Source organism: Mirounga leonina, unplaced genomic scaffold, assembly GCF_011800145.1.
Source record: "Mirounga leonina isolate KUSES-001 unplaced genomic scaffold, KU_Mleo_1.0 Mir_151, whole genome shotgun sequence".
NCBI lineage: Eukaryota > Metazoa > Chordata > Mammalia > Carnivora > Phocidae > Mirounga > Mirounga leonina.
The window spans coordinates 51,177,611-51,249,699 of NW_023270377.1; the positions used below are offsets into that span (position 1 = coordinate 51,177,611).

At 37.8% G+C, this 72,089-nt stretch overlaps 1 long non-coding RNA gene across 1 annotated transcript; it reads left to right on the forward strand.

Annotated features, from left to right (window-relative positions):
* Nucleotides 1-3,302: 3,302 nt before the first annotated feature.
* Nucleotides 3,303-40,640, forward strand: LOC118012269. The gene is made up of 3 exons (XR_004679661.1): nt 3,303-3,549; nt 4,085-4,210; nt 38,214-40,640. It is a non-coding gene; the product is annotated as an uncharacterized LOC118012269 (long non-coding RNA).
* The last annotated feature ends 31,449 nt before the right edge of the window (nt 40,641-72,089 follow it).

The following is a 72,089-nucleotide window of genomic DNA, read 5'->3' on the forward strand; positions in this document are numbered from 1 at the left end:
CTTTAACAAATAAATAGGAACACAAGATTTTGAACTTCATATGCCTTGAAAAAGCAGCAAAAAGTAAACTAAACCCATGTCTGAATCACAGCAAAAATTTCCAGTCATGATTAAAAGCAATTTTATGTTATTGGCTCCATGCTCTTCATTCATATTTAATAGAACTAGCCTTAGAATAGGAAAAGCACATATCCATTGTTTGTTGTATTCTTTCTTATATTATGGTTTCTAAATTGAATACACTTTAATATATGTACATCTCAGGCCTAAATTTTCTTATCCGTTTTGATAGGTATTTTAGTTCTCCAAAGCCCTAAGACCCTTGGAAAAGAGGTGCTGTGATGGTCCCAGAGGATGTTGAAGGTGGATACTGAGAGTGAGGATTGGAACCCCTGACTCAGAGTCAGTTAGCATCATGGTGGCTAACCAGTTAGCCACCCTTTATAAGAGGTCAGTCAGGGATGCTTATTTTAGGCAATAAAGTAGGGTTTGGTGAACTATTTTGGGGGATTCAAAAACATCGAGAAAGGTCATGAAGCACATAATCTAGTTGGAGAGATGAGACAAATTCATAATAAAATGGCACTACAGAGTATCATATGACAGACAATGAATGGTATTGCAATTAGGCACCACACCATCTTTTTATCCACTTATTTTACTTCATCATATCCCCTAAATTATTCAAGGTAGCTTACAAAAGTTGCATGAATATGACATTGAAAAATAATTATGTAAGGCTTCAGAAGAGAAGGGGGTTCCCATGGGTGGGTTTTAAAAGGAAGAACTGATACAGATAAGCAGAGAGAAGGGAGATCATTTTAGTCAGGAAATAAGGAAAACAAGAAGGGTGGTAGTCCTCTTGTATGTCTGGGGACAACAGTTCAACTGATCTCAAATGAAAAATTTAAAGTGAAAAGTTGGCGTTAGTGTGCTAGGACTGCTGTAACAAAGTATCACAAACTGAATGACTTAAACAACAGAAACTGATTGTCTCACATGGAGTTCAGAAGTCTGACATACTCCCTCTGGAAGTGCTAGCAAAGGATTTGTTCCAGGGCGTCTCATAGCTGCTGGTAGTTCCTTGACTTGTGGCAACATAACTCCAATTACATGGCACTCTCTCTGCGTGCATATGCCTGGGTCCAAATTTTCCCTTTTGTAAGGATACCAGTCCTATTGGATTAGGAGCCCACCCTACTCCAGAATGACCTTAGCTATTACATCTTCCATTACCCCATTTCCCCTATTTCCAAATAAGATCACATTCTAAGATACTAAGGGTAGAGACTTCAGCATATGAATTTTGAGGGGGACACAATTCAGCCTACACCAAAGCCCGAGGAGTCTCCTTGAGTTCATAGGCAGTGGTGAGCTACTTAGTGATGATCTTTTTTTTTTTTTCAGTTTTCTTTGTGTTAGGAGACTGATACGGTTCAACAGATCTTTTAGAAAGATGTATCTAGTTATAGTGGGCAATAATAATTGAAGAGGCTGTATACCCTGGAGTCAGAGAGGCTATTTTTAGGCTGTTTGAGTTCTACAATCTAGTACATTGCCTATAATGCGCTGCATAATCTGGCCACCCTACCTTGGCAGCCTCGGGGCAGACCATTTCCTCTTTTCTTTGTCCTCCATCCAACTTGGCTTTGCACCAGTATTCTGAATGCCCCAAGTCCCTTCCTCCTCAGTTTTCTTGAACACATCATTCCTAATGCCTAGAGTGCTCTCTCCTTGCTTCACTTAGTTAATGCTCCCACTTCAGAGCTCAAAACAAATGGCACTTCCTCAAGCAATTTTCAACCTGAGCTCTCCAGACTAGATATGTCTCTCCAGTTACTTGCTCTTACAATTTTCAGTCCTTCTTCTGTGAAGCATTATCACAACTGTAGTTTGGTGATTAATTGCATAATTTGTCATTGACTGTCTGTCCATCCTGCTAGACTATAAAATCCATGTGGGTAGGAACATCATCTGTCCTAGTATCATCGCCGCAGTGGAATGTCTTGTGCAGGGTACGTGCTGAATATTTGTTGCATAAAAGAAGTAATGAAAAGTAAGCTAGGGTGGGAGCCATAGGAATGCAAAAGAAAGGACAGAGAACAGGTTCAGGAAAGTTTATAATTTGGTAACTTGATAGGCAAGAAAGGAGAAGTCAAAGATTGCTCAAAGATTTCAAGTGTGAGAGAAGGATGATGCCACTAATAAAAATGAGGCTAGTGGGAGCTAGGTTGGGAGTCCCATTTTTGGCACTTCTAATGTAAGGTGGATGATGACACACTTAAGTAGAAACACCAATTAGTCAAAGAAAGGAAGATAGACAGATACTTGGGGTTGATGTATGGGTCTCAGGCTGGTTCCAAGAAACTCTTGACAATCACTCTTAAAGGACAATATGTTCCATCTTAGTTGATCTGCATTTCTAATACTATATCTTCACAGCCATTTTTCATGTGTGCTCTATCCTAATAACCTAATAATTGGAAGTTATTTTTATTCTTTCCTTTATAAACATGCTATGATAAACATCTGTATATAAATCTATTTTATTCAAAGGAGATCATCAGATATGAGTACAAAGTAGAATTGCTGTGTTTTTAAAAGACTCTTGATGCATTATCAAATGATCTTCCAAAAAGTTGAGCCAACTTATACCCTCACAGGCAGGATATGACATTTTATAGTGACAACAAATTCTGGCCAAGTTTACAGCTCTCTCTGATTAGATCTAGGTGACTCACTGGGTCCATTCATTGTCAAATAGGCATTGTCTGGGCTTGAGAAAGAAAAGAAGGAAAGGAGGTCACCACCACACATTGGTCATTAGTGACATAAATTTAGGGTATGGGCTAATGAGCTTCAAGCAATACAGTAAGTATTTCAGTCTACTTACTTTGAGTTAATTCAAATTGAACGTAAGTATAGTTTGGACAAAGAACCAACATCTACCTTGGAAATGTCACTTGTTACCCTCCATCTTTATTTTTCAGAGAGCCACTTAGTTTTTGATTGAGGCATTATAGAACTATATGCACTGTATGTGAGTATCAGGATCTTAACTGTGTATGTTGGTTTCTACCTGACCCCCCCTCCTCTCTGCTGCACTTAAGGGATCCAACAGTATTAACAGTTTCCAAAAGGAAACTGTTCTGAAAACATTTTTCTTCCCAAACTGGGATTCACATTAAATAAAGCAATGCTCAAACGTTTTATGCAAGGGTTATTCTCCAGTGAACTCTCACATAGTATTTCATCATAGATGTTTTTAAACGGGGAGCGTAACTTATTGCATTTCATTTGCTGCACTAGAAACTATGAAAAGCCTCTATGCGGAGACAAATGAGAACACCATTTTCTAGAATAGAGATACATGATGTTGGGCAATTTGGGGGGGGAAAAACTTCTCTACCACTCTTATAAAAATTCTGTTCTGAAATGGAGAAAAAAATTAAAAGTCAAGCAAAAATAGAGAAAGACAGAATGGAAACTGAAGATCACCTTAGAAAAGAAGCAGAACCAGGAAGAGCAAAATACAACTACCTTAAAGGGGTGAGTACCTCTGAAATTAAAATGTTTTTTAAGTTGAAAAGTCCTTTATATTTGATGGCCTCCACTAGGATAGTTTTACAATTTTAAAATTATGCCCCTTCTCTCTCCTCAAACACTACAGAATTAATCTTACACTCATGAAAAGCTTTTATGTGAACATCAACGAGGAGTGTTTTTTTCTGCATGGATGAAGAAATTTGGCTTAAAAATTTGATTAGTTATACATGTTTAGAAACAGCTTATATGTAATACAACGGTTTCCACTTAAACATGAGGTTGTGATTACATACATCCCTGCAGATGTGAAATTTAAAAATAACATTTACTGAGTGACACAATACATTAGTTAAAAACCCATAGCAGACTGAACTGTACTTTGCTATTTTAAGACATTTTCGTAAATGTTAAGAATTCATTGGTAGAGCCAATTCTATCCAATTTGTGATGGAGGTTTTAGATGAGTGTAGTGTATTTCTACCCAACAAATATTTCTTTTCCCCTTCATCCTCACTAATAAATTCTCATTTTGTTCAAGGCAACAAAGTGCATCACTATAAATACTGACTTCCTGACGCTCATCTAGGGTAGATAATGTGACATGTGACACACTTCTGGCCAAGGGCAAGCAGACGTCTGCCGTGCATGTGCTCTCCTAGGACAGGTATGACTCCTTCACTCTCCCATCTCATTCTTTCCTGAAACCTAGATGTGAAGAGTGGGGGGTGCAGGAATCATCTTGCAACAATGAGGCAACAAGCATGGTGAGGATGGCTGAGGATAGAGGAGCATGAAGATGGAAGGAGACTGGGTCCCTGACGATGTCTCTGTGCATCACATGTCCAAACCTTGGACTGCTCATATCTAGTCTTGGGGTGTGTGTGTGTGTGTGATATGAAAAAACTCTTCTGTTAAGCCCCTCTGGTCGACTTTTCTACTGTTTGTAGCTCTGCCCATTCCTAACTCATACAGTAACCAATTCTTTCACAGTTCTTTGCTTTCTCTGTTTAGGTGAGTAGGACCAAGTACTTATGAGAGCAAGAGAGTGAGAGAGAGAGAGAAGCATTTTAATTAAAATAGCAAAATAATCCCATGCATTTGTATAAGTAGCCACTTCCCCAAGTGCCAGTCACTTGCCCCAGTGACCTTGGTTATTTGCCTGAGGGCTATTGGATTTTTCATCATCCAGCATGGATCCCAGCTCAATGTCAGGTACAGCCAGGGGCCTCCAGAACTTTTGCTCCAGTGGGCCCTGCATCCTTCCAGAAATGTCTTTCTTGTGCCTTAAGATTGGCAAGCATTTTTATGTCATCTTAGATGAGACATTATTTATTTATAAGGACAGCACCACTGATATTTTACATACCTTAAGTAATGTATGCTGTATTCAATTCCCATTTACTGTTTTCCTTATAGAAAATTTTCAGAATTTCCCTCTCTTTTAGTTTTAATCAGATATCCATACCATTTATTTTCTTTTATGGAAGATAATCTGGATAACAAGGCTTTATTCAGTTCTAGATCTATCAGTGCTTTTCTTTCTGTACCTACAGTTATTTAATCTTATGCTCCAGCCACCTGCATCTTGGTCAGGCCTTCTCATCTGCTCTGTCTTACCACCTTATTGCCTTAACTAAGGGACAGAGAAGAACTTGGATATTTGAACTGGAAAAAAACTGTGAGTCATCTGTATTTAAAACACTCATATCATAAAGCAGGTATTTCTTACTTTCTTTCCAAATACTCAGTTTTATAAGGTCGCAGCTCTTTCTATGATCACCTCAAGCCAAAGAACATGTATTTGGCTTCCTTCCTTTCCCTTACAGATGTCACAAGAAGGAAATCTTAAAGTCTGCACATACTTCTCCTCCTCTTCTCTTTAAACTTTATATCCCTTTATGGGAGGGGAAACCCCATTTGAACTTCTTCAACTCTTTTTTGTGTCTAGTCTCTATTTCCCTCTCCCAGATCTTACTTTATCAAATTAGATGCAATGGGAGGGGCTCACCATTGTCTTACATTAGAACTGAAATTCTCACAGTCATTAAAAATATATACAGAGGGGGGGCGCTTGGGTGGCTCAGTTGGTTAAGCGACTGCCTTCAGCTCAGTCCCAGGATCGAGTCCCGCATCAGGCTCCCTGCTCAGCAGGGAGTCTGCTTCTCCCTCTGACCCTCCTCCCTCTCATGCTCTCTCTTATTCTCTCTCTCTCTCAATAAATAAATAAAAATATTAAAAATATATATATACAGAGGGAATTTCATGGTTGGACAGGGTTAGGAAGAGATCACTAAATTCAGTGAGCTGCTTGCTCTGCTAGGTAATATATTTTTAGAATTATTTTAAATTATATATGTAGTAAAGGATAGATTTTTTGAAGCCCAACCTTCTTTATCTAGATAATGAGGTTATTGATAAGTTTGTTGAAGGGGTCAAGTGAGATGACCTAGTAGAATGCTTAGCATAATAACTGGCTTGGCAAAGTGCTCAATAAATTTTAGTTGTCACTGTTAATATTTTTGTCAATATTACAATTTCATTTTAAGTAAAACTAGTATGTCCAAGTTAAACGAGCTCAGAAATACATAGCATCCAATTATTTCTAAAAAGCTTTACTAAGGCATAATTAGTATATAATAAACTGGATATCAAGTGTATAATTTAAGCTGGGTATATAAGTACTGTGAAACCATCACCATAATGAACATATCCATCACCTCCAAAATCTCCTTCATGACTATGATTTCTACCTTCACCCTTCTCCGTTTCCCCTCCCTATCCCCAGGCAATTACTGATCTAATTTTTGTCATTGTAGATTAGTTTGCATTTTCTCGAATGTTTATAAATGGAACCATACGGTATGTTTTCTTTTTGTCTGGCTTCTTTCACTCAGCTTAATTATTTTGAGATTCATTCTGTATTAATAATTCATTCCTTTTAATTGCCAAGTAGCATTCCATTGTATGCATATACCAGTTTATTTACTCATCCACCTGTTGATAGAATTTGAATTTTTGGCCATTACAAATAAAACTGTCATAAACATTTATGTGCAAGTGTTTATGTGGATGAATGCATTAATTGGGTAAATACCTAAGAGGGGAATGGATAAATCATATGTAGGTGTATGCTAACTTTTTAAGAAACTGCCAGGCTATTTTCTTAAACTTGTATAATTTTTCATTCCCACCAACAGTGTATGAGAGTTCCTCTTGCTCTACATCCTGTCAACACTTGGTATGATCAGATTCTAATTTTAGCTATCCTAATAATTATATGGTAACACCTGATTGTGGTTTTAATTTATATTTCTCTAATGGTTAACAGTATTGAGCACCTTTTCCTGTGCTTATCATATACTTTGAGTTGATATAAGGTGCTTTGCTAAAATGTTGGATAGTACATTCATATGTAATGTACTTCATCTAGTTGAAATGCATAGCCATAATAGATAAAATGTAAAATCCATAGGCCGAATCCAAAACATGGAAACATCTTCGTGGCTCATAAACTGACAGAAATATGAATGAGTAAGTGGGACTGAAGTCAAAAGACTGCCAGATGATGAGCCTGGAAACAGAAGTGGGGAAGGAATGGCTCCTGGTGGTAATGAAGATTAAAAATCCTCCACAGGAGATGGGGGACCCGGCCTGATTCATAGCTTAAAGCCAGTGGCTGGAGTGGGACCTTTCCTACTCACCCCTATGAAAGGAAGCTGAAAAAGGAAAGGCCCTGATTTTTTACCCTCCACCTCCTGGCAGCTGACTGGGGCTCACAGGAACATGTAGGCTAAGGACGCAGGAAGCAAGAAGACTTGTAACTGGAAATTGAGTCAAGCTGCCTTCTGGCCCCAGGCCGAAATCCATTCTAAACCTATAGGTTGTAATAGCGTGGGATCCCAAAAACAGATTTTAAGACTCAATTCTGAACCACAGGTCTGAAGGATTGGGAGAGTAAGTAAAAGTAGGATAAAGTAGGAGAGAGGTTGAGAACCAAAACAACAAATTGAAGCAAAAGCCACCCCTCAAATGAACCTCATGAAAAAAGTAGTGATAAAAAAGACAACCAACAAAGTTAACAAGCAGAACATAAATTTCCCTCCTGTGAAATCAGTTGCGTGGTATAATATGATGAAGATCTTAAAATAAGTTTGTTCTTTCAAAGAAGGAAATTTAAAAAATATATTCATTACAAGAACAAGATTTCATGCAACAAAATAGGCATAAAAAGAGAGTATGTGGATGTGAAAAAAGAGTTACAAATATTATAAACGAGAAACTAGACTTGTAATATAAAATATAGATGATGAATAAATTCTAGCCAGGTATGGTAAACTATGAAGAAAGGCCATACATTTTTTGTAGCTCCTGCCATCAGAAGGTGGAGTCTATTTCTCTATGACTTGTTTTAGCCAATGAATCACTAGCAACAGTGATGCAAGTAGAGGCTTGGAAGGTACGTAGGTATTGGGTCTTATACACTCGTGCTGCTGGGAATACAGAAGCCATGGTTACCTCCTGGGCAGTGAGAGATCACGTCCTTAGCTGTCCCACAGCCCAGGGAAGCCCAGACTCGAGCTGACCTGCCAGGTAGCTGTAGTTGCAAGAGGGAGTCCAGGCAAGGCTCGCAGAAAAACCACCCAGCCAACCCACAAAATCATGAGAAACAATACATTGTTCTTATTTCAAACCACTAAATTTTGGAGTTGTGAGACAACAATACCTAATTGATACATTAGCATAGTAAAAGAGAAAATTAGGGAATGAGAAGACAGTCTGAGGAATTCACCTAAAACACCACACAGAGAGACAAAAGAGATTAAAATATGAAAAGGTAACTAAGAGATACGGAGGGTAGATGTGAAGATTCTAATGTCCTTCTAACAAGAGTTTTAGAGGAAGAGAATGAGGGACTGGCAGAGAGGAAACATTTGAAGCAATGATAACTTGGAATCTTCCAGAACTGAAAAAAGTCATAGTTTCCAGTTCAAAACTATTAAGGGATTAAGTAATTTACATATACATTAAAATTTACCATTCTTATATGCTGTTTACATGTCGACTTGAAGAAAATGTGAATTCTGCTCAAATTAAACTGAAAAGGGTCAGTTTCTCATTTTAAAATCTAAGCTTTTTAAAATTTGATGAGTGGCCAGGATAGCGAAGGGGAAGGCCTCCTTGTAGCAAGCGTCCATACACTGAACATGTTATGCTTTTTGTCAAGTCTCTTTCCCACAAACCACATGGTTTTGATTGTCTCTATATCAAATATCCTCCATCCCAGCTCCAGTATTGTGGGGAGGAGGTATGAACCAAGATACTCCAAACAGTTTTGACTCCCCTAGGAATTATACACTTCAAATAAACTCATTATAAAAATGCCATACATTCTTGTATTGCACGCATACAGCATTGATTTCCTTTATTTCTAAGGATTTGGGAAAGGAAGATGAGGCACACACACCATTTTGATCTAATCTTTCTTGTGTGTTCTTATTCTGCTTAAGATATCCATTTTTCAAAATAGTAGAAGATAAAAAAGCAGCAAATTTAATATCAGGAAAAAAGCTGCCAGAGATAGATTTATTAGCAGCATTGAAGAATGACAGACTGGAGTCTGATAGTAAGGAAGAAAAGTGAAAAACTTTAAAAAGGAGACAATACTACTCAAAACACATTAATGGCATGCTAATGTACGAATATATGTATATATATATATATACACACACACACATAATATCCTTCAGAAGACTCTGAGGGCCTCCATTAAGTTGAATATACAGTGATAACTCTGTGGGTCATTAAGACATTATTTATTTATTTTTTTTGTATTCTCTGTTAAGGCAGGAAAATGGCAAATGTACCTATACATTTGTAAAAAGACTTCTTTCAAAACAGAACTTTTATTGCTTAAAGGAATGAACACTCATGAGTAAGATTTATTCCATAAGGACCTGAATGATTTTACTCCATTAGCTAAAATCTGACAGTTCAGAAATTTATCAATATTTTTTGTTTTTTTCACTTTCTCATGCTCATGTTTTCATAAAAAACACTCTAAAGTCCCATGCTGATAAAAATATAATGTTTTTCTTTCCCCGATATGGTATGTAATGTTTTCAGTTTTATCCAAGGGAAATTTCTCTTCTCTGTATATTTCAAAATAGCTTTATATTTCAAAAGGGAACACTGTGTCACGTTAGGTTCTTTGTATTTAAAGCACTGACTACTGATTGTTCTGAGTCACAGGAAGATCAGGACCTAATTATTTTTGCTAGTAGAAAATTGCGAGTACTGCTTTCCCCAAATATCCTCTTTCAGACATTTTTTTGAGTTATGTTAAAAAGCGTACGGTGCAAAGACTCATTTGTCATATTAGGAAATAAAAGATGAAATGAAAGCCCAGGGTTCCCAAGTTAGTTACCCACCCAGGTCAACTAATTTAGTTGTCATTTGGAGCTACTTTCCTCTTTGAAGGCAGGAATGAATCTCCTGTACAAAACTCTGATGATTGGCATCCAGTCTCTGCTTCAATGCTCCCAGTTACAAGGGGTTCATAGCTTTACAAGACATCCCATCTTACCTTTAGACAGCTCTCATTGTTAGAACACTATGTTGCATATACTGAAGGAAATATGCCTCCCTTTAACTTATACCATTGAATTCAAAACAGTTCTTTTTGTTTCTATATGTGAGTCCTTAACCATGAAGAAGACAGTGGTCTTGGTTCCCCTTTTGTTTTCATTTGTCTCAAATAAGTTTTCCTAATTTCTTACCTAGCCGTCTTTTCATAAGTCAATGAAAACCAAGCGTTATTCCTCCCTCTCTCTATTCATCCCTCCTTCCCTGCCAACTTTTCTTCCTTCCTTTTTTCCTAATTCAGTCCAAAAGCCATGAGGTGCAGCAAAGGCAAGTAGAGGTGTCTGTGGTAGGGAGAAACATGATGATATAACATAGGGTAGTGGAGCCTAAGTGAGATGAGGACACTAGGGCTTGACTGGAAATGCACGGTCAACTGATCTCACCAGGTACTCTTGCCATCTCTTGGCTTCAACAACAGAGTAACAGCCGCTCTAGCTCGAGACTTACTCAAACAAGTCTGGGGTTTGACTTTCTCAATCCCTAACCTTGAATTAATATCTGTGGCGGGCCTGGGAATACAATGATTACTTGAGACTAGGTCACATGCCAACTCCTTTGTTGAACTTGGGGGTTTGAGTTAATTCCACCCAGTCATTGAACAGAGGATGAGAAAAGGATAATTGAAAAGTCTAGGTCTTGCTATTAGGAGAAGGAGAAATAGATACTGGGTAAGCCAAAACAACAGATGTCCACTCTGGTATAACTGTTAATATTTTCAGTAATAATGTCTAGACTTTTGGGTACCTGCGTGGCTCAGTTGGTTAAGCATCTGCCTTCCAGTCAGGTCATGATCTCAGGGTCCTGGGATGGAGGCCTGCATCGGGCTCCCTGCTCAGCGGGGAGTCTGCTTCTCCCTCTCCCTCTGCCCCTCCCTCTGCTCTGGCTCTCTCTTGAGTGGGTGCTCTCTCTCTCTAATAAATAAATAAAATCTTAAAAAAATAATATCTAGACTTTTTTATACATAAATTTTTCTTATAATGGAATCATTCTGTGGAAATTCTATTTTTGTGACTTGTGTCTATTTTACTTAGAACTAATGATAAAAATATTTTCATGTTAATGAAGATTTTTAGAAAATCATTTTGATGGCTACAAAATACCAATTTTATGTAACATTACTTTGGAACAAATAAGTTCTTTGCATATTTTTCTTTGCTAAATAACACTGTGAAGCCTTTTTTCTTTTTTAAACTTACAGTAGGCTCCATGTGCAATGTGGGGCTTGAACTCATGACCTTGAGATCAAGAGTCACACACTCTACTGACTAAGCCAGCCAGGTAACCCCAACACTGTGAAGACTCCACACACAACTCTTTGTGTACTCATCCAGGGTTTTTTCTCAGGATAAATCCTTAAAGGTAGGACTATCAGATCAAAGAATATGCTGCTTTTCAAGATTTTCAACCAGTTGTAAGTCATTCTTCATTTGGCATTTGAGAAACACTCTGCAATATTTGTTGTCTATTATCTTGCCTAACTAGTCCAGTTTGTCAATGCCTCTCTATATTAGTGTCAGAAAGGAGCATAAAACTCCCAGTATATGTACAGATACTGGGATGAATACTTCTTTTTTTCTGAAAAGTATACCTTTATTTTTTTCCCCACTGCTTATGATTGTATTAATTTGTATATTTCACAATACTGCTATTCATACCTTTGTGTTGTCCCCTCCAATGTTTTATCTGAATTGGCCTGTGTGACCAATAGAATACAAGAGAAATTATGGCATGTTCAGTTCTGAGATTCCATTATAAAAGACATTATGGGTCTCTCTATATATACCTTATCTATATCTGTATCTATCTCTATCTCTGTCTTGTATCACTCACTCTGTGGTAAACCAGCTGCCATTTTGTGAGGACAGCAGTTAGGTAGCCTTGGAGAAGCCCACCAGGGAAGGAACTAGTAGTCAATGACCAGCAAGTACTGAGGCCTGCCAAGAGCCTCATGAATGAACTCGAGGTGGATTCTCTTCCAGCTGAGTCTTCAGATGATGGCAGCCTAGGCTGACAGCTTGACTGAAATCTCATGAGAGATTCTGAGTCAGAAGCAGCCAGTTAAGCTGCTCCCTGATTACTGACCCACAGAAACTGTGAGATAATAAATGTTTGTTATTTTAGGCTGTTAAGTTTTAGGGATAATTCGTTAACACAGCTATAAAAAGCTAATATACCCTATGCTGCTAAAGAGATTGAACTTTTCATTAAAAAACCTTTCCACAAAGAAAACTCCTAGCCCAGATGGTTTCACTGGTGAGTTCCATCAAACACTTAATTAATAAATAATATTAAATGTACACAAATTCTTTCAGAAAATAGAAAAGAAAAAACACAATTCCCCATTTATTTTATAAGGTCAGCATAATGCTATTACCAAAACCAGATAATAATACCACAAGAAAAAAAAAATGAACTAATAACGCTCATAACCATAGATGTAGAAAATCTTAACAAAATATTAGCACATCAAATTAAATAATATATATTAAAACCATAATAAATCATGACCATGGGGGGCTTAGACATAAACGTGAGATTCTTTTAACATTAAAAAATTGATATAATTCAAATTAATAGTTTAAACTAGGAAAAAAACTCACAATCACTGCAAGAAATGCATAAATAGTATTTGGCAAAATTTAGCACCTATTCATAATAAAAATTCACACAAAAACTAGAGATAGCTAGAAACTTCACCCACCTCATATAATGCATTTCTGAAAAGCCTACTGCCCAGTGTTGCAATATTAAAACTTTTCCCACTTCTCTTCAACATTGTACTATTTAGACATTCTAGCTAATGCTATGGGAAAGAAAAAAGACAAGATTTGAAGGAAGAAGAACATAAAACTATTTTCAGATGATATTATTGTATACAAAAAATCTATAAAAATCTCCAACTAAATACCAACTAAAAGTAAGTGAATTTAACATGTTGAGAATCCAAAATTAGTATACAGAACTCAATTATTTTTCTCTATAATAGCAATGAACAATTGAAAAGAGGTTTAAAAAGCAATCCGCATTTGTAGTAGCATCCAAAGTCATAAAATACTTAGGAATAAATTTAATAAAAAATGTATAGAACCTCTACACTGAAAACTACAAAACACTGCTGAGAGAAACTAAAGCAGACCTAAATAAATAAAGATATACCATATTCTTGGACAGGAAGGTTCAATATTTTTAAGATGTAAAACCCTGCCAAATTGATCTGTACATTCAATGAACTTTTAATAGAAATGACTGTAAGACTTTTTGAGAAATTGTCAAGCTGGTTCTAAAAACTATGTGAAAGATTTAAAGAACCTAAAATGGCCAAAATAATCTTAAAAGTTGGAGGGTTTACGTTACTTGGTTTTAAGACTTACATAAAGATATAATAAGCAAATTACTATATAAAAGTATAGTAATATAGTATGAGATTGGTCAAAATGCAGACAAATTGATCAATGGAACAGAATAAAGGGCCCCCAAAGAGATCTATGTATATACAGTCCAATGACTTGATACAAAAGTTCCAGAGTGGTTCTGTGCTGAAGGAACATTTTCAACCAATGTTATAGGAACATTCGGATATCTATACGGGAAAAAAATGAACGCACCTACACTACCTACTGCATATTATACACTAAAATTAATTCAAGAGGGCTTATAGACTTACACATAAAGGCTAAATTAATAAAGCTTCAAGGAGCATTCGATGTAAAATAGCTTTGCAACCTTGGGTAAAATGAAAATTTCTTAACAATGACCCAGAAAGCACTAATCATAAAAGAAAGAAAATGTTAATTGAAGCTCATTACAATCAAACACTTCTGTACTTCCAAAGACACCGCTAAGTAATGAATAGTCAATTCATAGACTTGGGAGAAAATATTTGCAACATATGTACCTGATAAAGAATTTATTGCTCATATGTTAAGAAAAAAAAAAAAGAAGAAGATAGCAGGAGGGGAAGAATGAAAGGGGGGAAATCAGAGGGGGAGATGAACCATGAGAGAGGATGGACTCTGAAAAACAAATTGAGGGTTCTAGAGGGGAGGGGGGTGGGGATGGGTTAGCCTGGTGATGGGTATTAAAGAGGGCACGTTCTGCATGGAGCACTGGGTGTTATGCACAAACAATGAATCATGGAACACTACATCTAAAACTAATGATGTAATGTATGGTGATTAACATAACAATAAAAAAATAAAAAAAAAAAACCTTATTGCTCAGCATTATCAAGCACAGGGAAGCAAATTAAAACCACAAGGAAATACCCCTTATTAAAGGGTTCAAATGGAAACAACAACAAAAAAACTTGCAATACCAAATGCTGTCAAGGATATGGAACTTTCAGAATTCTCATAACGCTAGTAGGAATAATAATGGTAAACCACTTTGGGAAATAGTGTGGCAATTTCTTATAAAGTTAAAAATTATGTATTTACAGAGTATTGTGCTTCCCGCTGTTTATCTGAGAGAAATGAAAATATGTATCAACATAAAGCCTAGTAGAAGAATGTTTATAGCAGCTCTATTCATAATAGTAAAATCTGGAAACTGTCTAGGTGTGTATCCATCAAGAGAAGAATGGATAAACAAACTAGTATACTCATACAATGGAATACTACTCAGAAAAAAAAGGATTAGTGTCACGTTCTGCAATATGGATGTATCTCTAACAATACCATGCAATAAAAGAAGCCAAGAGTCCAAAAAGTACATGTTGCATGATTCCCACGTACATAAAGTTCTAGACCAAGTGCAATTAATCTCTTGTGATAGGATTCTGAAAAGTGTTGCTTTCTGGGTGGGAGGGATTGACTGGGAAAAGGGCACAGGAACTTCCTAAAGAGAGAAATGCCCCATATCTTGAGAAATGTGTGAATTACATGGGTGCCTGCATTTGTTAAAACTGAAAGTACCCCTAAAATCTATGCATTTCACATGCTTTAATTGTATATCAATAAATTTTAAAAGAACATACAACATTTTAATTGTTGTTTTCCCTTACAGCCTCCCCTTTATTATTCCATTAATTAACACATATTGGGCAAGTCCATTCAATTGCCAATGAATCGATCTATCTTTATGCAGACAGTGTCCATTGTATCCAAGGATATAATGAGTTACTTCATCATGTTAAATAAAGCTACGCTATGTTTGTGATTCTCCCCAATACGTTAATAGAGCCAGTAATTCAAACTACTGATGAGATTAGACACAGAAGTCAGTTTTAAGTTTCATAATTCTTAAGTGTTCATTTTACACTTATTTTCTGTTTCTTATCATTTATGCCATATTTGTTTTATTGGGATACATAACTCCTTTAAGACATCATATAGTGATTATTGCCTGGCAACTTGTTTTTTGTTCCAAAATGTGAAATAATACAGAGCATGTACAGTGTATATATAAAGGAAGACTAGTAGAATAGGAGTAAACATAAAATCCTAAATTAAATGGTGGGGGGTGCCAGGAGGAGGAATATTAGAGTGGGGATTTGGAGTGTGCCAGGAGCTGTCCGAGGTCTGAATGAAAGAACTGTCATGGAGCCACCTTTTCCAGGATGGTCCAAAAAATGGCAGAAGACTTCATGAGGAAGAAGCCTTAATTTATTTACAGCAAGTCCATTACAAATCTCTTCACTTAGAGAGGCAATTATGGTAAAATACTGTTATCCAAAAATGAAAAATATTCTTTGTAGAGGCCTGACTTAACTAATGCCATATTTTTGGAAGTATTCCTCTCTGTAACTGCTGTACAGATTTTTGTTGTTGTTGTTGTAGTAGTTCACGAATTAATGAGAAACTTTTGGTTCAGTCAGTATCTGTCAATGTCCCATTAAAGGGCATTTGTATATTACAGATAATACTATTAAGTATTAGATATGTTATTTCAGAATCTAATTATTTTGGATAGTTATCACTGCAATGTTTAAGGATTATTTATAATGTTGATGATGAAGACAGCTAATGTTCCTTGAGTTCTTAATATATACTAAGTGCTATTAAAATACTTCCCATGGATTTCTCTAAGTAAATCTTTGCAACAACACTAGAACGCAGTACAGTAATTATTTCTACTTTACAGATAAGAAGAGTAAGTTATAACAGCCTATGACACATGTTCAGTGTTACTTAGTTAGCAATGGTGAAATCCAAATCTTTCCTCTTAACCAACACACTATGATTCAAAGAAGTCAATTTACATGTAATTGAATGCTTATATAGGTGCTCTTTTCTTTTAAAAATATTCTATGCATAACATGTTGCTACTTTTAAAGCTCCCTTTTCCTTAGAGTTGTTTATTGTTTATTTGTGACAGCGTCTTCAAAGAACAGGCACAGCAATCTTATATCTATGTCCTTTGATGTAAAAAATGAAGCTTTTAGCCAGCAGAAAAATATTAATACAATCTTTTCTCAGAGAGAGAGATTATCAGTGAAAGTAAACGACACTTTCTGGCAATAAAAATAACGAGACAGACAGGACAAAAGTAATGACATCCTCTAGCATAATCCCGGCAGAAAATAACTAAATCACCTTGAAGGAGATAAATTGTTACAAAACACTATCCTTGTCTAATATGGATTGACAGGGAATGACAGGATCCTTCAAGAGGATGGCAGCCCACAGGCCCATGTGCTTTCAAGGGAGCAAAGGGACTGATACTGCCTGCCAGCCCCATCTAAGCAGAAAACAACTAGATTCTCTCCAGGCAGATATTTACACTAAGATATTATTTCTGGGAAAAGATAGCGTATTTGGGAAGGATGACAGCCCTTTCCCTACACATACTGTCATCTGCTGGAGTGGGACTGGGCTGGGGGAAGATGAGGGAAATCTACCAAATCTGTCCTTGGGATCCAGATCCATCATAAATCTTGAGCAAGCTAGGAAAATGGAATTGTTCTGTAACAATTGTTTTCAATGTAGAACATGTGGAGCATTTGGTTTACAGATTGTTATTAACTTCCCTTCCGTCAAGATAAAACTGTAAAAAAATGTTAAACTTTTAAAAAAGTTTTATATAGATTCAGTTTCTTTTTTCTTTTTTTTTTTTAAAGATTTTATTTATTTGAGAGAGAGAGAATGAGAGAGAGCATTCAGGGTCAGAGGGAGGAGGGCCAAATGGAGGGTCAGAGGGAGAAGCAGACTCCCTGCTGAGCAGGGAGCCCGATTGGGGAACTTGATCCTGGGACTCCAGGATCATGACCTGAGCCTAAGGCAGTCGCTTAACCAACTGAACCAACCAGGTGCCCCTAGACTCAGTTTCTAAACATGATATGAAATCCTGATCCCTATGGAAAAGACTGATTTGATTACCTAAAATTATAAAGCACAATTAAAAGGTTGAAAGAATCCACATTCACAATCAATATTACATTCGTTATTCTTCTCAACATAATAAATTTTACAAATGATTAAGGAAAAAACTGACACCTGAAATGGCAAAGCATATGAACGGGCACTTTAAACAGAATGAAATTAAAATGATTACTGAATCTATGAAGAGATATTCAATCTCTCTGCTCATCAAAGGACTGCAAACCCCAATAGTGAAGAGATCTCATTTCTTGCTTATCAGACGCAGATTCAAAAGAGGGACAGTGCTCATTGATGTCGAAGTGTCAGAAATGCACTATCTTCTGTATCATTTGTGAATTATCAAATGGCACATAAGATTTTTTTCAGTTTCTCTGAAAATCCAAAATGTGTATATTCCTTGATTTATCAGTTCCACTTGGAATTTATTCTACAGTAACTCCTTTAGAATGATACAAATATTTATAAACACTGATGTTCACTTGAGTACTGTTTACAAAATTTACTCTTGGCATAATCTGAGATTTACAGAAAAATCACAAGAATAACCAAAGAATATAACTTTTACCCTGAATTCCCAAGTATTAACACTTTATTACATTTGTTTTCTTTTCCTTCTTTTTCCTTTCTCCACACACCCTTACACAACTTTTTTCTGCAGAGCTTGAGAATGAGTTGTACAGAGTATTCCTTTACTCTTAAATACTTCATTGTATATTTCCTAAAACTCCAGGACATTTCCATATAATCTCAGTACATTTATCAAAGTTCAGAATTGGGTATTATATGCAAACAATGAATCACGGAACACTACATCAAAAACTAATGATGTAATGTATGGTGATTAACATAACATAAAAAAAAAAGAATTCAATATTGATATAACACTATTATCTTAGCTAGAGAACTTATTCAGATTTCTTCAGTTGTCCCAGTAATGTTCTTTATGGCAAGAAAATCCATTGCTTGTATTCATTGTCATGTCTCTTTAGTTTCATTTAATCTGGAACCGTTTCTGTGTCTTTCTTTGTAGGTCATGACACTGACATTTTTAAAAGAGTACAGGCCAGGTAATTTGCAGACTTTTTCTTACTTTGGGTCAGTCTCATGTATTTTCATGACTGGGTTCATGTCATGTACTTTTTAGTTCTTCCCTTTGTTTATCAGACCAGGAGGCACATGTTACAGTTTTGTCTTCTTACTGGTAATGTTAACTTTGAACACATGGTTAAGGTGTTTGCCAGGTTTTTCTAGGGTAATATTACCATATTTCTCTTTGTAATTAATAGGTCTTTTGTGGGTACATACTTTGAGACTAAAAAAATTCAGTTACTCCTCAAACTTTCACCCACTAATTTTAGGATCTCATGTTGATTCATACCCAAGTCAGTTGTTAACATGATGGTTGTCAAACAGTGATTTTCTAATTTCATCATTCCTTCTATATTGTTTGCTTTCTACTGTAAGGAAGAGCTTTCTCTTTTCCTGTATATATTTAGATTTTCTTTATATCAGTACGGACTAGTGACTTCTAATTTTATTTTATTTTAAGATTTTATTTATTTGACAGAGAGAGACACAGCGAGAGAGGGAACACAAGCAGGGGGAGTGGGAGAGGGAGAAGCAGGCCTCCCGCAGAGCAGGGAGCCCGATGCGGGGCTCGATTCCAGGACCCTGGGATCATGACCTGAGCCAAAGGCAGATGCTTAACAATTGAGCCACCCAGGCGCCCCGTGACTTCTAATTTTAGTCAATAAAATAATCTTTATTAACATACAATATTAACAATTTTATCTTAATTAAGATATAATCCTTATTATTTTGGGACTCAAATTTGGACCAGACTTGGCAAATGGAACCACATCAAGCAAATTTCTGCATCCTTTTGACATAATCCGATCATTTTCAGAACACTTTCCTACTTTCTGGTACAATAAGATGACCTAGGCTCACTCTCCTCATCCTAGCACTGGAATCAGCCATTTTCCTGAGGAGTTCTCATTCCAGTCCAGTCCTAGAGACTGGTATTTATAAGCTGGGATGTGGTCAGTGTATATGTAGAGCACCACTCCTTCTTTGCTTTTTATCTTTTGGGGTTTTTTTTAGTATCATCTTAAATAGTAAAAAATTAGAAATAATTTAACAATTATCAGAGGAATCAGTTAAAGTATGTATATGGAATGGAATACTATACAGCTATTAAAAATAATGAGAAATATTTATTGTACTGATATGGAAGAAGGTCAGATATATATTACATTTGAAAAAAGTGAGTCAGTTAAAAGTTTGTATAGTTTATTTTAAACATATGTAAGTGGATATATATTCAAATAGAAAACATTTTTAAATCTGGAAGATTACATACCAGACCACAAATTTTTTTTAAAGTTTATTTATTTTTAGTAATCTCTACACCTAACATGGGGCTTGAACTCAAGACCCTGAGATCAGGAGTTGCATGCTCTTATGATTGAACTAGCCAGGCGCCCCAACCACACCATCTTTTCAAATTTCTGGCAGTGGAACAGAAATAAGATTGAACTTTCATTTCCTTATAGGTTCTTATAACTTTTTTTTCCATTAAGCATTTATCAATTTTTATTTAAATATAAATCTATAAACAATAATTTCAAAAGAAAATAAAGACTGTTTGGGTGTCAACGGCTTGCAAGAGAATAAAAGTAATTTATGGGAGAGGTTAGGGAAACTCAACAATTGCTAAGATTAGTTGTCACTAGTCAATTAGTTTGTAATAATTGCCTCAAACAGTAAGTTAATTTTCCCCAGGTCTCATTTATGAGCCTCATTAGTTAAGTGTTTTCATCTGTAAATAGATTTTCACTTACCAGGGCACAAACTTAACATATGCCCATATCAAGACTAGTAGATGCCACTGAGGCATGATTTACATTCTCTCGGCCCACTCTTAATTTCAGCTGAATCTACAAGGGGCAGTTCCGTGCCAGTCTGGACTCCCCTTTCACTGACAGTAAGCAGCCTAGATCACATGCAGCATACTTCCACATTCAGCCAGGGGCCACTCAACTCTAAGATGACTTGGTCCTCTTACACTCAATACCAGGAAGCAGGGAAGTGAGAAAGCTCCTCAAAAATCCTCCAACAATGGTGGATGGGAGCTTGAGGATAAATGCTGTAGAAGAGACTGGTAAATTTGTTCTGAAAAGGGCCAGGTGGTAATTATATTAGGTTTTGTGGGCCATAGTCTCTGTGGCAGCTAGGAAGCTCTATCCTTATTGCCCCAACACAGCCTTAAGCAATAAATAAACAAATTAGCATGGGCTGTGTTCCAATAAAACTTTATTTACAAAAAAGCCACTGGTCAGATTTGGCCCACAGGCCATAGTAGGCCTACCCCCGCTCTAGACTCCTGCCTTCAGGTGGACAACCCTGGGAGGCATGTTATATAGGCTTCTGAGGAAGCCCCATTGGAATTGAGACTGTTGCTCACAGCAGTGACTTGGGTGATAATCCTTCATATTGGCTTTTTCGCCTTTTCTGTTCACTCTACCTGCTTCTTCACTCTTGCTCCCTATGGTAGCTTCTACAATAAAGCTTCGACATACACCCAAGTCCTAATCTCACATCATAAATAAAAATGCTGAATTTCCACATTAAATTGTGTTGTGAATGAACTAAGAATACAAGTGGAAAAGGTACCAACTTTTGATTTCTATGGAGTCATAAAAAGACAAATAAATGTAGAGACTCTGCTGCAGACAATACCTCACACTCCAAAGAGGCCACAGTTAAAGTGTAAGGGGAGTAGGAAGGGAGGTAGCATCATGCTCTTATTTTTTTTACTGTCAAAATTACTTAAATGATCTCCTGTGAATAGTGTAGAATTTGGTGGCTCTCTGACATTTTATACCGAGAAACAAATGATACAATACAGATCTAACCTTAGGGAAAGTGTATGGTAGGCAAAGTTTGTCTTCGATACCTACATATTCCCAATTAGGTCCTGCTTCTCTGCTCTCCCATGCACCTATCCAGCAGTGCTTATGCTGCTTTTTGATCATCCAAAGCTCCTCACTGCATCAGAAATTCATCCATTCAACAAATAGTTGCTTTGTGTCAGGCACTGTTCTAGGCACCAGAGACACAAGAGTGATCAAAATGGACAAAGTCCCTGCCCTCTAGGAGGTAGTGTTTAAGTGGCAAGAGAATGACACAAATAAATACACAGTTAGTCAAGAGGTAGTCAGTGCTATGAGGTAAAAATAAAGGTAGGTAAAGGGGATGGAAGGTAAGATGCTATTTTGTATAATGTGCTCAGGGAAGGTTTTTTGAGAAGGCGATATTTGAGCAGACACTTGAATTAAGGTGTGCAGATAACTGGAGGAGGACCTTTCCAGGCAGAAAAGCAAATGCAAATGCCCTGAGGTAGCAGCAAGCAGGAGGCCAGTGTAGATAGCTGTGCCTGAGGCCCATCCAGCAGAGGGTAAGACAGGAGATCTGAGGAGAAGGGAGGGAAATGTGAGGGACAGCAGGAGGGTGGAAGAAGGGAAAGATAATTAACATGGATTTCATTTTGAAGAATCAGATGAGTTGAGACATTAACGTTGAGAGGAAGGCAGTTGCCATTTACTGACTCAGAGAAGAGAATGAAAAGAAAAGGCTTGGGGCAAATTCAAATGGTGAGTTTTGTCATATTAGATTTACAATCCCTATTTGATATTAAAGAGGAGATGTAGGATATATAAGCTTGGAGTTCACAGGAGTGATTGAGATTGGAGATAAAAAATATAGTTGTTCATTTCTAGATAGATCTTAAAGTCATGGGACTGGATGTAACCAACTAGAGTAAAGAAGAGAGGGGTCCCAGGACTGACCCTAAGGTGCTTCAATACTAGGTTGGGGGAAAAGATGCAGTAATTTACCTTAGCTTTAGATTTCAGAAGTTGGGAGGGGGGATCTAGGGGGAGAGAGAAAGAGAGGGAGAAAGAGTGAGAGCAAGAGAGAGATGAACTAGCAGTTTAATATGTTCATACTTGGGCTCTTTTTTTCTCTTCTTTCTACCTCTATCAAAGTGTACCCTTGGAAAACACCTCATAGATGCGGTAAATGAAATGATCCTAGCATTAATAGCAGCAACTTCTGACTGAACTGTTAGTATTTTAACAGGAACCCTTAATGCCTAGGACACCAGTCTGGGATCATAGGGAGTGCTCTGAAATGTCCATTGAAAGAAATGTGTTGAGGTGTTGTTGATACTGATACGGGGATGCGGTATATAACAGGGGGTGAGAAATCTCCTGACACGTGAGCTTGAAGGTAACTCTAAAAGAAGTATACCTGAAGTAAAATAATCCCATCATCTTAAGTAAAGAAATGAAAGTTTTAAATTTTGATAATGAGATAAAAATACCAGAAGCTATTCTTTAAACAGAGGATGCACAAATGAAAACACAGGTAATGACCACTGGCAAAATTCTCAGTGTAGACGTACAGATTATTTCTTTTCTTGTGAGAGAAGAAGTAAAGATTAAAATGAGTAATAACTAATACACTGTGACATTCAGTTTGGGGATAGCAAATTTAAGTAAAATAGGCTGTTTTAATTTAAAACAAAACAAAACAAAACAAAACAGAACTACTGTTTCGGAATTACCAGGCAACTTTAAAGTGTAATAGGAATAATTAGGGAAGATTCTTAGAACTAAGGGAATTTCTGGGAAGATTTTTAGCTCTACTTACAAAAATGTATATATTTTTTGCTTTCCCCAATAGGAGGCTCTGCTTTTGGCGAACTTTGTCACTGCTGCATCTGCAATGATTAAGCACTAACTGTGTGCAAAACTTCATGACTTTTCATCTCATCTTTATTTATTCTGCTTGTATCTAGATAATTTCTCATACATCTGATCATGTGTCATTTCAGTTTCCTAGTTTCTGTTGTACTGGCATCATATCTGTAAGAAATATTTAATTCCTACGTCATTTTAATTTTTTATTTTCAAAACAAATAAATGAACAGGACAATCAATATTAAGAGGCTATTTATCCGATTTTTTAGGATAAACACATAGAAAGAGGAATATATCTGCCAGGAGAGTATAGGTTATGCTGTAGTAACAAAAAAAACAAAACAAAACAACCCCGAAATTGCAGTGGTCATAACCACAAGAGCTTCTCACTCATGATATTAGGCTCACTGCAAGCTAGCTGTGGCCCTCCTCTATGTTTTCTTATCTCCAGGAACTAGGCTGAGGGACGTACTGTTTACTGGGATGTGGCTGTTCTTGAGGCAGAGAAAGTGGCACAGCCACACACAAGCTGGCTCCTGAAGCTTCCACTGAGAAGACACACGTTAACTTCTGTTCGTGAACATTCCTAAGTGCAACAGGAAAGGAATGTACATCCCTCCCATCGGGAGGGCCCTGCGGTGAGGAACACTGTAGGCAGAAGAATTAGAAATACAGCTTATTACGAAGGATAGAGAGTTGAAGTCAGAAATGTCTTTGTCTTTCCCCTCTTCCAATATACTATCTTTTCTTTATTTCTTCACATCTGGTACTTTTCTCTATTTACTCACATTGTCCAATGAAGTATTTCTCAGCCACCAGAGTTCCTAATAATTCATCTTAGGATTCATACCAACTGAGAATCGAGCAAATTCTAGAGCTTGGGCCGTGGGCGTTCTTACCATTGGCTAGTTCTCATCTACTCCTTCTGTATAACAACTCTTTACCCTTTTTTCCCCCCTCGGTTGTGGACCTTGCTATTTAAATCTGCCCTCATCTAACATCACCTCTGCCTCTATCTCTTGAGTCCTCACAGAATTTTTAAAGAAACCATAAATGTCCTCACAGCGTTAACATAATGAAAAGAACATACTGTTGGAAGCGAAAGGAGGTCTGCGCTCACAGCTGTGCAACTATCTAGCTTTTTCACTTGAGGCAAGTTAACTGACAGTTGAAGAACCTCAGTTTGCTTATCTTACAATGGGAACAGTCACATCTATGTTAAACGGACTGCTGTGAGGATTGAATAAGAGCATATTTACATAAAGTGCTTTACAAATCCAAAGGAAAGGGGAAAACGTTAGTTGATGTTACAGTTGCTGTTCCTCCAGAGGAGTTAGGAATACACAATCCTGGCATTTTATTAATTCAGAAATGAGGGTAATAAAAAAGTTTTATGGGGCCCGAACATGGTGCTGTTGTTTATATTTTCTAGTGACTCAAATATCCTATTTTGGAAAGGGACCAAATGATGAAATAAGTGGAAAGAATCTTCTAACCTACAGGCCTGGCATTGCTGTAGTATATACACGAAAGATCCGACTATAACAGATGAATTTCTACTTGTCAAGGTTCCAGTTCCTTTTTGTCTACAATTTGTCAAGGTTCCCGAGTGACTTTGGTGGAAGCAGCCTCATGTTAGCAATTTTGTCCCTGGTTAGCACTGCTGTAACTGATTAGCTCCTGAGGTAGCTACTCCACCAGGTCAGGATCTACAGGTAGACATCTATAGAAATTTACCTGTCAGCATTTCTGATAAGACTAATCTGCGAGGCCTTAATGCAGATAAAATAACAGGTCCTAAATATATCAGGTCTGCACACATCGGAAATTTAACACATTTCATATACATCTTCAAATTTCCCACCATATGGAACAATAATTCTGAGGTACTGGCATGACAGAAATCACAGTAATCAAACGTCACTGAATAATGGTTTACATTTGCAAAGACCTTTCCCACCCCATTTGGTGCTGCCAAGGCTTTATCCAAAGGAAATCTGTATGGATTGGGAAGAGTATTTCTCCAGATTTTTTCAGCTTAAACCAAAGAGGGAAACATCTGGTCAAACTCATTTATCACACTGTTTGTCTGTAGTATGAAACATTCCTTGGCCATATTCTTAGCTAATTTGTCCTTGCCAGTAACTCAAAGACCATAAAAAAGTAATAGAGTAGGAAAACAGATTTCAAAAAATTCAGTGAAAAGACAGGTAGACTTCTAACTTAGGGACTAAAGAGTTACATGGCATATGATGGGTAAGATAATTCTTTCTTTTCCTTTTTTTTTTTTTAAGTAGGCTCCACGCCCAGTGTGGAGCCCAACGCAGTACTTGAACTCATGACCCTGAGATCAAGAGCTGAGCTGAGATCAAGAGTGGGACACCTAACCCACTGAACCACCCAGGCGCCCCCTTTCTTTTTTAAAAAACATTTTTTTGAGGGTTGGAGATGTGCAAAATATGTTGCTGAAATTCAAATATCTCAAAGAAAAAGAAAACAAGGAAGCATTAGTGAAAAATCAGTATGACTGTATAAGGAGGTTTCTGATTAATATCTTTCACTTAAAAAGCTGTGCAAGGGGCGCCTGGGTGGCTCAGTTGGTTAAGCGACTGCCTTCGGCTCAGGTCATGATCCTGGAGTCCTGGGATCGAGTCCCGCATCGGGCTCCCTGCTCGGCGGGGAGTCTGCTTCTCCCTCTGACCCTCCCCCCTCTCATGTGCTTTCTCTCTCTCATTCAATAAATAAATAAAATCTTAAAAAAAAAAAAAGAGATACAAAGATGTGCAAAAAAACAAAGAGGAGACTTAAAAATAAGGACTAATTCAAAAGAGTGCACCAATAGCTAGAAATAGTATCAGAAAGATTAAATTGGAGGGGGAGATGAACCATGAGAGACTATGGACTCTGAGAAACAAACTGAGGGTTCTAGAGGGGAGGGGGTTGGGGGGATAGGTTAGCCCAGTGATGGGTGTTAAGGAGGGCACATATTGAATGGAGGAGCACTGGGTGTTATACGCAAACAATGAATCATGGAACACTATATCAAAAACTAATAATGTAATGTATGGTGGTTAACATAATAAAATAAAATTAAAAAAAATAAAACAGAAAAAAAAAAAAAAAAGCCTGACTAAACTGAGGGTTTGAAAAAAGTTACCGGAAACAGCCCATGTGACTTTTTCAGCTGTTGTTTAGAGCAGGAAAAAGAATAAAAAGAAAGGGTTAGAGTCAATGTTAGAGGCAAATGATTTCAGGTTTCTAGATTTCACGAACAATATCCAGACCCTGTTTTACTTTCATATTTGGCAAGGTTTCCAAATGAAAATGGAAAATCAACAAATTATAGATGCAATCATGGACCAAGGTATGTAAGGAGGTAATATGAACCTTCTGATAGCTACAACTGAGTTTGAGTCCCCAGAAGCATGAAGTGTCATTCTGGGATGGCAAAGAAACTTTTATCAGTTGTCTAAGATGTCCTTGGAACTATTCCAAAAATTCATAGAGCCTTGCAAAGTTTCCTGGAGACTTGAAGGATAATAATAGCCCCATTTCAGAAAAGTAAAAACCTACCCATTGTGAAATGGTAGAATACATTATTATGTAAATGATTAATATTTAGAAAAGAATGTAAGATTTTGTATGGCTTTTTTAGGATATAACATTCCAAAATATTTGATTCTACTTTAACAGAGTTATTAGGTTGGTATGTACAAAATGTTAAGATTGGTAGAAGATGTTTTTAGAAAAAGGAATTACCGTCATAATACCCTTATGGATAAGCTGGTAATGTAGGTGGGATAATAGTCCAGTTTGGTGTAGTTACTGCTTATTTAACAATCATGGCTAAAACAGTGATGGCTACATTACTTTTAAATATTCACTTGCTTTATTTCTCATGGATAGAGTGCATGTTAGGTTATGGGATATTGAAGATCTCCCTTTCTTCCTGATGCTGTCCGAAACTCGCAGGCAGTTTGTATTGGCGGTGAGAGAGCCTGTATTCGTCCTCAGGATGAACACAGATCCCACTGGAAGACTCAGTAGTACAGAAGGGAAAGCAGTGAGCTCTGTTCTCGTCCTCACTGTACCATTTGGTAGTTGTGTGGCCTTGCTAGCATCCCTATCTATAAAACAAAGATACAATAAATCAACCTTACAGGTGGCTGCAAGCTTTAAATAAGATCATAGTTTTCAAAGGTTTTATAAAGTGTATCCAGGCATGAAAATGCAAGGTAATGGTACCCACAGTATCTCTGTTTCAATCTGGAATGAGAGCGACCATGGAAGACCAGAGGATTCCTTTCCTGAATCTGTCCTAATCAATACTTTGCCCATGGAAACAGAATAACTATTAGATTTTAAAAGTTTAGCAATGGGTAGTCTCAAGATTCAGAACTTTCCCCCCGCAACCCTGCCAAAGCATACTTCCAGGCAAAAATACCAGATCAAAACAAGAAGAAACTTAGCAGGAAAAAAGCTCTGCTACCTAGACTCAGGCAAATACGTAAGTACAAAACAGTAGGAGAAAAACAGCAGTTCCTGTGAAACACTGTGCCAGTTGAGCTGACCACATGGTTTAAAAGAATATTGTGAAGAGCGTAGATCCTTTCATTCTGAGATAATCAGACCGCATTGGCCCAGTGCCTGGAATGTAATAGATACATGAAAAAGTTACTTTGCTTAATTCAGCACTCCTTCCCCCTTAATTCAAGAGAGACGTCTGTAATCGGTACTGAGCACCGGATGCTGGCAGTGTCAGGAAACAACGATCTGCAGGAGGAACTGAGGGAACTGAGACAGGTTAACCTTAGGAATCAGATGAGTGAAAAACCTTAATAGCTGTCTTCAGATATCTAAAGGATTGTCAAGCATTGTTGTGGGGATTATTTTCACTCTGTCATTCCAGAGAGCAGAGCAGGAATCAGGGGGAAAAGCTGAAAGAAGGCAGATTGTTGACTCAAGGCAACAACTTTAAAATCACACTTCAATCTGCACCCCTATGAGAAGGGCTACCTGGTGAGAAAATAAGATCTCTGTTGTAGGAGTTGAAGCCAAGGCTGGCTGTAATCTATTAGGGAATCCTTACAACACATTTCTGCTTTGGGCTGGTCTCTAAGGTCCTTGCCGACTCTCAGGTTCTACGACTTTGTTAGAAATTTGACTTTCTTTTCAAGACTCTCCTATGTCCAAATGTTTATTTTTACTTATCTCCTTACATCGATATTAATAGACAGTTTGCAGTAGACAGTATATTGTTTTTCTGCCCATAGGAAGAAGCTAGTCAACCCTTAAAAACTGCTGATTTGTCATCTTAGAGGTTTCCTTACCCTGCAGAAGTAATGTATTGCACACAATTATGATATGTAATATGTCTATCTTATTAAGCATGAAAAAGCCATGTTTCTGCACTATTATGGTTAACTTTTCTACCTTAGAAAGCCTTAACGTTCATACTTAAGGTTACTATGCTAACCATAACTCAATTCTTGGTGACTATAAATTACTTTTTATTCCTGTATGTTAACTTTGATTCTTTATGTCCATATGATATCTAACTCTTCAAAGTAACAAACTGTAGCCTCTCCATAAAGATAATAAATTAAATGGGTTAAAGATCTTTCCCCCTAATGATTATAAAAAGAACTGTTTGAAGCAGATAGTGATACAAGCAAGAATAGGAAAATTAGTGTGTTGTGTGATAAGGGAGGGCAACACAGAGGGTCATGGTAGACAGAAGCATGGATTATAGTGAAAAATAAAATGACCATAAGTCAGTGAATTATATTCTAGGTAAGATATATAAACTCTGCTACTTCACAGATGATTAGGGATGGAAAAAAATACTTGAGCTGTATGCACTGACTTCCCCTTCCTATGCTCATGGTAAATATCAGCGATTAATTGTGGCAACATTTCCCTATTGATCTCAAACACATCTTCAGAATCCTTCATGACACAATACTGTAGGCAGTGACCATTAATTGATCTCAATTCTCAGTTCTTCTAGAAATGCCTTAATTACGAATGTTGAAAAGGTAATAGTCTCCATAAACTTTGCGTGGATCAGATTCTACAGTTCCTACAGATAGATCTAGGAGGTTCGTTGGAGGATTTACTAAAGGAACTGTGATTCTGACATTAGTGATTCTACAGGGGAAGGTGACCAAGTTTTATTGGGAAGGTGACCAAGTTTTATTGAAAAGACGGGGGCTTGGACTCAAGAGGAGCCCTAACTGTGGCACCTGGGGAAAGAATTTAACTTCTCAGAGCCCTGATTTATTTGTAAATGTATATAGCAATAAGATCAACAGTGTCATTCGGAGGAAAGCCCTCATCACATTTCATGACGTGTACTTGAAGAGAGGGGCAGCAGCTACGCTCCCCATGTGAATGGCTTCAAAACTGGTGACTCATGGAGTCTGGACTGGTGCAGCAGATCATCTTCATCTTCAAATGAATATGAAGTTTACACTGCAAACTTTATAGTTTAAGCTGTACAACTCGAAAGAACTTGATTAAGTCCGGCTAGAAACAAAGTTTGGGTGATTATAATTTGTTTCACTTCCCTAGCTAGATTGACATTTCCCTGAGGGCAGAGATAACACTTAGTTTGACTTCAAGTCCGTAAAAGAGCCTTGTATTTATGAGACTTGAAAACATTTTAAGATAAATTAAAAAGTTAAGGGGCGCCTGGGTGGCTCAGTCATTAAGCGTCTGCCTTCGGCTCAGGTCATGATCTCAGGATCCTGGGGTCGAGCCCTGCATCGGGCTCCCTGCTCCGCGGGAAGCCTGCTTCTCCCTCTCCCACCCCCCCTGCTTGTGTTCCCTCTCTCGCTGTGTCTCTCTCTGTCAAATAAATAAATAAATAAAAATATTAAAAAAAAAAAGATTAAAAGTTAAGTGATAAGGCACATGAAGGTTAATTTAAACCTAATACCTCTTAAAAACTAAAGATAAACACAGAAATGACTTCCACTGGTTTGAGAATATCATGACACAGATTAAACTATAGCATGGTGAATGTAGCTTAGGTACAAAGTAATATAATACCACGATTAAAGATGATAGGACTTTGAGACTAGAGTGGTTATAATCCAGTTCTACGGATTGAAAAACCAATGCTATCTTAAGAATATTATCACATATTTTCCAAAATTATTAATTATCAGATTAGACTACCCATAGAAATGATAAACTATCACCTAGATAGTTAACAAATGAAAATAGTTTTCTGACACAATTACCTAGGCCATTCTCAACGTCGCATTTATTAATCTGCATTCCTTTTGACTATAATTAGCATATTGCATATACATATATCTACTTTTAAACATTAAGTAGTACTAGAGTACTAATAATCATAGCAATAGTAATAAAAAAGAATAATCTAGGAAGCTATATATTATCTGATTGGGAATGGTAATTATAATAGCACAATAACCATTTCTAAAATGACAGTCAAGTGAAATTCATGTGGAATACAGGCCTGTGGATGATTTAGAAGAAAATACTTTGGAATAGAAAACTTAGAAAGGAAAGAAGCAAAAATGTAATGAGAAAGAAAGCAGTATCCGGTATACCCGTTTCTTCAAAACAGGTCCTTAGACAAGGAGAACTATATAAAAAAGAGATATACAAGACTAAACAGGGATCAATAAACAATAACTAGAAAAAAAATGATCAAGAAGGTAATACTATGGACCTTTCAGAGAGGATTTTGACAGTATGACAGGTCTCATCAAAGAGGCTACTCGAGTTAGGATCAAAGCTATCGTTATAGGTTGCACTACAAATTTTTTACGAGGGGGCATAGGACTATTGAAGTTTGTCAATAATTGTTTTACTTAAAAAGTTTCTTCTGAATATTTTATGACCACTGTGCTTACAGGAATCTTCTAGGTTTCTAAATGGGATCTAGAATTGTTAGCAGCATCATGTTCCTAATTTGGGTCCTCTGGTCAACTGGCCACAAGGATCTTGTATAATAATAAATTAGCAATAAAATATACAAAACCTTTTGCTTGTAGGAACAGATTTAAGCAGTTGTTTTGTTTTTGTTAAGAATCCTGGAGTTCTGAGTGTTCTTTTGTACATGATTGTTTGTAAAGAAATAGGACCGTGTGATATCTTGCAAACAGTGGAAATTTTTCAAGTGGTAACTTTCTCTTATTTCAAAGGTGTTAAATGTAGCAACTTCAGAAATGTGATTAAAGAAAAAAAGAAAGAAACTGGCGCTGCAAAACTCTGCCTCCCAGAGATACAGCCAGTAGTTGGTATGCTCCTGAGGGCCAGGCCCGGGTCCTCCTTGTTCACTGCTGTATCCACAGTAAGAGCATGGGATGTGGCACATGGTAGCAAGAATAAATATTTGTTAAATAAAATAAGTGTTGGCATTTTGGTGTATGCAGTCCCAGAATTTTTTTATATGTAAATATTCTTTTAAAAATGAGATCATAGTATGTGCATTTTGAATCCTGGAGAGGAACTGAATTTTGAACATTAATCTTGAATTGATAATACATTCTCTTAATACTATTTTGCAGATTCACGAAGTCTGACAATTGGAAGGGAACTCAAGCCATGTAGTCCAAAGCTTTCATTTTACATACAAGGGAAAACTTGGTCTTAGAGTGGTGAACAGATAAAATGGGGTTCTAAAACCCAGGCCTCTAAATTCCAGCCAGATTTTTTTTTCTGTCATATAATATGACTCCTTACACAGTATCTTCATTCAAATTTTTTGAACTGAAATTGAAAATTCATGGGTTTTTTTTTAAAGATTTTATTCATTTATTTGAGAGAAAGCACACATGCACACATGCACGTAGGAGCATGAGTGGGTGTGGAGGGACAAGCAGCAAGCAGACTCCCCGCTGAGCAGGGAGCCCAAAGTGGGGCTTGATCCCAGGACCCCAGGATCATGACTTGAGCCGAAAGCAGACACTCAACCGACTGAGCCACCCAGGTGTCCCAAAATTCTGCTTCTTTAAGAATTTGGGTCACTTATATTTGGGTATTCCTTTGAAAACTTCTCACTCTGATATAAACTTTAAAGAGTTTGGCTAAATTCTCTGTGAAGATACTTAGTGCATTATAATTACCAAGTCTAGGTAATTTCAAATATTTTTATGTCTTCTGTTATTCAGTAACTTCTATTTATTTTAATATTTAAACTTTATTTTTTAATTCTACTTCAAGATAAATACATATTTATTATAACTTGATTGATATGTGTTTTGAAATCGCCAATGGCTTTTCTATTACCAAAAAAAAAAAGGCAAGAAATCTCTATACTTAAAGTAAGTTGCTGTCCTTCAGAGGTAGCATCTGCTTTCCCCCAACACCAGTCAGTAATTAGAAAGATTTATTTTCCTCCCAAATATTTCCATTCTTCATGTACACTGTTTCTTGTACCATTCATCTTACTTGACATAACATGATTTCAATTAGGTTTTTAATGGTCGAGATACATGTCTGAAGATTTTGAAGGTGAGTAGTTACAAGTATGCCCAGTATTTCCTGTCAAAATGCTAATACCTCAGGCTATTTAAGCAGTAGCCTCAAAAAAGGAAACATCAAATTAAAATAATTATCAGGGTATATTTTGAATGTCACCGTGCAATATTATTAAACATAATCAGAATAAACCAAGTCAAATTAACAAGGCAACAGTCCCACATCCATCCCCCCTTCTCCGCCCCATCCCCGTTAAAAGTGATCTTCCAAGCTGGGAATTTACAACCATCTGTTTTTGAAAGTGTACATGGTAAATCTTTAAGCCATCTTAGTCCCTTCCTCCTCCTGCTTCAGTCATTTTTTCTAGACTTTCCGAACATGAAAAAATAAATTGTAGTAGCCAACCCCCTTCCCTCCCATCCTTTTAAGTGTAGACTTTTTTCCTCCCTCCTTTACAATATTACAGTATTAACTCAAGGCTTTGAGGAAGTCTGTGGCCCTTTCTGACAAAATGAAGAAAATGACAAAGCTGTAAAACAGATCCTGACTTTTTGTGAGAAGTGAATAGGGAGATGGAAGAAAAGGAGAGGGAGGGTGGTGGAAAGCAGGAAAGAAAGAATATAATGATAGAGATACTATGACTGTCATTTGGCTCTCATTCGGTAGCACTGCCTAACTATTTTTCTTAAGTTTCTTTAATTTTTTTATTTTTTTAATTATTTATTTATTTTTTTTTTTTACTTACAATCAAAGGCTGAACAAGAGCTGGGGTAAGCAACTTCTCCGTATCCTTTCTCCGTCCTCCCATCCCGGGTCTGTGATCATCTGCTCTTCTCCAGCCCGGAACTATTTGCAGTGGGGTTTCCAGCTTAGCTTTCCCTCTAATTGCTATCCATCTGTTTCCATTAAGCCTGTAAGCCATTTGTCTCATTTAAATATCTCGTTCCTTTTTCTGAACACTTCAAACCAAATTCTGACCTCAAATATTTACATAGCATTTCCACAGATTTCTGCATCTGAGGACAGTGTCTTTTGCTTTTTTTTTTAAAGAATGTTATTCAGCACCTTTCACACTGTGAAAGTGCTAAATATGCAATCGTTATTACTTTGATAGTAGGGTCGTAAAAAAAAAAGTTGAATGGAGCTTTAAGTTCATCCTTTTATAAGATATTCTATAATTTAATCTAAGGATTATAGTATCTTCCTCTGATCCAACCTCAAGAGAATTCTCTCTCTCACTCTCTCTCTCTTTTTTTTTTTTTTAACATTTGAGCTTTTTCTTTTACTTGAGGTATAGTTGACACACAGTGTTACATTAGTTTCAGGTGTACAATGTAGTGATTCCACCCGTCTATGTGTTATTCTGTGCTCACCGCAAGTGTAGCTGCCATCTGTCCCCATACAACGCTATTACAACACCACTGACCATAGTCCCTATGCTGTACCTTTTATCCCTGTGACTTAGTCAATCCATGACTGGAGGTCTGTGTCTCCCATTTTGCCCCTCCCCCACTCCCTCCCCTCTGGAAACCATCCGTTTGTCCTCTGTATTTCTTGAGATATTAGATCTTAAAAATATGATTAAATAAAACTAATCAGCAGTTGGAGTTATCACAGTAGCTCTAGAGTACTCCTCCAGCAATCTAAAACAATATTTCAATGACATCCCTAATCTCTAAATTCTGCCTTGTTACATATGAAATGGAAGTCTCATAAAAAGCCACAAGTGAACAGATTCCACTCCACATTCACTATGACGTAAGCGCTAACTTATTTTCCCAGAGGTAACTTACTGGGCATAAAACAGTTCCTCCAAAGACAGTGATGACAACAAGACACATGCGCACACGCACATTTCACGTATCTGTGTTTAATTGGTTGCTGTTTCTGCAGTGTGAAATCAGCAATGTTGCAGTCTCCAAAGAATCTCCTAAATGTTGCTTCCCCCCTTGTTAGCAGGCATCTGTCACCAGTAATCTTAGGTGACTGTTTAACCTGTGAGAAGCCAAAAGAAAAAAAAAATTCAATATTTTCATCATATCCGTTTCTTGGCTCCTGTATGTTTATTTTTAAAGCTCTTTCCATCAACTGTTTACTTCATTGCTGTCCAAGGTCGTCTTCTATTCCTCTAGGCATCTCTTCTATTACCTCTTGATTATTGTCTCTTATATGCATCTTTTACATCCTCCCCTTTGTACCTTTGCTCACGGAGTTCCTTTCTAATTAAGTACCTGTCAGTCACTTTTCCCACAGACCAACAGTTCAAGACCCAGTTCGAATTTAATTCCAGCCAATGATTCACTTTGCTCTTATCAAGTTACTCTCTTCCTTCCATGTGCTTTCAGTCTTCGAACAGAAGCAGGTGTAAGTGATAACTTACCTTTTGCAGTTTTTCTCTTCCCAGCATCTCATCATACTGTACTTGTTTGTGGGCTTTTCCTCTGGTTGTCACTTCAACCGAGCTTTATGATCTGCAAGGAAAAGCAAAATTCTCTTGTTAGTAGCCTCCCATCCCGGCATATTCCCATACAGGGGAAGTTTTCAGTAATGCTTCTGGAGTTTATCTACAGGGATACTTCTTTTATGAGAAGAATTCTATTTACCAGGATTTTGTATTAATACACACTCTGGAACTTAATTATGATAATATCTTCCGGATCCACTTAAGAGATTGCCTTATAATTGAGAGTGTTATAGATGTGGTTTTTCTGAATTTCATTAAGTAAATATTCCAGGAGAGGGACCAAGATGATTCTTCCCTATAATAAAATTGATTCTAAAATCAACAGTATTCTAGCAAGGCTACACAATCCACTTGCCCCAGCCCCCACCATATTTAAATGTGCCTTATGGATTTCTACCCTGTTCCTACTCAGGGAAAAGTTGGCAAAAGGGGAACCTTGTCAGAGACTTGGTAATTCAAATAGTCAGTTAGGCTGTACAGTGCCAAACAGCCAGTGTAAGGTAAATTCCTGTGTAGTTTCCTTCTTCTGGCCCTTTTCTCCCTCCTACCGCATAGTTCCTTCTCTCCCTCATTTTCATGATCTCTTTCTTGGGCTCTTTCCCTTTACTGTGGTCTCTGGGTCCCCTTTCCAGTTTGGGAGCTACCTCTCCACGTTTGTTTTTATTCATTACCTCAGGAATTTTTCCATTTGGGAACTACACATTTCTACATATTAAGGCATCTTTTGGTGTCTCTGTCTCTGGATAATCATGAAAATATTCCTTTTGTGTATTTTGCTAATTTCTTCTCTCAGTCCCAAAATGTGCCTTTCTTTCCCATCTTGTTCTACAAAGTCTGGGCACATTGGCTGGTTTAAGACTTACAAACACCTACACAAGATAAAGGCCAGTTGGTAGCTAGCTTGTGCATAGAAAGCTGGGGGGGGGGAAACTATCTCTCATCTCCTTTTGCCTTGCTTTACTTAGCATCACTTGAATTCCCTTTAGCTTCCATTTTTTTGTCAACCTTCAACTTCCTTCCATTCTCTCTCAGCCAAAAGCAAGGACAATTTTTCTACCTTCACTCCTTAAATTTTGAGTCAAGTCCATTATATGCCCCAGTGATTTTTCTTGGACACTATTGACATCTGATTTAATTGGTTTGACATGAATTAATCTTGGGATTTACCTGTAGCCTCCTTTGTAATTCTTTGTTTGGCTAGTGCTCAAGTCTTGATTTTCTTGGCAGTAAGTTCTGAATGGAAATACCTAGTTTTCAATGTAATACATAAGATCTCCTAGAGCCTATTCACAAAATTAGACAAGTAGATTATGTAAATTGACCTATAAAGTCTTCTTTCCTCCACTATCCAATCTGTTCTCCAGGTTCTGATAAGAGATATAGATCAAGACATGGGAACAGTGTAGAGTATTTTTCACTGGTAGTCTATGTATAGATATTTTAGTATATGTTCATGAATATCCATTCCTGATTTTTAGGTAATTTGTCTTTTTACCTTGAATGTCCGGTTAAAAGAAATGTGGGCCTTTTCTATTTTATTCCATCTCTTTCAGTGTTACTGTACAATTTAATTTGTATGTATTGGCTTTTCTTCTTTTCTTCTTGGCATCAAATTTGGTATGAAATACCAATACTAATATACTAAATGAGTCTTTTCTTTTTCATTACCCACAACTTTCATTTTCTTTTATTTTCAAAATCCAACTCCCTATTAATAGTTTCCCTTTTTCTGTCTTTTACTTTATAAGTTCTATACTCATAGTCTTTACTACATATTAAAAGAAAAATGAAGAAGTTATGTAGCATAGAAGGCTTAAGGAATATTTCTGCCCTTATTCTAATTTATTTGCAAATAAATGATAGTTGGGCATTTGGCTATCTGGGTCATACTTTCCTCTAGTTAACTTCAAAATTATAGATTAAAATGGAGTCACTTTGCCACTAGCTACTTGGCTAGGTTCCAAGTCTTGTTCTATCTTGCCCATTAGGGAGCTGGGTCCCTGTTCTACATGTTTGTGGCTCCTGTAGAATTAGTTTTCCTGGCCTTTGATGCTAGAGCATCAGCCAGCTTAGGGAGATATTATAAGAAAAGGCCTATGACAGTATTAGTGTAGAGATAGAGATGTGTTGTTGATGGTGCCATTTACTATCTCAAAGAGGGTTCACTTTATAATGATGCATGGGAGAGATGTCTTGGCACCAGATGTCAGCACCAGAAATAACCACATCTCCTGAGCATTTGGACCCCATGTATTATCAGCCAATCATATTTTTCCCTTCAGCTAAATTTGTAGTCTTTCTCTGGCAAGTAAACTGAGCCATATGCATCCTAACCTCACTTTGAACTTAAACTTACTTTTCCTACACTCATTTTCTACTTATCACAGTTTCTGTGACTATCTTCTGCTATGGTGCAGCTATTTATAATAGGGCATTGTAATCCTGTTTGGAAAGCAGAGGGGGTATAAACAGACAATCCAATAAAATCACATTGCCTATTACTTGCATATAACTCTACAGGTATACTTTGAAGTAGATATCTATCTCAACTTGAGAAAAAAAAATAGCTGCAGGATAGAAAATGATGGATATTGAGGAATCACACAAGTTTATGTTTGGACTTTAAATGGTGTTAATTTTTAACAGTAATTTTCTTTAAGACAAGGAATTAGTATTTTTGAAATAGAAACATGAAATTAGTTACATATTTAAATATGGAAAGTAAGGCAAGCCCCCAACACTTGCATATTAAAAATATTACTGTTAATTAAAGGTTATAATTTATGGGTAATACTAAAATTATCTCAATAAAATACTATTTATGATTTTCAATATTTAAGACAGCTAGCTCTTAGATTGTTATTCAGTTGTTCTTATAAATTGTTCATGAAGGCTTATTTGCAATTATTATTTAGAATTATTTTATAATTTTATATTTGTGAAGTTTAAAAATATGTTTATATGAGCATTTATTCTCACAGTATTCAATATCATGCTCTTACTTTCCAATTGGTACAGCTATGGACATTTTGAAATTCTTCCAGATATCCTTGTGGCCCTCTGCATTTGTTTCAGGGCGTCGAATAGTGACAGGTAGGTGTTTGCTGTTAGAGATCTTTTGCTCCTAAATGTAAAGCTTAAGAGTTTAGCAGCACCACAGCTAAAGTGCCCTTTAATGGAAAGGCTAGAAATAGAAATAAAATATATCTTTTAGGTTTCTAAAAGGAAAACTGTAAAAGGCATACAGTATTTGCATTTGCCAAGGGAGCTGGCCACTTTCGTGAGTTATAGTTAATAGGATCCATCAATGTCAGCAAATATGTCCAAGCCATTTGCAATTTGGAACCATCACCCTTCAATTAACGACTCATTCACCACACACTCGTTTTGATCATGAGAAATTTGCTCTATTTATATAAACTACAGCTTTTAAAAAAATGTCAGTTTCACAGACCTTTAAGTGGGCAGCTAATAATTAAGAACTGATTTTTTAAAATGGTAATAATTATGACAATGGCAAAGTGGTTAGCATTTTGTAACTTAAAGTGCTTTCTTATATTATTTCTTTCATTCTTCAGAATATTATTATTTCAAATTTACATATGAGGAAACTGATAAGGATCTCACCTAGGGTCAAATAACCAGTAAGTAGAGTAGCAGGGACGTGAAGAGAAGCCCTCTATTTCAGGTCCCATACTGTTTCCAGGATTCTGCTCTAGATCTCAGTTATATATCATCTGTAATATCCAGTTGTGCTTAGGAGCATCATGAACTATTGTTAAATAAAGTTGAATCGGATATTAATGTGGAATTTTGATAACCCTTCATAATTATAGTAATTAATATAAAGCTTATTAATTTTTAATTTTTAAATTTGGGTCAAATCCTTTTTATAGAACACATTTGTCATTCTGTTATCCTGGGCAATATGAAAGATCTCTGCTGCTATTTACCTTGGTTTACACAATTTAGAATTGCCCCTTCTAGAAGCAGTTTATCACAGATTAATTCCTGAAATTTAAAGCATGTTTCTCTTGCATCTTATTCACGGCCACAAAAAAGTAAAAAGATTACTTGAGAGAATCACTGACATTCAAAAGATAAAATATTGATTTCTTGTTTTAATACAGCATATTGAAAAAACACCTGTGTTATTTTTAAACTGCCAGGGATCTGAATATTGCTTCATTAAGGTATAGGTAGCTCAGGGGCTCAGTAACTAACCTTAATATAAATTCCTTATTGGAATAATATAAATCTTTGGGTTTACTTTTCTTTTACAGGGTTCAAAATGGTGACAAATTTCAGACACCAAACTAATGTTACATTCCTTGGTGTAATATGGTGTTCCTTAGTCCAGACTGCACTGCAGAATCATCTAGGATAATTATGATCACCCTAACCCAAAAGAGTCTGAATCACCAGAGACGGGGCTGGACATTGAACATTTTAAAAACTTTCCACTTAGTTCTGGGGCGCCTGGGTGGCTCAGTCAGCTAAGCGTCCAACTCTTGATCTCTACTCAGGTCTCAATCTCAGGGTCGTGAGTTCAAGCCCCACGTTGGACTCCATGCTGGGTGTGGAGCCTACTTAAAAAAACAAACAAAAAAACTTTGCACTTAGTTCTAATCTGCAGTCAAGGGTTAAAAAACATTAATATACTTGAGATTCATATTGGAAAGGAATGATTGTTTTCTCTACCACAAAAATCTCTCTGTACACAGCCTTTCTTCTTAGTTGGTAGCCAACCTTCCTTTGCGTTGTACTTTGTTTTCAAATGCCCTTGGCAGTCCACGGCTCTTCTGACTAGAAGCCTCAGTCACTCCCCAGAAACGCCTCCCAAATGAAATTAAAATGAAACAGACTTTATTTTGAAATAATTATAGACTCACAGGAAATTACAAAGGAAATAGACAGAGGACCTGTATAGCTTTCACTCAGTTTCCCCCACAATTGGTCCATCTTACATAATTATAAAACAGTATCAATGACAGGACTTGAATACTGACACGATGTATGCATGTAATTCTGTATTTTCTCATGTGTAGGCTCCTGTAGCCGTCAGCGCAATCAAAAGAGAGAACTATCCCATCACCACAAAGATCTCCCTCCTGCAACCCCTTTAGAGCCACACCCAGTTCTCTCCCCCACACCACCCCTAACCTCTGGCAACCATTAATCTGTTTCCCATCTCTATAATTTTGTCATTTCAGGAATATTATATAAATGGACTCACAGTGTCTATGTCCTTTTTGAAAAAAATTTTTTTTCACCTAGCATAATGTCCTTGAGATCTCTCCAAGTTGTGTATATCCATAGTTCATTTCTTTTTATTACTAAACTGTAGTACATTTTGGTTGTTTCCAGTTTGGGGCTCTTACAGTAAAGCTGCCACAATAATGTTTCATTTCTCTGAGATAAATGCCCAGGAGTGCAATTGCTGGATTATGTGGTAAGTATATGTTTAATTGTTCTAAGGAACTTCAAACTGTTTTCCAGAGTGGCTGTACCATCTATATTCCTACCAGCAATGTATAACTGACCAAGTATCTTTGTATTCTTGCTAGCATTGAGTATTAGCACTATTTTTATATTTTATCATGCTAAGAGGTTTACGGTGATACCTCATCACGGCTTTAATTCGCGTTTCCCTAATAGCTGGTGATGCTGAACATTTTTTCACATTTACTTGCCATCCATATATTCTCCTCAGTGAAATGTCTCTATGTTTTTTGCCCATTTTCTATTGGATTATTTGTTTTTACTGCTCAGTTTTACAAGTTCTAGATGAGTGCTTTGTCAGATTTGTTTGCAAATATTTTCTCTTACTCTTGTAGCTTGTCTTTTCATCCTCTTAACAGAATCTTTCCCCCCCAAAAATTTAATTTTGATGAGATCAATTTATTGTTTTTTCACTTCTATGGATTATATTTTTGGTGTCATGTCTATGAACTCTTCACTAAGCCTCGGGTCCCCCCAATTTTCTAAAAGTCTTATATGTTTTCTATTTTACATTTAAATCTGATTTGGGTTAATTTTTGTGAAAGTTTGAGGTTTAGATAGAAGTTTATATTGTTTTGCCTGTGGATACTCAGCTGTTCTAGCACCATTTGTTGAAATGCCTATTCTTTTTCCATTGAACTGCTTCTGCACTTTGGTCAAAAATCACTTCCCCACCAGGCCTCTGTTGATACCACACTGGTTGCGACAGGGAGGGACATCTCACTGCCTTCCACATTGCCTCCACTGGCACTGTTGGGGCCATCTTGTCAGCACTGAGCAGTGGTGAAAGTCCTGACTCTCTACTAGGCCCTCTCTGACACCGCCACAGTGGGGAGAAAGAGGGGTGCCTATTCCCTCTGGGTGGGGGTGGGAGTCCAAGCCTCCCCTCACCTCCCCCCACCCTGTCTCACATCACACTGATGCCATGGAAGGGGATCCTCTTTACCACCTGCGAGAGATGAAAGTCTCAGCTTCCCACTCTGCCTTCTCGGACACCACCCTGGTGGTGGGGAGAGAGTTGTAGTGTTTCCTACAGGTGGGCAAGGGTGAAAGTCTTGGCTCTGGGGGGAGTGGGGCGGCAGTGTTTTCTGCGCATTTGGCTGGAGTAGAATGGCTATTGTCTAAATGTCGTCTGCCGTGCTAGGCTGTCCCTTTCCTGGTCCATTGGCAAGGGAGAGCAGATTGTTCTGGGGGCTTTATTTTTTGGCTCTGTGTCATTAGTGTTTTGGGATTCTTCAGTACCCAGTCTGGGATGTGTGAGGGGAGAAGAAAGTCCAGGGAATTCACCGTATACTTCCTTGAGTTCTAAGTTCCCTAGTTTGCCTGCCTTCTTCTTCCTACTTTTCAAAATCTTCTTGTTTGTTTTATATATAACGTCCAGGAATTTTAGTTGTGCCTAGTGGGAGGAATAGGGAAAAGCACCCCGATTCATCCTCCAAGAAGCAGAAGTCCGCATGAATTTTGGATAGGACACCTGGCTTATCATTTACCAGAGACTAACCTACACATTTGTGAAAAATCTATCACAGTTTTTGAAGACTATGGTCACGTAGAGAAAATGGATTTTACTTACATATGTAATCATGATAATAGTTAATAGTTCTTTGGCACTTAACTAGTATAAACAGACAATAATACTAGGTCATACAGAATATTAAAATCCTTTTACTAATGAATAAACTTAAAGAGGTTAAATAATATTCCTTTTGTTACCTTGGTCTTCCTAATTCCAGAACTTGTGCTTTTTAACTATAATGCAATATTGTTTTAACTACACTTCCAAAGTTTCTTAGAATAATGCAGTGGAAAAAAAAAATTACGGTAGGAGCCAAGGGACTCTTATTTTCACACAAATTACACAAAATTCATTTCCTGAATCTGGGCAAAAGCTTTCAACTTCCTGACTCTCAATTTTCTCAACTGTAAGATGATCGGTCAGCCTTGATCTTTAAAATCTTTTCTTGAGTCCTAACTTTATGAATGTCTAAACATACGAAGAGAAATTCAACTTGGAATTTCGAGGGAGGAGGGGCATTCCGAAGCCTGTGGAGTCCTATCTGCAACAGTACAGTCGATGGTGGCGGCACCAAGTGGGAATGAATGAAGTAGAACGACCCAGAACGTTCATCTTCTATCTTTGCCACTTATCACCAGATGCACGTTTACAAACACCTGTTTCTGAATACACAGGTTATGTGAGCCATGCAAAGATCTCATGAGCCTTGAGACAGTCAGGCTGGAATGACAGGATGCGAAAACCATTGTCACGTGGTGTTAACGTAGGCGGAACATGGGGATACATGTGCTGGGAATCTGCTCCTCCAAATATTGAGCAGGATTATTGTATATTTGGATGCCTCACTAAATGGTGAATGGCAATGCTTAATGCCCAGATTAAAGCTCACCTATCATATCTTTTCTGACTGTTCCATGACTTTCTGCCAATCATTTTCATTTTCTCTGCTTTGTATTTCAGCCTGTTTGTAATATTTTATGTTCCAAACTTGCTCAAATTTTCTGAAAGGAGGAACATATTGCCATGTGAAAAGATAATGGATCTGTACATCTGCTGAGTGCTCTTGTTCTCACAGAGAAACTTCATATGTACAAGAAAAAATAATTCAGCATAAGTTCTATTTTTTTTTCTGTAGCTCTCCTCAGCTGTTATCTTTCTTTAAAACTGTATTATATAAATGTCTAGCAATGAACAAAGTGATTTTTAACAGATGTTTAATGTAACTTCATAAACCTTTGCAAAACATCTAAAATTTTCCTGGATGGGGGGGTGGAAGGTGCTGGAGGGGGTACTAATGGAATAGCATAAATGGGCTTTTCTAGGAAAAGAGCTACATGTATATTATCTGTGTATGTATAAAAGTTCTCCTAAAAGTTTTTGTTTATGGATACCATGCATGCCATCGTTTCATGAACTGTTTTTCTTATAATATTAATTGTACTGGATAGTGGATTAAATAAAATTTTTATGTTTCTTTGCTGCAAGAATTCTGCCTTTATATACCCCTCTTCATTATTAATCTTCAAGAAGATTACTTAATGTGGAGCATTTCCTCAGATTGTTCCTCTTCTGAACTTTTATCCTTCATAGTAAATAAACATTGGTGAACTGATATTCTATGAACTGGATTTGGGTAATGGTGCTACAAATAAATAATTCAATATCCATATTCACAGTACACATTACTGTAGAGTAGGGTTATTCAAGAAGATTCATAGGGAAAATGAAATTATCCAGGACCTGATGGAATTTCAGGTTGTTCTAGATTTATATACACTCCATTTATATACATCCTTTACATATGAAAAAGGAAAAGCTGGTGGTTATGTGAGAACTCATTCTTTTCCCTTTTATTCTTCCTTTCTCCTCTGCTAACTGGCCCCAGTGCTGATATTCATAAGACTCTGGGCCAACTCTAGGAAAGCAATTGTCAAAGGACTTAATCAAAAAAGAAAGAAAGCAATTTGTACAAAAATATTTATAACAGTACTATTTTAAGCAGCGAAAAAAGTAGGGAACAATTTAAGGCCATAAATTTGGAGACAGTTAAGAAATCCACCATGGAATACCACAAGGGCATTACAAAAGACAAATATGTGGATGGATTTGCTATAAGGTATTTATGTTAATATCAATCGAAAAATCTAAATCCAAAATCACATATGCACGCTAATTATAACTATGATAATTCAGATCTAAATCGAGAGTGCTCAAAGAGATATCTTACAAATAGACTTGGATATTTATTCTTTTTTTTGCATAAGTTTTTCTGTTGTTCAAATAATAATTATAAAAACAAAAATGTCATCCAGTTTGCCTCTCTTGGGTCAGGTTTTTTGGAGGCAAACGTGAAGATGGGTTTTCGAGTGCAAGGCGTGAAAGGACAGGGAGGAAGCTGGACTGGGCAGGGGGAGGAATTGAACTGACACAGGCTAGCAAATCTTTGACCAATGCAGCAGGAGCTAGGAAGGGACTATTGCCCTTTATAGTTCTTCTGCCTTGGACGAAATGCTGGGGCCTTTCAAGTCCTGCCTTGCTCATTCAGCGGACATGGGCTTTCTTGAGAAAGGGCCTGAGCACAGAGGGTGGTTCCTTACAGCAGATGTGAACCCTGGAGTCCCTGCTCTGGGCAGGAAGTACTTTCTCGAGGGGGATCTGAAAGAGCAACTCTGGGTCCATCCCACATCCCTATTACCAGATTCTGTAGAACTGCACTCAGATAACCTCAGAGGGAGGCCAGTTCTGAAAGATTATTTTCCCTACTTTTTGGAGACTCTCCTCAGTGGCACACTAGATAAATATTCCCTTTGCCGTGGTTTTGGCTCAGATTGTCAAGTTGTTGTTTCGTGTTCCAAACTAGACTTATTCCAGACGAGGCCAAACACCAAATGCCAGGCTAAGACATGAAACTGGTACTTAACCTTAATGGTCAGGAAACGTTCGGCACTGTTGAAATGATAACATTCCCATTCACATTTTTGACACTTTCCAGAGGAATAACTGTGATTACTTTAGATGGGGCAGAGATAATTTCCCATTCATTTTTTTTGCATCATTTCTCCTGGGCAACAACCTCCTTCACAGAGCCCAGAGAACTTCCTTCATCCTAATTCTGGGTTACTGGCTTATGCAAAAATCCACAATAAGAAAAGTGTTGGGGCACCTGGGTGGCTCAGTTGTTAAGCGGCCGCCTTTGGCTCAGGTCATGATCCCAGGGTGCTGGGATCCAGCCCAGCATCGGGCTCCCTGCTCCGCGGGAAGACTGCTTCTCCCTCTCCCACTCCCCCTGCTTGTGTCCCCTCTCTTGCTGTCTCTCTCTCTGTCAAAAAAAAAAAAAAAGTGTCAAATTTTAAATAAGGACAGGATCATAAGAGTACTGTGCTGATCCATATTAGAACAAGAGGTTAAAGGAAAAAAAATCAGTAACACTGATCTTATTTTTATTTAACATTTTGGTTTTATGGGGCACCTGGTTGGCTCAGTTGGCTAAGCGTCTGACTTCAGCTCAGGTCATGATCCTAGGGTCCTGGGATCAAGCCCTGAGCCCAAACTGGGGCTCCCTGCTCAGTTGGGAGTCCGTTTCTCCCTCTGCCCCACCCCCTGCTTGTGTGAGCTCTGTCTCGCTCAAATAAATAAATAAAATCTTCAAAAAACTTTTTGGTATTATGTTCATTATGGGGTTTTTGCATTAGTTTTGATTTTTAAAATATAGTGCATTAGGATATTTCTCTTGATTATGGAGTTTTTGGAACCCTTTAAATTTTGTACCTGAGGTGAGGCCCTCCTTCACCTCACCTTAGTCCCAGCCCTGGTAACTTAACACCTTAAAAAAAAAACCTCTTTGTCCCAAGTTTCTCCTTGTTATTTGTTATACAAACTGCTTTTCTATTACTGGAACCAGAACCCACAATACTCAGAGGTAGTAGTTTTGTATCATAGAAGGTGAAGGCTCTCAAAGGGCCTGTATAGTTTCTCTTACACACAGAACAGAAAGACCTCAGTTTATAAAATGCCAGACACTCTTTTTGTAGTTATGAGGGCTCATCAGTTCTGGCCTACCACATTTAAACCATTCTCTCCCATTAGACTGATGGCAGAGGGTGCTATTCATCTTGTTCTCCCCCTATTATCTAATCCCCTGACCCCTAAGCAGGTGTTAAATGTCTGTTCCAGATATTGAAAAAAGTAAGTGTTATAGGAAGCATGAAATACATGAACTAATGTGTATTTGATGTATTTCCTTTTGATTACAGTATTTGTCATTTTGTTGAAGAGTATAATCTTGACCATGTAAATAATGCTACCAAACACTATCATCATAATTTTTCATAATCAAATCACACTTAATACTATACCCTATAACTTACACAATATCCTAAATAGGCCCAGCTATTAATGTATAGACTATTTTGACATCTTTGAATAGTAAGGGATACATTTGAATTATATTATGAAATCTGACATAGAAAGAAGGGAACAAATATATAACTACAAAGAAGTATAGTTATTCACTACTTTTTCAAGTTGTATATATATATTTTTTTAATGGAAAACTGATATGCAACAAAAGCGTGTAATAGAAAGGTGTACTATAGTCTGGAAATGCTTTTTCTCTTCTTCAATTGGGTCTTGAATATAACTGGGCCATCTTGAGGCTTTCCTCTTTTCTCCCGTATATCCAAAAGAAACACATACTCCACCTCAACTAAAACAGAAAAAAATCTTGAAAAGCAATGGAAAACTTTATTAAATTTTATTGAGGGCACAATGGGCAGTTTTAAACAGGCATCCCAGAGGAAAGCATATTACATTTTTCTTTATATCTTTCCCCTACATCCCTACTTTTATTGTAATTTCCCCCACCTCCCCCTGAAGCCCTCCACCTCGCCTGGGTTGGACTCTTCCTTGGTCTTCTACATCTATCTCTACTTCTCTCTTGCCCCACCTTTTTTTTTCTCTCTCAACACGTAAAGGGCCTTTTGTTTGTTTCGGCTTTGCTCCCCAGGCTTCATTCTGTTGCAGAGCAAAATCACTCTCATCATCTAGCCTCTTTAATTCTGTATCTGTACCTATCAGCTCCAGTACCATCAGTCCTCTCAATCAACACAGCAAGCAAGTGTTAGTTATGCAACGCAGTCTTTTTTTCACAAGCAGGAGAAGACAGTGAACATTTGGCTTTTAAAGTTTCTTTTCTTTCTTTCTTTCTTTTTTGTAAAGATTTATTTATTTGAGAGAGAATGAGCGCGAGCAGGCAGAGGGAGAGGGAGAAGCAGACTCCCCACTGAGCATGGAGCCCGACACAGGGCTCAATCCCAGGACCCCGGGATCATGACCTGAGCTGAAGGCAGACACTTAACCGACTGAGCTACCCAGGCGCCCCGCTTTTAAAGTTTCTTTTCTCTTCTATCATATCATTTGTTTCTGGAGATTATTACCTTCTGTCACATACTTTGGGTCAGTTATAAGTACCTAGAGTTTATTGAGATCTGTAGAGGTGATTGGGCATTTATACTTTATATATGTTTATACTCAAACATGAGTACACAATATTTTCTGCCAAATTCATAATATATTCTTTGATATATAGACTTAAAAGAGACCTTGAGTTCTCAGCATCCTTTTCATAATCACTGGGAAGTAGTTAAATCTGACACCCAAGAAGCTAGTGTGACATGTGTTAATTTCTTCTTTTTGTCATGAGATTTTTACATGACTGAGTATCATGTCAAGCTTCTGTCTTCCACAAATAAGGGCTTTAGATATTTCTAAGCAGTCCTTTGGGGTTATGGTCAGGTAAGCTGTAGTAAGACTAAATATATGATACTTACCAAGCTCTTCTGTCAGAATAGAACTGATGTCCAGTGAAACAGGTTTAAAACCATTTTCACCCAACCACCACCTTCCCCCATCCCACCATCACAAGACCAGGAGAAGGGGAATAATGTTCCTGTTTATTGTGTGAGAGCTTTAGGAGAAACCAATACTAAGAGGCTTTGAATTGGTTTTTGCTATTATTTTTGTTGTATTTTTGTATTAGGGTACAATTAGGATAGGAACCACAATAGTAATTTGAACAAGAAAACATAAATAGAAAGAATTATCAATTAGATTTAAGATAGTTAACTCCTAAAACAGGTAAAAGGAAAATCTAAGGCATTTGAGGTAGCAACTATAGAAAGAAGGACTCCTAGAACTCAGGGGAAAGCAAAATAGAAAGGAACCTCAAGAAGAAAGGCAGCAATTGAGATCTGTGATAAGAGGCCGTGGCTACTGCAGGAACCTACTTGATGCTGGGTTGGTGCACAGGATGAGCAACAGAATACTGGACAAGGAAAATGGTCCCCCTTCCTCTTCCTGCCTTGCAGTCTCTCTCCAGCTCCCTCTATTGGCAGAACCTAGCCCTGAGCCAGCTGGCAAAGGAAAAACGTGATCTGCAGAGCCTAGTTCTGGCGTCAAGAAGCAGGGCAAAGAGGATGTGTGTGGAGATAAAAGATAATAAATCAGGAACTAGAACAACCCACTTTATCATTGTCATTAAAGAAAGTTAACTCACTAAGCAGTATTATCTCACTTCGAGAGTTTTTATTTGATGAATGATAGCTTGGATGATAATATCAACAGAAGCATAAATCAAGTTTGCTAAATTTACACTAAGTTTTATGTGACATGTGTGATTCAGAAGAGAAGGGGGTTTTTGATTAGCTCTTGCTTGTTTATATACATCATAAAAATCAAGGAATGTGAATATGGGAAAATTCTTCAGAGGTCAAGCCTACACAATAGGCTTCCATTATATGTGGGAATTCTGATTATAGTTCACCATCTAAATTCTTTTTGAATATTTCTAACAACCAGAGGTTAGCTCATGAGCTGATAAGCCACTTTCTTATCTACTAAGTTCTAATTTTTGGAAAGTTTCTTCTTACCCTGTGCCAAAATCTGCTTCTTCTTAACTGCCTGCCACTGGGCCTCATTCTGTCACACAGAATGTACTAAAAACCTCTGTGATAACCATTATGACAGCACTCCCAATATTTGAAGGTTCTGTTTTATCTTGTCTCGGACTGTGGTCATTAACCATTCCTCATATGGCAGTTTCTGTACCCCTACACATCACTAATGTCATGATCCTATAACCTCACTCTTCCTTAACATCTCTTTTACATTGCGATGCTCAAAAAAACCCCTTATTAGTTGGATATCATAGGACTGATGCAAATGTACTGTGGGTACATTACTTTTAGGATCTGGTTACTATATTTCCATGAATGCTGCCTTAAGATATGACTGGCTCTTTTGACAATTATATCATGTTTTTGCTTTAAAGATTTTTTTTTTTTTTTTTTTTTTTTATTCACAAGAGACAGACAGAGAGAGGCAGAGGGAGAAGCAGGCTCCCTGCTGAGCAGGGAGCCCAATGCGGGACTCGATCCCAGGACTCTGGGATCATGACCCGAGCCGAAGGCAGACACTTAACGACTGAGCCACCCAGGCGCCCATGTTTTTGCTTTAGTTATCACCCTTCCCCCCTTACCCCTACCATTCAAAAAACCTAGGGATCACATTTTGGAAGCATCAATGGTTGAATGCATTGTTTTTATGCAGGAAAAATATGTAACATATCTTGTTCCAAGAATATCATTTTATGTACTAAATTATTCTCCACTTCCCTAAGACAACCTTCCCGACTGGGGTGGCAGGAAGAGGTCATGTGGAAGCTGTCCTTGACTCCTCTGGGCCTCCTCATGAACTTTTAATATTGGACTTAGAACTGGGGAAAGCAGAATTTACCTGTGACTACACAGTCAAAAGTGAAAGTTAGATATGAGGTTAAATGACTTTTTAATTACTCCTCAGGGAGGGCTCATGACATATTTATTTCCTCTAAATTACCTAATACAATGTGAAACATGCCAGGGCAGAAATGATCCTTTACAAAGCAGTATTTTGTAAGGGGTGCTGCTTCCTTCTGGGATCCAGAATCTTGCTGGTGGTTGTTAGTTAAGGTCCAAGAAGCCTTGCAAATCCATCTCTAATGACTCCCGGAAGGTTTTTTTTTTTTTTTAACTTAAGTGTTTTTGAAGGCAGGAAAAGGATTTGCCTGAAAATGGTAACTTGTGCTTAAAATGTACTTTAATATATGTATAATTATCATGTGAATGAAGGAAATATTCATCCTACTACATAAAAACTTAAACGTAAGTGCCTATAACAATACCTGAGCCACATACTCTTAACCTAGAATTTTCTCTTCCCTCAGATATGCACTTGACCAATTCCTTCATCTTTTTCAAGTCTTGGCTGAAACGGCACCTTTTTCATGAGGCCTGGCTTGAGTTGGCCCTTCCCAGCACCACCTTCCCTTTCCTGCTCTTTTTCATTTTAAAATTTCATTCCTTCCTTAACATACTCTGTCATTTACTTATTTGTGTTAAATGCTCGATGCCAATCTTTTCTCCTCTCACCTTCTCAGCTCCTCAGTGTAAGTTCCTTGAGGGCAGATATCATTGTCTCCTGGTGTTTCTTTGTACCCTGATGTGACACAATAAATATTTGTTGCATTAATGATATTAATTTTCGGTTCCTTCTCACAAGCTGGTAATAATTATTTTCTTCCCAATTATCTAAGTTCTGCAGCTTCTTTTGTGTGCACTCCATAACATTTTACTCTTACAGAGAGCCCCGATTGAGGTTTTTTGCTGTTCTAGCCCGTTCTCAAGCTCTGTAAACTTAAATATTAAGTACAGCCTTTAATTGAAACTGAGGCCCTGCTTGCCTTTGAAATTCTCTGCAAAATGCAGGCAATTGGCTCTGTTCTCCCTGCAGCTCCTTCTAAAAATCAGCTCCAGCCTCAGTCTTCTTTACTGGTCTTTGGGGAATGTTCCACTTTCTAAATGTCCTGTTTAGTGAGAAAAGTCATTTTCTGACTGGAAGTTGCAGTGACACTCAGGTCTTCGAGTGTAGGGCTGGGACACTTCCTGGGAAGCACCATTAGACATCCTCTTTGTGCAAGCAGGAACTCAGGAGCATTCCCATTTAACTGTTCCCTGCCTGACTTCTCATCAATATCCTTAACCATTTTGCATAAAGCCTTCTGGTTTAGTCAATCTGGGCTGCTCTAACAAGCTACCACAGACTGGGTGGCTTAAAATCAACAGAACTTCATTTTTCCCAGTTCTGGAGTGTGGAAGTCCAAGATGAGGGCGCCAGCATGGTGGGGTTCTGGTGAGGACCCTCTTCCAGGTTGCGGACCACTGACTTCTCACTGTGTCCTCTTGGATGGAGAGCAGAGTGGGGAAGCAAGCTTTCTCGTAACTCTCAACAGGGGACTGTATTCCTGAGGGTGCCATCAAAATGACATCATCCAATCTCATTACCTCTTCAAGGCCCCACCTCATAATACCTTCCTACTGAGCGGGAAGATTTCAACATGCATTTTGGAGGGACACAAACGTTCAGTCCATAATACCTTCTTTCCTGATTAGTCACATTACTGACACCTCCATCCTTCAGATCTCAACCTAAATGTTAATTCCCCATAGAACTTTCTTGGGCTATTTATGGTGGGTAATTACCCTTTATACAAATACACTGTGCCCTGGTTGTATTCTTCACAGTACAAAGTACAGTTCATAACATATATCGTTTATTATCTGTCTCTCCCACTTGACACTGGACTGTAACCTCCAATATGTCTGTTTTATGTACCCAGTCCAAGCATAGGACCAGAGCAGTCATCCAATAAGTAAATGGATTTGAGGGCATATTGGCATGTTGTCAACTTATACTATCTATTTGGTATATATGATGAGTTCACCTAAATTCATGCTTATTTAGATGTGGGCCTGTGTCTCCTAAAGAGTTGGTACAACATACCCCAGTCATTTTTATATTTAATAACTTAGTAATGGATACTTTCTTGATGAGAAGCCCAGGACAAAACTGGGACCGCTTAACTGGCAGCTTTCCTAACTCTTCTTGCTTATGATCATATTTACTGTCTTGGTGAAAATGTGGCCACAGAGGTTTGCTGAGGAGGTACCATCACACACCTGTGGGATATCTATTTTAAGTAATTTGTCATATATATAGACACTGGATTCTGCAATTTATGTAATTAAGATATTAAATGTGAACACATTCAGTGCAAAAACCTCCTAGCACATATAAGTATTAGAAGTGTCCCTAAGTTCAACACAAGCTTTAAAAAAATAAATACTGCATCCTGCAACTTGTACTAGAAGGAACATATTTCATCATTTATATTTGTAAAAAATAGTAATGATGAGCTGCGCTCAGTCTCAGCATGCCTTATCTCATTTAACCTCATTTCTGTGAATTCGGTTTATTGTTTTGTTTTGTTTTTTTCAGTTTACTGAAAAAAGGAGAGGACTAAGTTTTGATGATTAGATAGCGTCCCCAAGGTTATATAATAAGAAAGCATCAGTTTTGTGAAAGAACCATTGGTCTTAACCGCTTTGCCCTGTTCCTCCGGAGGGTTATTCAAATGATCACTTTTTAGAACCGTTGCTTAGGAGAGCAAGAAATTTTAGTGGTGGCAACAAAAACAGCACTACATGAAACAGGAAAGAAGACTGTTGTTTTACTTTTTTGGTAATTGTCTAAAATGAAGGCTACAGATCCCAAATAAAGAAGGCAGTAACTTGATTTTTCATATAATTTGAGAATAGTACCTATGTTTCCTTATAGACATTTGAGTCAGGATGGGTGGAACAATGCAGAATCACCTTTGTGAGTTTGTATTCATTGCCTTCTCCAATATTGTGTATCTACCACCTTGCACTCCTGTCAAGTCAAGGTTATAGAATTCTGTGGTCCAAAAACCATGCAGAAAACACCCATAAGTACTCTGTTTTCACGGGACTAATTCATTTTTATAGCTGTTCCCTGAGGCCCTAAACAGAGAACTAACACAGAAGATGGGATTTCCAAGGTAATTATATCTGATAGACAGCCAAAAATGGGAGACAGACATTGAAAAACTATAAGAACTTCAAATCCAGAGCTAATACTCCATTAAGTCCTACTGGGATTAGTTTAGTTTGACACTTTCCGAAGTACAAATTGAAGCTATTGAAGTGATTTGTGTTTCATTTCAGTTTGCAAATGCTTATTTTTCCTTAGAAAGTTTCTAAGCTTTGACTTGATTGACAGCCAGTTGGTTTTCATATAAGAGAAGAGAGGAGACCATGAGACAAATGACAGTTTTGAGCTTTCTGTTTCACAGAACAAACACTGTTAACTGTACTAGGTTCTGATCGAACTGATTTCTGGTCAAGTGGTCAAATTTTGTTCAAATGAATTCTTTCTGTGTGGCAGTCCACGTGACTATTATAGCTACGAGCTCTTAAGAGACCAAAGAGAATGAATTGCTTTGACTGACATTATGATCTAAATAATTGTGGAACTATTCTGTTTCTGCATAGGCAGCCTTTGGAAAAGTGATCACCAAATGGTTAAAGAATAAGACAATAAGGGATGGTGTTGGCGAAGGAAAGGTGTCAGTCTAAAAAGAAGGATCCCAAAGGGTGAATTTTTTATTTTATATCAAGCCTGGAATGTGTTCTGTTCCCATCTTGCCGAAAGTTAGAATGAGATATAAAACTCTTCCAGCGGCTACATTAAAACTTAGGGAAAAAAAAAACCAAACTGTACAAAACTGTAAACAGAGAAGGGTCATCCCCTGAAAGTTGGTCAAGGTTTCAAATGAAATAAATGAGGCGAGTGTACTTTTTTTTTTTTTTCCAGAATGGCAGAGCTTTGCTTATGAAAACAACTTCAGATAAATTACCGCTCTTCTGGTCTTTTTGGACCACTGATAAAGAATCTGTGTTGAAAGAGTAGAGCAGATGTAGACAGAGAATTTGACAATTCCTTCCTTTAATATCAGAAGCCCTGATGACAGAGTTTATCTTGGTGAAGTAGGCAGGAGTGGGATTCAGTAAGGATGATCAGCAGGCAGGGCAAGATGTCCATGTGAGCCTGTCCCAGACCTGGGCATTTCCCTGGTGGTGAAGGGTTTCCCTGCATCATCATGAGGAGGGATTGATTAGTCAATTACTACCAGAACAGTCTTCCGAAGCATTTGAAGCTTATCACATTATAGTTACCTCTCAGGTAAATAGTATACAGTTCTTAATACATGGCATTTGGTTTATTCGTTCCCAATGAACAGTTTGGGTGTCTTCAACAGAGTTCAAAGTTCCAAGTTAGGGAATTCCAAGTTATCTGTGACAGTGCCTACAGAAGTTAAAGTATTCTGGTCTTCACAATACTTAGGACAGTTAAAGGATTGTTAACAATACTTTGGTATTGGTAGAGATAAATACTTGAATAGGATGGGCCTCCGAACAGTGTTCAGTGTGAGCAAACAAGATAACCTGCCCCAGCCTTGCAGAATAGTGTGGGAATAAGGTCAGTCTCGGTCTGTGTGTTACAACTTAACACAAGTGACTATTGTGCTTTGTGACGCGATGCCAGTTAAAATAGGAGGAGGGAGCTGCTCTGCGGAACGTAAACTAAGCTGCCAGTTGTTTAAGGGGCTTGCTAGACCACCTGCCTCTTACTAGATAGCAACACACAAGCCTTCTCTTAGCATAACTGACAATACAGCACTCATCTGGTGCCAACGTGCATGTGCATTTTCCTCCTTGACATGAGTAGGATTTTACAAACGATTGAACATAATTATGCATGTATTTTTTTCCAGCATTTTTTAGAGGAAGACTTTGTGTTTGGAGCATGGTATTTGCAGAAGCATTTGACCAGTACATTGATCAGATACATAAAACAAATAGAAACAACTGTGTACTGTTGACATGCTGACGTATCAAAGTAGGAGATGCGCACACGTTGTCTTCATGGTGAGAGCAGTTTCTTGTAATTTGGGCTTGTGGAAAGGCATTGCTGACTGCCTTTGGTCAATGAGGTCAATCAAGAATTCCTCCAAACAGACCTCAGCAATTCCTCTGTGGCAGAGAGTGTTTTATTTACCAGAGCTGTCAGAATTCAAAAGATGAACTTCAATAATGGTTGATGTGGCACTTATAAATAGCATAAATCAATTGAGAAATGAATTACTCATGCTTTGGGACCAAAATAAAATCACAATGATAAACTCATCACAAAACTCTCTAGCAATGGGAGAAAATGTGACAAGGGCAAAATATTGGTAACAGATGATACAGACAGACAAAACTATGACTTTGGAAGAAGGAAACTTGACTTTTACATGAAATACTGTTAACTCTAGAGCTGCTCTGAAGTAAGGCATGTTGAATATTTTGGACCATTTACCATGAAACACATGTTAACTACATTTACCTTCTCTATCTAATTGGCTGGAATGACATACTCAGCACGCGGTGATACAGTTGATTGGATAAATATTTTGTAAATGCCCTTTGATTCTAAGATGGCTCAAAAGCATGCATTCTTTTTATCTAAAACTCTTCGTAAATAGCATTTTGGTAAAAACTGAATCCACCATGAAATCATAAGGCTTAAAGGAGTTCTAAAGGTTGTAGAATGAGTTTGCTAGCTAAATATTCATGACAAGTCCTTGCTATTTTGGATGATAGTGCACATATATATATTTTTTCTTATTATTTGTTATGCCTATACATATACAATATTGGGAGATTAAAAACAAAGAAGCTGAGACCCAAAGGAACATGCCGATTCATAAATTTAGAAATAGCTAGTTTTATCATCAAACAAAGCAAATATCCTGAATGCATGCAGGTAGCTACACAGTTATAGTGGATTTTCAGCTCTATTTATATGGAATGAAAGCTACAGTTAGACGTCCGCGTACTATTAGTAAATAGCAGATAATCCATTTGCATCAGTAGTTACAGTGATCTTACACTGAGGTTCTGTTCTTTCATGCATAATTCTCTGTCAGGCTTACCCTGAGGTTTTGTTCTTCACAATTCTTCACCGGTACCTCCTACAGTTGCCCCTGACAGTATCTAGTATATATGATGGGTCATCTCCTTCAACGTTCCTCAGTGAGGTTAGATTAGGGTCAGGTTTCTCGCAACAGGCAATCCCCAATACTTGCTAGAATTTCTGGATCCTGTAGATTTCTCCTTGCCTCCTTCCTGGCGTCCCACAGAAAGCCAGGCACGTATCAGGCATTCCGTAAATACGTGCTGACACAAAACAAGTGTCTCTCACAAACGATAGGTTCAGCTGGGTAGAATTCCCTCTTTCTGCTGACCACAGAGCTTCTTCTTTTTTGTTTTCTTCTGTTCAAATGTTGCAGAACATACACTGTAAGCCTTGATGGTATACTGTCTTCTCACCCCACTTGGAGAAGTGCACTGCTGATGCCCAGAGGCCCTCTTCTCTCTCCTCCTCTCTACTCCCTACCTTCCCACATTCTTACTTCCAGGTCTGAGGAGCCTCGGGTCCAAGAAGACATCCATCAGACCAAGTGGAGTCCCCACATCTGCTGCAAATAGTTACTATACAACGGGTATGCCCACACATTCAAAGGTAGAACTCTGAATGCATTTGTCAAGAGAAGTTGTATTCCCTTTCATGATTAGCTTACAAAACTACTGTTTCTAGTATGCTTTAGTGGCATTATGGAGCGAACAAACAACTGTGGTCCGTCTCGGAAAGCTACCCACAATGTCAAGTGTTTCTAGTTTTTTTTTTTTAAGTGAAAAAGGTTTTAAATTTCCCCAAATTTACATACAAAACTTTGCAACTTGATCTGTTAATAAGAGAAGGATTTTAGTGGATGTGCTGGTGTACCTCCTAAGTCCCACCCCTCCCCCTGCCAATCAGGATTGACACACTTATTTTCAGCTGCTAGCAGTGTTGGCTGATGGCTCAGAGCAGAGTCCTCCTCTAGGAATTTCCTTCCTTCAGAGGAAGTTGCCTCACTTAATGTCATGGATATACCTCCTCTCCGGGCTTGGTCACCATCTAGTGACTGGTCATTGGAGTCAAAGACTCCCTTCCTTCATTTGGGACAACTCGGAAGAGCTATCCCAGCTCCAGGGCTCCCATGAAGCATTTCTTACAACCACTTCTCAGTTTAACTCCCCTTGTCTAATCCCGCTCCCCTCCCTCCCTTGGGAGTGTTATTCCCACAGATATCCCCCCAGATCTCTTCCACAAAATTCTTCCTCTCACAGGGAATCCAACCTAAGATAAAGACAATTATTTCTTCTGTCAACATAGGGCTATCTCTCATGACTACTAATACTTCTTCATTCTTAGTATGATAATTATTTACACAATTTTAATTTTTACACAATTTTAATTTTTATTCAAACAATATGTATACATGGCTTAAAAAGTTGGGGTGCCTGGGTGGCTCAGTTGGTTGGTTAAGCATCTGATTTCAGCTCAGGTCATGATCCCAGGGTGCTGGGATCAAGCCCCTCCTCGGGCTCTCTGCTCGATGGAAAGCCTGCTTCTCCCTCTCCCACTCCCCTCTCTTCCTGTGTCTCTCTGTGTCAAACAAGTAAATAAAATCTTAAAAAAAAAAAAAGTTAAATAGCACTGACGTGTTCACCAAGGAACCAACAGTGCCCTGTCCCGTACCTCTCCGAGAGCTTACACAGCAATTTCATGGATTTTAAAATTGTGGTCCGTATTTACTGACTTCCTACTATAAAGGATTAAGATTTCCATTTCTTCTACTCCTCCATATTCCCCGATATCCACTCCCTCATTAGCCAGTTTGAAAAATAAATAGTCTTTGTGAGATTATCATTACTATACGCCGTTCTCATAATAATCTTTACTGCAGAGCCACAGAGTGTTTTGGTCGCATTTCCTTTCCTCTCTTAAACGACTTCGTTTTTCCCCTAAAGTTAGTAATTTTCCTTTACATTTTAAAATTTGGTTTGTTTAGTTTTCTTGTACCTGTTGTTAATTCCTCCCCAACCTTTATGTGAAAAGCCTCTTTGATGGTCAAGTATATTTGTTCATCTTTCAGTCCCATAGTTTTTCTGCTAGGGGAGGGGATATCTGGCATCTGTCTCCGCGCCCTCTGTCCTTCTCCCCCAGTCGAAGCTGCCTGTTCTCCATGTCTGGGGCATCAGTTGTCATCCCGGGGCCTTCTCTTCAGCTTGGCCCTGGGATTTTTCTAGTGTTGACTTCTCTGTATCTTGGATTGAGTGCCTACCTTTCCCCTGGCTTACTCCTTTATTTTGCTGGAGTCTATTCTCCAGAACTCTCCTGAGAATGGGTATATCTCTGGAATAAATTGTTGAAGCTGGGAATGTCTGAACTTGTTTTTATTCCACTCTCACACTTGCTTGATAGTTTTCTTGGGTATATACTTATAAGTTGGAAATAAGATTTTTACACAGAATTTTGAAGGCGTATCTCCATTATTGTTTTGAGAATTATAATGTCATTCTGACTCTTTATTATTTGGAAGTGGCCTGTTGTTTTCGGTTTGTTTGCCTTTTCTCACATGCTTTCTTCTGAAGATTTTCTCTATTTCTGGTGTTCAAAATTTAATAATGAGGGAGCTTGTTGGGAGTCAGTTTTGACTCACTGGACTGGGAGCTCCCTGAGTTCTTCCAGTCTGAAAACTCGTGTACTTCACTCTGAGAAAAATTCTGCTTTTATTTTATTCATCATTTCCTTTCCTCTTATTTCTCAGTTTTTTTTCATTTTGGAATTCCTATTAGACATCTTCTGTCTCCTGAAATGATTCTCTTATTGACCATTTTTTTTACTGAATATTTTCCTTGTCTTTGTGAACTGTCATTTTTTGTTTGTTTTACTTTTACAAGTAATTTACTCGACTTTATCTCTCAAATTTCATCAATTCTGTTTTTACATTTTTATTTATTTTTTAAAGATTTTTATTTATTTATTTGACAGAGAGAGACACAGCGAGAGAGGGAATACAAGCAGGGGGAATGAGAGAGGTTGAAGCAGGCTTCTCGCTGAGTAGGGAGCCCGACGCAGGGCTCGATCCCAGGACCCTGGGATCATGACCTGAGCCGAGGGCAGACACTTATCGACTGAGCCACCCAGGTGCCCCTGTTTTCACATTTTTAATTTATAAGAGTTCTTTGTTCCCTGAATGCTACCTCCCTTTTCTCAAAGTAGCACTCTGTTCTCGTTTTATGAACGCCCCATCTCTTATCTCTTAAAGGAGATTATAGTTGCTTGAAATTTTCTTCTGGTTCCTGATATGGTCTTTGTTTTCTCCCATTTTCTTTCATTTTCATATTTCTTTGTTTTGCTCTGGTCTTGCAAGTTACATTCCCTCTACTTATGTCTCATGATCTTTGACTATCCGTTCATATTTAAAACTGAGACTCTCAAAGATAAATTGGAATTTCCCTGTGCATTATGGACTCTGCCAAGTGGTGAAACGCACTGTGACTGGGCATAGCAGACCATTTCTTTGGCAATCCCCACTGCCGGTATTGATAGGTATTTTCTCTTGGGCTTGTCAGCTTCTTCAGAGAGGGAACTTTCCAGTTTCTGCCTTGGGCGGGGGGTAGGTGGAGGGTATAAGCTAGGCAGTAAGAGTTCTGGGAGCTGAAGGGAATGGGGCTGAGTATCTCCCAGTGAGCAGAAAAGATTTCATTCCTCCCTTCATTACTCTTGTTGTCGCCCAGTAGGGCCTCTGGGGTTCAAGATCTCCAGAGAGTAAACCACATGGCTGGAAAAGAGACTAGAGTGGTCTAGATATCCTTTATTCAGACTTTTAATCAATCCAGTTGTCTTCAGCCTTGCCTAACACACGTGATGCCAAGGGAGAGCTGGTAGCTCTTCCAGGATTTTTGTGAAATTCTGAGGTACTGATCAGTTCATCTCTTAATGACTTCCTCCCTCTGGCCCCAGCATCCACTTCGCCCATGCAGGCCCTCAGCAGAGAAGAGAAGGTTGAAACCTTAGCCAGTTACCAATTTGCCACCTACTTTCCACTTTTTCTCAATTCTGTTGAATTATATTGTTCCCTGTTCTTTCCCATTCTCTTTGTCTTCGTGAGTTTGTGTATTTTTACTGTCATGTGAGTGGTCTCTCAGGAGGAAGCAGTGGCACACTGTTGTGTCCAATCTGTCATGGCTAACTGGAAGTTTATAATTACTTAACTCCGTCTTCCCTGCTTCACGTCTATCTGGTTGACTATTGATTTCTAGGAAAAGAACAATGGTTAGTATATGCAAGGGGCTCAATAAATTTTTGTTAAATAAATGAAGGGATGCAAATTTGTTTTGGTGTCTGTACAGATTCAATTTAACTAAAACTCTCCTCAAATTATAAATTATTTGGTAATGCCAGAAAGGGAATTTCTAGAAGTTTTACAAGGTCGAGCTATCAGAGGACGGCCATCAGAGCTCTAGGGGTGTGATGGTGTATGATTAGCTAAGGCTTAGCTTTGTGATGATCAATTCTAAAATAAATATTGAAATTTGTTATATTGGAGTGGAACAAACATTTCATATTTTGTCCTCAACTTTAACAGAGGCAATTTCATATCTTGAAGAGAATTCACAGATGTTACTAATGTTTTGGTAGATGATTAAGCAGTTACTTCAACTGCATATGATACACTCAGGAAAATTATTGATTAAAGAAAAAAAGCATTATATCGGGGAGTTTTATTTTCATAATGGTATTTCTCTTCAATTTTATCCATTTTTGGCAGAGTGTTTTCCTATCATAATGTTAGGGATGAAAGACTTTCTACAGTGTGTGAATGGAGGTCTCGGTCCTTGTATTCCCCAAGAGAAGATTTATGTGGGGATACATGCTCAGAATAAGCAGATCAGATGGAAGTGGCCCCTGGGTTGTTTTGGGATTGGATATTATGGGGTCTCTCTGGGAGGAGCTGTGGCCGACAGTGGGGTGGTCTCTAATGGAGGCTGCTTCCACTCATTTGGGAAACTCCTCCCACAGGTTGGGAGGAGGGGTTTTTGACCCTTCAAGGTTTGTACCAAACCTTCAGACAGCCTTTCTCCGCCGGGGACGGGAGGATGACACTGGGAGTGCAAACGCATTACAGTCTAGGGGTTACCCTGGGGCAGGGCCGGAAGAGGAGCGAGCATATTCTGCCCCTGCAGCTCTTGATCTGTCAGGCCCAAGGTCTTGAAAGCCATAAGGTCAGGATGGTGAGCTCCTGGACTTATAATGTGTAGCTTTTTTTTAAAATCACGGTCCTTGCCTCCAGCTGCTGTCTCTATCATTCCCCTTCAAGGACTTGGGACTCTGCCCTGGGGCGTTCCTTCAGGAACTGCTCAGGTCTAGCATCTACATAAAAATCACCTTTTCATAGATGATTACAATTGTAATTTTTTTTCCAGTAATTAGCAACTAAAAAACTGCACAAGAAAATTGAATATGGTCTTGCGTGATAAATAGGAAATGGCATTTTAAAAGCTGTAAGTTGTACTACTTTTTTGTAAAATACATACAGTCTATTTTTAAAGGGATGGGTTTTGAAGTGACATATATAGATAATTCATCAGGGTAAAAATTCAGTTACTATCATGATAGCTTTCATATGTGTGTATGTCTTCAAAAATCTAAAATTGTATTGCTACAAAGTTAGCCTACCAAATGCCATACTCTGCCGTGTGGCATATGGCCTGGCATACAGCAATAATCACCAAAATTTGTGTCAGTGCCTTCAGAAAAAGGAAGAAACTGTCCCTGCAGTGGAGTAATGTTAGCAAATACAAATGAAGTCTTAACTTTGGCTTACATTTAAGTTCATTTCTTAAAGTTTAAAATATGACATGAATAAGCAGTTTGGTATGTACGGATATATGTGTATATGCATGTGGGTGTGTGTGTGTGTATATATATTTATACGTCTAAATCTTTAAAAATTTTCCCCACTATACACAATTAAAACTATTGTTAGATAGCTTTGTTTTGACAACTGATTTTGATAAGTTAACCTCACTTATTAGTTCTTTTGTGCAGATTTGGTTAAACTTTTCTCTCTTCATTGCTATGGGACATTAATTGGTCTTATCACTGGACTCTGAATAAATTCTATTTATTCTTAAGAGGCACTTAATAAAAAATGGTAATATTTATGGTTTTTCATTTATTTTTAGTTATTTCAACTCTTACACAAACCATATACGTTTTGAACACTGGAATAGAGACTGGTGCAAAGGATCGTATTTTACATGTTGAAAATCAAATAGTTCGCTGCACAAAATTAAATTTGTTATGTTCGTGATTACTTACATTTCATGTATGCTCATTTGACAATACGACATCTCAGCAACATAAAATTCTTTTTAAAGATTCTTTTTTTTTTAAGTTTTTTTTTTTTTTTTTTTTTTGACAGAAAGAGGCACAGTGAGAGAGGGAACACAAGCAGGGGGAGTGGGAGAGGGAGAAGCAAGCTTCCTGCTGAGCAGGGAGCCTGACGTGGGGCTCAATCCCAGGACCCTGAGATCATGACCTGAGCCGAAGGCAGATGCTTAACGACTGAGCCACCCAGGTGCCCCTCAGCAACATAAAATTCTTATTCTGTGATTAATCTTTTCCTAAGAAATGGTCTGAGAACCAGGTGTTGTAGAAAATTGTTTATCACACAAAGTTCAATATGTAACACAAAGTTACATATTGGCAATTCAGGAAGGGCTCCATCATTAGAACCTAACCTGTGACCCTGCCCTGAATTTTATAAAGAGAATGGAATACATCAAAAACCTTGGCCTTGGATATCAATGACTTTTTACTAAAATGAACAATTGGTACCTTCTTTGGCAAGTGGCCCCCAGGGGCACCTCATCATTGTACAAGTGCTTTGCACTTTCTCTAAGTACCTTTTGCTTGCTGCTTCCCCGGTACCCTCATTTTAAAATTAGCTATGTCTGTTAAAAGAGATTTCCCCATAATTTGCCTCAGGAGGTTCATTTAGCTAACAAATATTTATTTGGCAAGAATTGTATATTGGATACTGTTTCAGGTCCTGGAAATGCAACAACAATCAAAACAGACAAAAATCCATGCCCTCATATTTTTGTTACATTCTAGTTTACATTCTAGTGGGGAAAGAATATATTAAACAGGATAAAAAAGAAACATATATAGTATGGTAACCCAAAGTAAATACTAAAGAGGAAAAAAGTAGGGAGGAAAACATGATTTCTAGAGCTGGAAGTAGCTGTTGAATTTTGGATAGGGTGACCAGGAAAGGAATAGCTGTGGGAGGGAAATGTGTGACTATTTGGAGAAAGAACATTTTAGAATGGGGGACAAGAAGTAAAAATGTCCTGAGGCAGGAGAGTTCTGATATCCATAGGCAGAGACCTGGGTAGCTGGAAAGAGTGGGCCCCCTGGGCAGGAGTCAGAGGAGAAGTCCAAGAGATAAGGAATGTGTGTGGGAGGAGGGGGGAGGGGCGCGAAAAACAGTGCTGATCACGTGGATTTAAATCCAAGGAAGATTTAGGCTGGGAGGGAAATGGGAACCTACTGCAAGGTTTCCAGCAGAGGAGAGAGGTGTTCTAAGAAAGAGGCACAGCGGGAGAGGGAACCTCTTCTAAGAGGTTTTAACAGGATTTTGTTGGCAGCTGGATTGATGGTAGTATTAAAAGGAGCAAAAGAAGCAGAGACCAGATAGGAGGCAAATGCAATAATCTAGAGGGAAACCAGTGACTTGAACTTTGGTGATATCAGTAGAGATCGTGGGCAATGGTTAGATTTTGAAGGTAAAGCTCAGAAGATTTGCTAACAAATGGGTGTTGTGTGTGACAAAAATGGAGAAGTAAAGGCTGATTCCTAGTTTTGACTTGAGCAACTGGAAACATTGTCGAGTTTCCATTAACTCAGCTGGAAAGACCCCTAGTGGAGCAGGCTTAGTGGGGGTATGAAGGAGACTGATTTATTCAAAAGAAAAAGCGGAGTGGGCAGTTGGATATACAAGTCTGGAATTCAGAAGAGAGATGTGAGCATATAATTTCGGAGTTACCAGTATGTGGAGGGTATTCAAAGCTGTGAGACTGATGATCCATTTCATGCAAAATGTGACAGCTTTCTGCCATTACTAGGGAGGTTTATCATATTAGATTTTAAGAGTAATGCTATTTTTAAGGTAATGCTATCTTAGAATAATGCTAAAATCTCTGCATTTTCTGGAACTCAGTAAATTTCTGCAGGCTTAGAAGAGTTGCAGGTCATAGTGTTTGTTACACAAAACACAGCATAATGATTATGCTAAAATGTTAAATAAAAGAGGAACATGCAAAATTATAAGCATGATATAACTAGAATACTGTAAAATACACCCAGACAAAAATGTGAAGAAAATCTGACATTTTAAATATCGATTGTCTTGGGTATTAGGAATATGGATGAAAATTTCCGGCTTTCCCAAATTTTATTTATTCTCCAAATTTTCCAAACAAGTATGAATTATTTTTCAAATGGGAAAAAAAAATTTCTTCCTGTGTGATTAGTTCATGTTTGGATACATAATAGGACCAAAAGCGAGTAATTACCCTGCATTTCAGCATTTGTGGTTATATTTAGTAGGATATAAAAACATAGAAAATGAAGATGAAGGGCACTCACCAATCTCATCTGGATAGCCCATTAAAAATATTTGGTTAATTGACAATTTATCAATACTCAAGACCAAGTTTTCTAGAAAAACCAAGAAGAAAACAGGCCCCGTAACTAGCCTAGGCCCCGAATCTCACTATATTCAGGCTGCACATTATTTCCAAATCAAATTGATGTAATTTCCAGCTTCTGTTTTGGTCTCTGATCTCCTTCTCCAGCACACAGGCTCCCTTTGGGATTTCTTTTTTAACACAAACTTTCACCATGGGGGTTTTTTCACCTTGTTCTTCCAGACAGACTGAAGGGTTTTGATTCTTCAAGGTTTATTTCAAAGTACTTCAAAGAGTGACCTCCTGAAGTGGGGTAAAATAGATTTAACAATACCAACCTACCTCATAAGGCTGCTGTGAGGAATAATAATATAAAGGACTACAAAGCACTTTGTAAATATAGAGTTCTATACAAATGCTTAATAATAATTACTGGGTACAGCACAATGCAGTCTTTTGTGCATTTATAGAAGTGCCGATGAGTAGGATAAGTTTCCCTCCTCCAGCCCTTTTTCGATTTTTATAATAAAAGTATTTTATTTAAAATCATGTACAGAACATCCTTGTGCTCCAGGCCTTGGATATGTTCCCAAGTAAGAACGGAAACAATGTCAGGCTGTTGGAAAAGAAGCAGAGTGTCCTGGGTGCAGTTCTTTTCATGTCTGAAGATGCTTTGGCACAGTAGGGAACCTGGAGATGTATAATCCTGTGCTATTTTTTTTTCTCTGAATGGATCCATATAGATACAGAGATATCTTCCATATATATATATGGAGATATAGCCCAGCCTCTGGTATGTGTGTTCCATTCTAAATTCTGTAGCAGCCACTCTCTTGTAAGCCCCAGATAGTCCTGCACTGTTGATATGCAACCTTCAGAAAAGACTCATAGGGGATGTGTATAGGACTTCGGCCCGTCTCCATACACTTCCTCCTCCTCTTCAATAACTTGCTGTGTAGATTCCAATTATTTTTATTTTTTTTACAGAGAGGGAGAGAGAGTGCATGCGCGGGCATGGGGGAGCAGAGGGAGAGAGAGAATCTTAAGCATACTCCACGCCCAGCCCAGAGCCCCATACGGGGCTGAATCTCACAACCCTGAGATCACGACCTGAGCCGACACCAAGAGTCAGAGTCAGAGTTGAGCCTGAGTTAAGCCTGGGTTAAGATTCTAGTTATTTTAGCTACTCTGTACTCTAATCTCTTCCACCTAAGGTCAGTAGGAATTCCACGATCTTTTTGGATTCTAGCTTTCTCTGCTATGGGCAGGAAATGGTCTCCAGGTAGAATGAGCACAACCATGAGCCTCACCTCATGATCTTCTCTTTTCTCAGGGATCCCACAAATCAGCACACCCATTAGAGCAGACTGGGTCATGAGAGCTCATATTTGGGCCGCTCATGTTGGAGAGATGATTCAAAATCAGTTCCAGAATTCCAGGTCTTGCATTTAGGTCTTTAGTCCATTTTGAATTTATTTTTGTAATATGGTGGTAGTTGGCAGAGGGGAGGGAGGTAGAGGGATGGGTGAAATCGGTGAAGGGGATTAAGAGATACAAACTTCCAGTTATAAAATAAATAAGTCAGGGAGGTAAAGTACAGCATAGGGGATATAGTAAAAAGTGTAATAACTTTGTATGGTAACAGATGATAACTACACTTATCATGGTGGAGTGTTCTATAATGTACATAAATGCTGAATCACTATGTTGTACACCTGAAACAAATATAATATCATGGGTTAACTATATTTCAGTTAAAAAAAAATCAGTCCTAAGATAGCCCAACCAGAAATATTTCCACCTGGTGATTTTTAACATAAATTTCCCCTTCTTTCTGATCCTATAACTGAACATTACTTTTCATGTTTGATTACTGCTCCTTCTTTCTTTCCAAACTTCTCTGGGCTCTGTTTTCATTGTAAGCATGATTTATTTCTGCTTATCGAGACATAGATATTGCTTCTGTAGATCTGAGTATGATTTGAAGCTTGATGAGAAAATAATTGAGAGAAATACACTATCATGGCTATCAATTTTTAAAAATTGGCTTCATTAATACAACATTTTTCTCTTTCATAATAATTTCCCAAATCTCATCACATAACTACTATATATATTTAATTATTAAAGAATATAGATTTTTTTTTTGACCAGTGCTGGGGTTTGTGAGTATTAGTAACATTAATCAAAACCACTTCTCATCACTCAATCTGGATTCTCATTGCTCACCATCACTTAAATATCAATCCCGATAAATAGAGCTGGGAATTGAATTGCAATGACTTAAAACTGTACACCAAGATGCAGCTCACCTGTTAAGCCAGTAGGAGAGCTCTATCATTTTATAATTCTGATCATGAAAAATTGAAGGCAGTTTTATGTAAGGAGATGGATACTTTACCTTCAGAATGACTTAAATAGCTTGTGATATTCTACCACTTGTGAGGAGACAAATAATGCTACTAATGTACATTTCTGGAATGCCTTTAAACATGAGAAAATAACATGGGATATTTTGTAAATTGATTGCCTATTAAAAAAACATTATCTCCACAAAACGACCACCAACAAAATCCGGTTATGTAAAAATAAGTTGTAAATTTTGTGTATCTTTAAATTGAATCCCTTTTCAATCTTTTTAATATTATGAAAATGAATATGAAATGTGTTCCCCATATATTATAAATAATAGATTTTCAACAGTTTCCAGCAGAATGGTGTGGTTAGACAATACGTGTCTTCATTTATTTACAAAGACAAAATTCTTTTAATCTCCCATCAGAATATGATGAATACCAGTGCTGCATTCACTTTTATAATCCTCAAATTTTTGTTAATAACAGATATCTATGGAATATAACATATCTGACTCCATTTTCAGGCAGACTAAGTGTTCACCTCTAGGGAATGATTTTGAAGCAGTGCAAAGCCTGCCTGTCCCCAAATATTTCCTCCAGAAATCTACTACAGTTCCTTGATAGAAAGGCACTGATTCCAGAAAAGTTCTGTCAACCTGAAAATATGCTAACCGACCAAGAGTTACGGTAACACAGTTCAGTAGGTTTTAGCTATACACAGGTACGCACGGAAATGGGGCTAAGATAGGTAAATGTCGATGTCTGGGAAAACAGAAGACTCTAAATATGAAGCTGGAAACTGGCTGGAGCAGAGCAGTAGAAGGGCCTGCATCGGGTACCTTGGGAGGCCCAAGGGTCAGAAAGCTGGCAACATGAAATATTGAGAGGCACTACAAATGAGCAAAACCTAAAGATTCTGCTTCATGTGAGCTCTGCTGTCTAGAACAAAACAGAACATGCATTTTGGATTCTCTCACAAGATTTTTAGGTAAGGGGATCAGTCATGGTCCTGGCAGGAAATGTGAGCTGAGTGTGATGAAAGGCAGGCCCCCATTGCAACCTGACAGCAGGTTAATAAAGGGGTGTTTATGGCGGGCAGGGTGCAGGGAAACTACAAGGGAGACTCCAGGAACCGAGACTAGTAAGAGCAATAACCACCACCAGGCAAGAGAGGACAAGGGGAGGGCATAGTATCCAGAGCCCAGATTATCACCCACACGAGAAGGGATATTGGGGGAAGACAGCTGTACCTGAAACTCAGAGACAGGAAGTCTGGTGAAGAGGTCTGCCTGAAAGGAGCTGTGACTTTTGATAGAGGGATCAGTCAGTCTGTGTCACAGACTTCACTCTCTCTTCCTTTCTGTTGACCTCATGATAATGTTTACTAACCAAACCCAAAAGAAAGCTGGTGGGCAAAGGATCCCCTTATAGTCCATAAATATTGTTCTCCCAGAGAGGAGAGCAGATAGTGAAGAGTGGGAAGGGTACCTATGGGGCAAATGAAAGACATTCTGCACTAGGAAAGGGGAAAGAAAAACTTTGCTAAATATGTAAAAAAGATTTTTTACATATGTAAAAAATATGTAAAAAAATATTTGCTTTCAGAGTTTGGATTTCACAGAAATATTTTCATATGGACAAAAGTTTTCAATGATATAAAACAAATTTTAGAAAATCTATTTTGAAAACATATACAGAAGTTGGACTACCTTTCAAATGACTCTATCCATGTGCTCTATGTGATATATATACATCCTTATCAAAGGATATATACCTGATCAGAAATAATGTAAGCTTGAATGGGCTAAGAGTATATCCTGACTTCATTTTCTTTCTATAACTTTATCTGTCCCAAGTTAGAAAACCAATGTTTTTATGTTGTCCTGAAAAATGTAGATATGAAATATTCAGCGTATTTTATGTTGGAGAATTTTTAACCTGTTTACACTACTTGGTGTCCAGGAATAGTATATGTTTAAATTTCTGGGTGCTAAACTAAGTCATTTCATTACTATCTAAAGTATTTTTTATTCATGTTATAAAAATGAAAAAGATATGTGTCATGAATTCTACACTAGTAAAGAAGTCTTGTCTTCTTAAATGTGGCAAGTGTTTAATGTTATTAATTCCACTTGATAGCAATAATACTATCTCCAGTTTTTAGAAATGTAGATTCCATACTGTATATTTGGAGGAAGAGGAAAGAAATTGACAATAAAACTTGGAAAATGATTAGAAAATCTGTTCAAGATATTACTTTTTTCCTGTTTTGTCAAGACTTTTTTTTTTGTTTTATTCATCTTTTTGGAACGAGTGGTTAGAGGATAACTAGAATATATGATTTCTGAAAAGTTCTCTTTTTTTTTTAAGATTTTATTTATTTACTTGACAGAGAGAGAGAGAGAACACAAGCAGGGGGAGTGGCAGAGGGAGAGGGAGAAGCAGGCTCTCTGCTGAGCAGGGAGCCCCATATGGGGCTCGATCCCAGAACTCTGGGATCATGACCTGAGCTGAAGGCAGACGCTTAACCGACTGAGCCACCCAGGCACCCCAGAATTCTGAAGAGTTCTATTAATCTGCTGCTAATCACCTTAAAAAGAAAATGTACTCAAATTGATAGCTACTATAAGGATTGGATTATTGATAGTCACATCTAGAAAAAACAATACTAGACTAGCATGGGTCCAATATGGTTTTTATCAGATTAATATGACTTAATTCTAAACCTATGCCTTACTAAGGAACTGTGAGTAAACATAAATATGATCTGGTACTATGTTTATGCGTGTATATTGCATTGTCGTGAGAAATATAATTTTTTATGACTATAATCTGTGGATAAGAGAGTAAAAGCAAGTAAGCTCACAGTTATAACATACTTGTATATGCCAGGCCTTGTTTTAAGTATTTATATATAGCTATAATTATTTCATCCTCTAACAACCTTACACTATTAGAATCAAAAGGAAACTTTTTACAGATGCAGTAACTTTCTCAAGACACACAGCTAGTAAGTGGATTGAACCCAGACAGCCCAGCTTTAGAGTTTGGGCTCTGAACTAGTACTTGATTCTACCTCTTACTAAACCTCAACAGGGAATACCCAAGTGCATTCTTTTGACTCTGAATTACTGTCATATATTACGAAAGAATGATAAGTACATCAATCATGATTTTATTTCTGAAGCTAAGAAAATACTCTAAAGTGGTTTTCATACAGATGGTAAAAAATAATGTAGACAATCTTTAGATCTTCCATTAAACGAAATAAGGCCGTTGTTTTGCCTGTTGCAGATGGCAAAGATCATTTCAATTGGTTTATTCATCAATGCTCAGTTTTAGGGAAGAACATGTTTATTATTATTACTTTGGCATTATGTAGACATAAGCCATGTGAGAGATTGTTAAGTTTAAACATGTTAGTTTTAACATTGTCTCTGAAATAATTATTGCATGATTTGGAAAAAATGCCTGGACATTTCCCCTATATAACTGTATTCTTGATATAAAGCTATTTGTAAAGACCTGCTGAAACTGAAAAAGAAGAAGAAGAAAAGAAGAAAGAAACTTTCAGAGGGCATTCCCTTTCAAAGAAAGACGGCTAAATGAATACACTAAATGGTAAATACACTCAGCTGTTTAATGAAATGAGAAGATCTGGGCTCTTCGGGGAAAGGATATCTTACAGTGGCATTGCAGGATTCACATGGCAAAGGCAGGAAGACAATCCCTCTATTCAATTTCTATTGGGTTTTGTAAACATTACTCAATTAAAATGCATTCTTTCTCGGGGATGCCTGGGTGGCTCAGTCGTTAAGCGTCCACCTTCGGCTCAGGTCATGATCCCAGAGTCCTGGGATCGAGCCCCACATCAGGCTCCGGGCTCAGAGGGAAGCCTGCTTCTCCCTCTCCCACTCCCCCTGCTTGTGTTCCCTCTCTTGCTGTCTCTGTCAAAGAATGGATAAAGTCTTTTAAAAATAAAAAATAAATAAATAAAATGCATTCTTTCTCTAACCTGGGGCTGTCCCATGCATTGTCACCTTCTCTGAGTACTTTCATCTTTGCTCATATTAAGGGATTCTATACTGAGGCATCTATAGTGAAACCTTGTCCGAGCATATTTTATAGGCACCTCGAGATGCAATAAAGTCACCCACACCTAAGACTCCAGTGTGACACACTGAATATAACATATGATCTTTGGAATGATAATTTATACTCATAGGGCTATGAAATACCAACAATTCATAAAAACAGTCATGAAATAGTTATGGAAGATTTAGAAATGTGGCATTTAAAAGCATATTTTTAAGGACAATGAAGTGAAAAATCAATATAAAAAGAACCAGGATTTTTATTTTTCATCAGAGTACAGAGGGCACATTGACACAGAAATGAATCTACACAATTATTCACCACTCATAACATCTAGGGCTATAAGCACAGTTTCTCAGCTATTTAAGGACATTTCAGTTCCCATGACAAAATTTTAGCCACTGCAAAAAACTGCGTCTCTTTTCACCAGTCCATGGACATGCTGGCTAAAAGCTAACACATGTTTTAAGTAAATAGCCAATCATTAATCCAAGAGAGAAATCCCAGGTACCAGAAATTAAGAAGAACCTCAAAGTCAGAGTAAGCAGGAGCTGAGGTGAAATGTTAGGTGTTATAAAAACAAAACAAAACTTAGGCTAGGGTGGCAGCCTCCTGCAAGAGGGGTGAGGGGGAAGGGAGCATTATTGGTCCTAACACTTGAGTGGAAAAGGAGTCTTATTTGAAGGCTCCTTGTAGTCAGAGAGCTAGAGTTAAAATATTAGTGCAAAGCCAGGATTTAGGAATCTTGACTGGAAATGGTGCTCAGAAGCACTTTATGTCTTGGCGTGGGCAAGTGACTAAGCAGCTGGAGTTGTCCCTGGGGGAGTGAACA